This window comes from Chelonia mydas, chromosome 4 (assembly GCF_015237465.2).
Source record: "Chelonia mydas isolate rCheMyd1 chromosome 4, rCheMyd1.pri.v2, whole genome shotgun sequence".
NCBI classification, from domain to species: domain Eukaryota; kingdom Metazoa; phylum Chordata; order Testudines; family Cheloniidae; genus Chelonia; species Chelonia mydas.
The window spans coordinates 140,087,621-140,157,844 of record NC_057852.1 but is presented as its reverse complement, the minus strand read 5'-3'; the positions used below and the strand labels follow the sequence as shown (position 1 = coordinate 140,157,844).

Below are 70,224 nucleotides of genomic sequence, written 5' to 3'. Positions count from 1 at the left end.
TAAGACAAACCTTGGGAATTCTACTGAAGGCTGGTCAAAGACACATTTCTCCAGTTCAGCATAGAGGCCATGTTGATGTAGTCTCTTCATGACGGAACCGTGTTTTCTGAAAAAATAAGCGTGTCATTCCGGTATGCTACTGCACATTGGTCCAGAATGTCCCGTTGCTAATAGAATGGTGAAATGTGGTGGGTGCGTTCATCGAACCAAAGGGCATCATGAGATACTCAAAGTGACCGTAAGGAGTTTGGAGGGCAGTGTTCCACTCATCCCCAGCTCTCCTATGGACTACGTTGTACACCCCTCAGAGGTCTAACTTTGTGCACACCTGAGCAGCCCCCACCTAGTCCAATAGTTTGGGGACTAGGGGTAGTGGTATCAGTTACTAATAATGACTTGATTTAGGGCCCAATAGTTCACAAAGTGTTGGAGGCTGCCATCTTTTTTGTTTTGACAAAGAAGACTGGCGCCCCAGCGGGCAAGGTGGCCTTGCGAATAAAGCCCTTGGCTAGATTCTCCTGCAGCTAGGAGTGCGGAGCAGCTTGTTTGGGCTCGGACACGGCGTAAATGTAACTGAACTGAATGCTCGCCCCAGGCTGTAACTCTACTGGGCAATCGTACCCCTGTGTGGGGGCGGGGTGTCTGCGTTTTTCTTTTCACAGTCCTTGGTGTCGTCGTTATATTTGGATGGGAGTCGAGAATCGGGGTCAGTGCTCAGCTCTGTCGGCCCCGGTACCCCAGCTCTACAACCGCTGGGGGGACTACCGCGTGCTCCCCGTTTCCTGGGGTCAAGCTGTGTTGTGGGCAAAGCCCTGCGGGAACGCTGACTGTTCCTCATGCCAGTGGATAAGAGGATTGTGAAGGCCAGCCAAGAGATATCCAGGATCAGGGGAAAACGTGGGGAATGGGTTTCACTGAACTGTAGTGTCTCTCCTTGCCCTTGAAGGGTAACCCACGAGGGAATGGTTTTCATGGCCACAGGCCTGGAGGAGAGAAGGGACCTGTCAGTTGTCTCTACTAAGTCTGGAACGGCTTGGACCGCAGGGAAATCGGCCGTCTCTCTGTCGATAAAGTTATCTGCTGTGCCTGAGCGGAGGAGGGTCCATTGCAGCGGGGATGGTTGGGAATGGCCGGGGGATTTGTAACTCAGTCAGTATTAGTAGATGGGACACTGGTTGACGGGAATTGGCTTTTGCACTGGTTCAGACATCAGCTCGGGACTGGGGAACACTTTGTCAGGGTACCCCGGCCAGCTCCCTTCACTGAGCCTGGTCTGGCTTGTTTCCCTGATTCCTCCAGGCTGGCTTCCTTGTGGGACAACCAGAGATGGTGGGACCCAGCTTGCCACAGTAGAGGCACAGCTTAAAGCGTTGCCCGTGCTCTCTTTCCTCAGGGGCGAGTCCCCGGCAAGCTAGGTCTACCGGCATCGGCTCGACCGGTGGAGAGGAATCTGAGAGCGGGCGGTTGTGACATCTCTCTTCTTTCTTACCATCACTCACCTCGCCAATTGTTGATCCAGATGACCTGATCGACCCAGGCGTCCAGACCCTTTGAGGTCTCCACTCGGGCCGGCTCGTCCTTGATCTCATCCCACAAGCCCCATCGGAACTGGGCTTGGAGCCGCAGCTGAACTTACATAGAAGCGTCACAGCAAGGAGGGAGCTGGCCAGGGCCAGACTCAGGAGCAGAAGGCCAGCAGTGACGATGCCCCCCGCCCTGTGCCGCCAAGGGACCGATGTCTTGAGAGGATTTCCTGTTGGCCTTTACGGCCCTTCCTGAACGTGTCTGTAAAGGATCAACTGTGCTGGCTGCTGCAGATACAGAGACAACTGGATTCCAGCTGTGTGACTATGGATGATTCAGGAAACTCACTAAACTCACTAAAAAGGGAATCGGGATTTCTAGATGGCTTGACAGCTTCCGAATGTACGAGTGGGGATGTTACCTGGGTACCGATGCATAGAACAATAATTAAGAGCAATGCATGGGGCTTTGATCAGCTCAAACAACAGATTGTAAAGAGAGAGAGCGAGGGACAGAGACAAAAGGATATAAGAATGTAAGAATGGCCATACTGGGTCAGACCAAAGGTCCATCCAGCCCAGTCTCCTGTCTACCGACAGTGGCCAATGCCAGGTGCCCCAGAGGGAGTGAACCTAAGAAGTAATGATCAAGTGATCTCTCTCCTGCCATCCATCTCCACCCTCTGACAAGCAGAGGCTAAGGACACCATTCCTTACCCACCCTGGCTGATAGCCAGTAATGGACTTAACCTCCATGAATTTATCCAGTTCTCTTTTAAACCCTGTTATAGTCCTAGCCTTCACAACCTCCTCAGGCAAGGAGTTCCACAGGTTCACTGTGTGCTGAGTGAAGAAGAACTTCCTTTTATTTGTTTTAAACCTGCTGCCCATTAATTTCATTTGGTGGCCCCTCATTCTTCTATTGTGGGAACAAGTCAATAACTTTTCCTCCTTCACTTTCTCCACACCACTCATGATTTTATAGACCTCGATCATCTCCCCCCTTAGTCTCTTCTTTTCCAAGCTGAAAAGTCCTAGCCTCTTAAATCTCTCCTCATATGGGACCTGTTCCAAACTCCTAATCATTTTAAAAAAAGAAAAGGAGGACTTGTGGCACCTTAGAGACGAACCAATTTATTTGAGCATAAGCTTTCGTGAGCTACAGCTCACTTCATCGGATGCATTCAGTGGAAAATATTTTCCACTGAATGCATCCGATGAAAATGCATCCGATGAAGTGAGCTGTAGCTCACAAAAGCTTATGCTCAAATAAATTTGTTCGTCTCTAAGGTGCCACAAGTCCTCCTTTTCTTTTTGCGAATACAGACTAACACGGCTGCTCCTCTGAAACTAATCATTTTAGTTGCCCTTTTCTGAACGTTTTCTAATGCCTAAACACCTAAAAAAGAAAAACTACCTGTTGGAAAAAGAAAAATGTAAGTGTAACAATCAGCTTTCTAAAGCCTTGGATATCTCAGATATAGATGGAAAATAAGGGGATGAAAACAGAAATAAAACAGAAAGCTGCTACGATATAGAAGTACAAGAATGCAGGGCACAGACAGATTCTCTCACCTATGTAGAAATTATTCAAAGCTTAAAAATAAAAATCACAGCTTAGAAATGTGAGCAACTTAAATGTGTCACTTGCTCATAACCTGCAATTTACAATAGGAAAACTTCAGGATCATAAAACCATTTTAGGAAAGGAGAAGGTTAGCTGCCAAGGCCAAGCTGAGCAAGTTAAAAATATTTATTTGGTCTCTCGTAATAAACTGCTTACAACATAACAAGGGAGTGCAGAATTTCAGAGAGCCCCTGTTTAAAAAGAAAATGCAAAATGAATTGACTTTTAAAAGATTCCACAAAAATCCATCTGAGCCTTTCATTCAGGGGTGCAAAGGTTGTGAAGCAGAGCTAGCAGCCAGCGTCCCCTGGCAGCCGTAATGTGGGTCGTCAGACCTTCAGGTAACTCAAGGCTTTTACACAGTTTAACCTTTTTTAAAACGTTAGACACAAGTTAGTAAATGAAAATAGGGACTCAGAGGGCGTCAGGACCAAGTTAGCGGGGAGAGACTCTGGATCCCCTTTTCAGTAATAAAGCAAGAGTTAAAAGAGCTGCAGAAGGACAATAAACAGGACGAATAATATATATTATATAGATTCATAGATACTAAGGTCAGAAGGGACCATTATGATCATCTAGTCCGACCTCCTGCACAACGCAGGCCACAGAATCCCACCCACCCACTCCTGCGAAAAACCTCTCACCTACGTCTGCGCGATTGAAGTCCTCAAATCGTGGTTTAAAGACAATACCTAGCACAGTATCTAAATACATCGATGTGGCCAATATAATGTTATTGCACATAAAAAGTGGCAGTTAAATGATGCAAGGAGTGTGCATTCCTATGAAACCTGCCATGCACACAGTAAAGGGGGCAGAAGAAACATACACAAGACATGCTACTTAATTAGAATCCTATAAAGTCTCCAAAGAGGAGTCACAAGGGGTTGTGTTTTCTTTTTATGGTGGCTGGGTGCTTTAAACCAAGGAGCCACAGGCAGGATGGGATTTGACCCATTAACCTAGAGGTGAGCCCCTGTACAGGTACATGTCCAGTGGTGTCCTCCGCAGCTCCCCGGAGCCACCCAACCCAGCACTCTCAGGGCCGGACCACAATTTCGCTGCTGAGATGCTGCAGAAAACTTCTTGTGCTCATTCCATATTTTTCCTTGAAGTCAAATATCATTTGCACTGTTTTTGCAAACCACTCCCTCCTGCCTCCAGCTTTAGGCGATAGTCGGGCAAGGACGGCACAAATCAGCCGTTCTCTCTCTGCGCATGCAGGACCCTCCTGCATGACGACGGGCTCACGGGAGCGCTGCCTCGCTGGGGAGGAGGAGGAACGCCGTGTCAGCTCTTTTGCTCTAGCCGCCCATGGCAAGGGACTGGCTGTGAATCTACATGAGGGTAGAGTCAGGCCCAGATCCAAGGAACCGGAGTCCCACGTGCTGCCAGCCAAGTAAGCCCCTAGGGCTGCGTCTGGTCAGCTGTGGTGTAGCCCGAGCCAGGCTCCAGAGCAGGAAGCTCCCCACACGCAGGTCCTGTGGAGCAGGGACTCTGGGTGGGCGTTAGACCCCCCAGCCCGGCACGCACGTCGGCTAGCTGGGGCCCTGCCGTCACCACCGCATGTGGCCCCCCTCGCTGCTGCCTTTGAGTCCCTGGTGGATGGGAATGGCACATCCAGCTCCGATGTGCGTGGGATGCAGCTCTCTCATTTGCCAAGGTGGGGCGGTGCCGTGGGTACCCCAACAGCGGCAGAGGCTACAGCGGCTGCTGGGCCTTGGGGTCTCTCTCCCTGCTCCCTGACTGGTGCAAAGCAGGAATCCCACCAGCACCCCACTCTGCCAAGCACAGTTTGCTTCCCAACCCACCCTGGGATCCCCCTCCCAGCTCGGCCCACTCACCTCCTCTCAGAGCACCCGGCTCCTGGGGGAGCTGCCAGCGCCCCAGCCTCACACCAGGGCTTCAGCCCCCTGGGGGGAGCTCCCAACACCCCCAGTCCTCCCCACTCCCAGAAGGAGGAGGAGCTGCCACTTGCCCCTTCTATCTGGAGCAGCAAGACCCATAGGGGAATGCCAGTGCCCTGCCCTCTCTCCTCCATCCTGGAGCACTGGGAGCTGCCAGGCATCTGAACTCCCTGCCGCAGAGGTGCCACACCCTAACCCCCACCCTACCCACTATGCACCCTCTTTCTTCAGCCACAGGGTGGGGATGGGAGCCAGGAGCACCCAGCAAATCTCCATGGGCCTGGAGCCCAGACATCACCCTCTGGAGCCTCCGCCCCGGTCCCCTCCCACCGCTGAGTGTCTGCAAGGAGAGCAGGATGGGGTCTTGGGGGAAGCCTGGTTCCATACGCTCCAGCGAGCAGGGACCAAGCGACCCAGAAAGGCTGGGCCCAGAGGGCTCCGCCTGAGGAATAAGTGAGGACTGAGCATTGTGGAGACAGACAGACCCCCCTCCCAGCCCCAGGGGGTGGAGAGCCGCAGGAATGTCCCTGGCTGTGCTCAGCAGCGGAGGAGGCTCTCGAGGGACCGTCTGTCTCAGCTGGAGCTGCCAGGCTGGAGCTAATTCTAATATGCAAGGCCAGAGTCCGTGCACGAGGGAAGGAAACGATTTGCCGGAGCTCAGCACTGGCAGCGGTGACAAGAGACCCGGAGAGAGACAGCGGGGGCTGGGCAGGAGGACAAGGAGCTTGGGAGCTTGCAAATGGGGGGACTAGGCTGAGACGTGAGAGGTTCTGTCCCTGCAGAGCTGCTGGGAGGGAGCCAGGCAGGACACCCCGGGCCCTTCGCTCCCAGCCCTAAGCTCCCTGCAGCCGTCCTGGCCCAATGGGGACGGCAGCAAATCCGCAGGCACCTGGCATGGTCCTGCTGGGGCTGAGGGACCTGGGCTCGTTTAGTCTGCGGAAGAGAAGAGTGAGGGGGGATTTGATAGCAGCCTTCAACTACCTGAAGGGGGGTTCGAAAGAGGAAGGAGCTCGGCTGGTCTCAGCGGTGGCAGATGACAGAACGAGGAGCAATGGTCTCAAGTTGCCGTGGGGGAGGTCTAGGTTGGATATTAGGAAACATTATTTCATTAGGAGGGTGGTGAAGCACTGGAATGGGTTCCCTAGGGAGGTGGTGGAATCTCCTTCCCTAGAAGTTTTTAAGGTCAGGCTTGACAAAGCCCTGGCTGGGATGATTTAGTTGGGGTTGGTCCTGCTTTGAGCAGGGGGTTGGACTAGATGACCTCCTGAGGACCCTTCCAACCCTGATATTCCATGATCTATGCTGGCAGGAGGCACCATGGCCAGCGTGGGGCTCAGATCCTCCTGCCCCACAGCCCAGGTCCCAGACACTGGAGCTACACCAGAGCATCCAACGTGACCTTGCACCGGGACCCTCCTGCTTCAGGGCATGAGCCGAGCGCTGGCTGGGGGTCAGGAAGGGCTGTCCCCTTTGAGCAGCTGATTCCATCTTGCCCTCTAGGAGGCTCTTGTCCCTCAGCTCTGCCTGTTGGATCCTGTCTATCCAAAACTGTCTCACTGAACTCGATGGACGTGCCTTTCTCTAGAGCAGCTGGGACTGGCAGGGATGTTGGACTGGCATGGGGATGCCCTGGCCAGGCAGTTCCCATGTGGGGGGGGGCTCTCTTTTTTGGGAGCTAGTTCCAAACCCCTGTCCTTAGCTGTGGGGCCAGGAAGTCTCTTCCAGCCTGGGGAGGCAGGAATTCACCCAGAAACCACTCCCGCACCTTGGTCAGTAACAATCAATCCCTCCAGCCCTGCTCCCCAGTCACCGATCAGGGCCCCCTTCCCTCCAGGCCCTGGCTGATTCCCCCAGGGTCCTTGCAGATGGATCTGGTGGGGACAGGCTGGCCTAAGCTCTGCCTCTCAGTCTGCCATGTCCCTGCAGCACTGGCAGCTCCATCTAGCAGACAACAGTGGGGTTAGCCATGTTGCTGATCAGGGCAGATCTTTATACAGTGACAAAACCATGGCATGAACTGTTAAAGTCCAACACATCTTGGCTATGGGGGCCAAATTAAGACGTTGCCTTCACAAAGGTAAAAGAAATGATCACAGCAGCTCCAGTTCTCAGGTACTACGATGTGGACAAACCCATGATGCTCAGTTCGATACAAGCAGCTATGGCCTAGGAGGTGTCTTGTCGCAGTAACAGGGCTCAGAGTGGAAGCCAGGTGCATTTTGCTCTCACACTCATGGAAGCAGAAAAATGATCTTGAGAGAGTGAAAAGGAGCCTGGCAAGTGTCTGGGCATGTGATAACTTGTACAGATATCTCTGTGGGCTGGATTTGTTTACACTGATAATGGACCATAAACCACTTGGGACCCCCATCAATGGAAAAGACCTGGATCAAGCACCGCTGAGATGCCAACATCTATTGCTAAGGTTAAGGTTAAGATTTTGTAGCGGGTAGTTTTAGTAAAAGTCACACACAGGTCATGGGCAATAAACAAAAATTCACAGAAGCTGGTGACCTGTCCATGGCTTATAGCCGAGACTCAGAGTCCGAGCCCTGCCAGGGGCTGACCGCTAGCCGCTGCTCCAACCCGGCCACTGCTCCTGCCCCACAACTGTGGTGGGGGCTGAAGTGGAAGAAGTCACGGAGGTCTGTTAAAGTCACACGATTTAATCCAGTTGTTAAATGTGTTCCTGGGGAAAATCCTGCAGTAGCAAACACTCTGTCCTGGAGCCCAGCAGTGCCGTGAGTTCGAAGATGGGTCCGTGGATGTGGTGGACGCATACAGACGAGGGTCAGAAAAGAGATGACACCAGCTACAAAAAGCGTCCCCGACAGACACGCCACTTCCAGACGTTCTAAGTTACATTGGGGCGGCTGGCCCAGGTATCTGAAGGACACTAAGGAAGTGACAAGAGACTTCTTTGCAGTGCGTAGACAATTGAGTCAAATGGACGCATGATTAAAGGGGATTGCTTCGTAATTCCAAGCGGAATGAGAGGAGAAATCCTAAACCTCATGCAAGAGGGACAACAAGGATCAACGAAATGCCACGAATGGGCCAACCAGTCAGTGTGGGGGCCGGGCGTCAGCAAGGACGGAAAGACTGAAATATCTGCATGTGAACAATGCAGAGCTAACAGACCAACACAACACAAGGAACCTTTCATTACAACACCTCAGCCAGCCGGACCTTGGCAGAGAGGAGCGGCAGATTTATGCAGATTCAGAGGACGCCATCACCTGGTCGTTCTGGGCTGTTTTTCTAGGTATATTGAAAGAATGTACTTGAAAGCCATCACATTCAACCTGCCCTATACAAGGTGTACATGACAAAGACAGCAGAGGCGGGGGCCGTGGGTTGGGATTGAGGGGCACGGGCCGTGCGGGGGAGGGGAGCCCAGGGCTGGGACAATGGGGGGGGGCCGTGGGTTGGGATTGAGGGGCACGGGCCGTGCGGGGGAGGGGAGCCCAGGGCTGGGACAATGGGGGGGCCGTGGGTTGGGATTGAGGGGCACGGGCCATGCGGGGGAGGGGAGCCCAGGGCTGGGGCAATGGGCGGGGGCCGTGGGTTGGGATTGAGGGGCACCAGCCGAGCTCTGTGTGCGTGTATGTGCTGGGGGAGCCCAAGGCTGGCATAGCAGGGATGGGAGGATCTGCGGGGTGGGATGAGGGGCACTGGCAGTGCGGGGGGCCCCTTTCAGATGGGTGACCAGTGAGGCCCCTTCTCGGGGCGTTCTCCTCCCCTAGTGCAGGACCACCCGGTGGCCCAGCAGTTGCCATGGTGATGCTTGAGGTCCCCTTTGAGACAGTCTCTTGTCGCCCCTCCCTCCCATCCCCGCAGCCCCCCCACCCCCCCCGAACAGCAGCTGGGTGCGCCGAGGCCGGCGGGCTGGGCTGCCTCCGAAGCAGGAGCCAGAATCCCCTGCCCTCGCTGGGTCCCCTGTCCCTGGGGACTCGGGGGGAAATCCCAGGGTCGCAGCGCCAGCCTTCCTGGGGCAGCTGCTGCCCCACCGAGCAGCCCCCTCTCTTCAGCGCTATTCCTCTCCAGCCCCCTCGAGCCCCAGTCTAGTGCACCCTGTCCAATCCCCCCGCCCTCCCCCTCGGTCACCGCATTCAGCCCTACGCTGGATTAACCCACTCTGAGCCAGGCAATCTCCATTCATTTCGAGTTACTGGTGGGGCTGAACCCAAGCCCTGGGGCTGAACAATCCTGAATTCTTGGGGCGGGGGGAGAGGGGGTTTCATCCCACTTTGGACCCGTATCTGAATTTGGCCCCTTGGAGCCAATTCCCAGTCTAAATCCAACCCAGCAGACTCCAGTCCCATCTGTAGTCCAAGAGGTTCCCAACTCCACATAATCCATTCTGGTGCGGGTCCGTTTCTAATCCTGCCATCCCTGCTGTGCTGTGCCACCACCCTGAGCTCCCCCTCGGGTTAAGAGAGGGTAGAATTTTTTAAACATGACTATTGCTGGGCTAGTGCATGTCCCAGCAGTGCGACATATGTGCATTTTGCCCACTCTTGCTGTTTTTTCATGAATCTCACAATATTTGGTGTTTTTTCTTAAAGCCCCAGCTCCTGGAGTCATGTGATAACATGAGAACAGCAGCTTGCATTTAAAAATAAGACCATATCTCTAGCCATCCTGCAGGGAAAAACCTTGCAAATGTGACCCCTAAAGTCTCAAAAACCAGAAGGTAAATGAAAAGTGCTCAGCATTCATGATCTTATAAAATCCTGTGAATTCTAAATTAATCTTATGACTCTGGGGTGGGGCTAGGGGGGCTGATGCAGGAATGTTAAATTCTTGGAGTTGAAAATAAGACTGCCCATGTGCTGTGTATGTAGCTAATTAATATTAGAGCTGGTCAATAAATGAGAAAAAAAAGGTTTTGTGAATTGTTTTTTCTAAGTTGTTTCCCTTTCACAGGGTTCAAAAGACTCCTGTTTTTATTAATTATTTTAAATTTTTATTTCACAATTAAAAAAAATTATTGAAATGTTTTGTTTGTCAAAAAATCATTTTTGAAGTTTTGATAATAATTATGATTTAAAAGTATTGCAAAAGATTTCAAACAAGAGAAAAAATCAATAATTTCAACAATTTTTTGCCAAAAGGGTTGTTGTTTTTCTTTTGAAAAAGGCCTTTTCCCACCCAACAAAATTCTCTTTGTTTCAAAAAAGTTTTGATCTGCTCCAGTTAGCATTCTTACTGAATGAGGGAGGCAACCTAGTGACAGAGGATGTGGAAAAAGCTAATGTACTCAATGCTTTTTTTGCCTCTGTTTTCACTAACAAGGTCAGCTCCCAGACTGCTGTGCTGGGCATCACAAAATGGGGAAGAGATGGCCAGCCCTCTGTGGAGATAGAGGTGGTTAGGGACTATTTAGAAAAGCTGGACGTGCACAAGTCCATGGGGCCGGACGAGTTGCATCCAAGAGTGCTAAAGGAATTGGCGGATGTGATTGCAGAGCCATTGGCCATTATCTTTGAAAACTCGTGGCGAACGGGGGAAGTCCCAGATGACTGGAAAAAGGCTAATGTAGTGCCCATCTTTAAAAAAGGGAAGAAGGAGGATCCTGGGAACTACAGGCCAGTCAGCCTCACCTCAGTCCCCAGAAAAATCATGGAGCAGGTCCTCAAGGAATCAATCCTGAAGCACTTACACGAGAGGAAAGTGATCAGGAACAGTCAGCATGGATTCACCAAGGGTAGGTCATGCCTGACTAATCTAATTGCCTTCTATGATGAGATTACTGATTCTGTGGATGAAGGGAAAGCAGTGGATGTATTGTTTCTTGACTTTAGCAAAGCTTTTGACACGGTCTCCCACAGTATTCTTGTCAGCAAGTTAAAGAAGTATGGGCTGGATGAATGCACTATAAGGTGGGTAGAAAGTTGGCTGGATTGTCGGGCTCAACGGGTAGTGATCAATGGCTCCATGTCTAGTTGGCAGCCGGTGTCAAGTGGAGTGCCCCAGGGGTCGGTCCTGGGGCCGGTTTTGTTCAATATCTTCATAAATGATCTGGAGGATGGTGTGGATTGCACTCTCAGCAAATTTGCGGATGATACTAAACTGGGAGGAGTGGTAGATACGCTGGAGGGCAGGGATAGGATACAGAGGGACCTAGACAAATTGGAGGATTGGGCCAAAAGAAACCTGATGAGGTTCAATAAGGATAAGTGCAGGGTCCTGCACTTAGGACGGAAGAACCCAATGCACAGCTACAGACTAGGGACCGAATGGCTAGCAGAAGTTCTGCGGAAAAGGACCTAGGGGTGACAGTGGACGAGAAGCTGGATATGAGTCAGCAGTGTGCCCTTGTTGCCAAGAAGGCCAATGGCATTTTGGGATGTATAAGTAGGGGCATAGTGAGCAGATCGAGGGATGTGATCGTTCCCCTCTATTCAACATTGGTGAGGCCTCACCTGGAGTACTGTGTCCAGTTTTGGGCCCCACACTACAAGAAGGATGTGGATAAATTGGAGAGAGTCCAGCGAAGGGCAACAAAAATGATTAGGGGTCTAGAGCACATGACTTACGAGGAGAGGCTGAGGGAACTGGGATTGTTTTAGTCTGCGGAAGAGAAGAATGAGGGGGGATTTGATAGCTGCTTTCAACTACCTCAGAGGTGGTTCCAGAGAGGATGGTTCTAGACTATTCTCAGTGGTAGAAGAGGACAGGACAAGGAGTAATGGTCTCAAGTTGCAGTGGGGGAGGTTTAGGTTGGATATTAGGAAAAACTTTTTCACTAGGAGGGTGGTGAAACACTGGAATGCGTTACCTAGGGAGGTGGTAGAATCTCCTTCCTTGGAAGTTTTTAAGGTCAGGCTTGACAAAGCCCTGGCTGGGATGATTTAATTGGGGGTTGGTCCTGCTTTGAGCAGGGGGTTGGACTAGATGACCTCCTGAGGTCCCTTCCAACCCTGATATTCTAGGATTCTATGATTGATTCTGGCTCTGAATGAAGAGCGCTGCAGAGTCTTAACCATGGAGCCCTGTGCTCCAGCGCCTCCAGAGCAGAGAGCGCCGTAGACGGGCAGACAGGCGCAGGAAGCATTGTTCATAAACCTGTCAGTTCAATAAAGCTGGTGTTCCGTGTTGCAGTTTGGATGGGGCAGAACTTCATTAAAGCGACCTGGTTGGGGATTTTCCATGGACATGATTCTGTGACAGGAAAGGCAGTTTGCACGCAATGGGAAGATGTCGATTTCGCCAAAGCTTTATGAGAAAACCAAAATATTTCCTTTCATGTCAGCTCGACATTAAACTGCATCTGCCCGCCGTGCCTCGTGGGAGGGGTAGTCTGGGCGCCTCATGCCCTATTCTCTCCTGTGGGTTGGGCTTCTTGGCTGGTCTACATCTCGGGTGATGGCAGAAACCATGCAGGGCTGGTCCGTTGACTGGCAGGCTCAGTTCTGCCCTCAGTTCCCACTGAAGGCTGTGGGCGTTGAACCCAGGTGAGGACGAGAAGAATTGGGCACGGTTACCGTAAAGTGACATCGTACATGGGAGAGACTCGTAGGAATGAAAGCCCAGTCATATCAGCTTCCCCCTGGGGGCCTCGCCTGCTAAAAGCCGTTCTATTCTAACCCACCTCCCTGGAGTTACCTTAGCAATTACAAGGAGCTGCAAGGTGCTTTCCTGCTCTCAGCTACACAGAAAGCTATGCAGTTCTGGGCACCACATTTCAGGAAAGATGTGGAAAAATTGGAGAAAGTCCAGAGAAGAGCAACACAAATGATTGAAGGTCTAGAAAACAGGACCTATGAGGGAAGATAACAAACCCATTTTTTTCAGTCTGGGGAAGAGAAGACTGAGAGGGGACATGAGAACAGTTTTCAAGTACATAAAAGGTTGTTAAAAGGGGGAGAGAAAAAAATTGTTTTTCTTATCCTCTGAGGAGAGGACAAGAAGCAATGGGCTTAAATTGCAGCCAGGGAGGTTTAGGTTGGATGTTAAGAAAAAACTTCCTAACTGTCAGGGTGGTGAAGCACGGGAATAAATTGCCTAGGGAGGTTGTGGAATCTCCATCGCTGGAGATGTTTAGGAGCAGGTTAGACACACACCTGTCAGGGATGGGCTAGAGAATACTTATGTCACGGAGTCCCCGGGCGATGCTCTGGAACTGCTCCCTGCGAAGCCAGGCAGGACTCCGGGGAAGTCTCCTCTCTGTGAGCAGCCTGTCTGCAGGACACACAGCTCACCCGGCTTCCACCTTCCTGGGTCTGACCTCGGAGCATTCAGCATCCTCTGCCCCTCGATGCACTTCCCACAGCGAGTCCGCCCAGGCGGGGTCCAGGGGAAGCCAGAGGGTCCTGCCCCCCAACTCCGCAGTCAGACGGGACTCTCAGCCAGCCAGTAAAACAGAAGGTTTATTAGACGACAGGGACATGGTCTAAACCAGAGCTTGTAGGTGCAGAGAACAGGACCCCTCAGCTGGGTCCATTTTGGGGGGCAGTGAGCCAGACAACCACGTCTGCACTTCACTCCATGTCCCCAGCCAGCCCCAAACTGAAACTCTCTCCAGCCCCTCCTCCTCTGGACTTTGTCCCTTTCCCGGGCCAGGAGGTCACCTGATTCCTTTGTTCTCCAACCCTTTCGCTCTCACCTTGAAGGGGGGAAGAGCCCAGGCCATCAGTTGCCAGGAAACCGGGTGTCGGCCATTCTCTGTGTCCAGACCCCTGCACACACCTGCCCTCTAGGGCTCTGCAACGATCATACACCCTTATCCCACCACCTAGATACTTAAGAACTGCCTAGGGGAAACTGAGGCATCCCCACACTATTCAGAGGAAACATTAAGAACAGTCCCGCTTCATCACATCTTAGTCCTGCCATGAGTGCAGGGGACTGGACTAGATGACCTCTCGAGGTCCCTTCCAGTCCTATGATTCTATGATTCTATGAAATAGTGTGAGAAATGGCCTGATGGAAGTTGTCAACTGAACATAAGGATTGCTACCCCGAGCCATCTAGTCCAGCATTCTAGCTGTAACTGCAGCAAGTATTAGATGCTTCAGAGGAAAGGGCAGGATCTTTCCCAGCTCTGCCACAGACTTACTTCCGGATCCTGGACAAGTCGCCATTTAATCTACCCTGTGCCTCAGTTTCCCCCCTGGAAAATGGGGATAATAGCTCCCCTTCTCAGAGGAATGTTGTGAGGCTAGCATCCTTTGCTGATTGTGGCCCAGCTATTAAGGAGGCGAGGCGCACACAAAAGCTGGGCTGCATCCTCTGCTTCTGTTCTTCACTTCATGTTTCTTCCTTACTCTGTGTAACTTGCTCGGTCCTTTTCTCTGTGCTTTCATAGTGCCTCCCCCTTGTCCTGCCCCTCACTTCAGAGAGACACTGTCAAGTTATCAAGTACAATGCCTTACTTATGTTACAAGCTGCACTGAGACAGCAGTTCCTCTGCTGACAGCATTTGGTTCAACTCCATTTTCTTCCCAAAACATACGTTGACTGACATCACTGGAGAATCCAGCCCCAGCGCACTGCTCACAAGTTACACGCTTTCTTTTTGCCACTGCAAGGTAACTGGCTCCGACTGAATCTTCTCACATCCACAAGGCACAGGAGCCTCAGGAGAGATGGGTCTGAACACAAGTCACCTGGAGCGCTGACCTTTGTGAAGGGAGAGGCAGAGCAGGGCGAGAAAAGGTCAGCATGGATCATAAAAGATTTAGAAATAAATGAACATTTTTTTGTTTCATTCAAAACTTTTTTTGGCATTTTTTTTGGTCAAAAAAGTGAAAAACTGCAATAAAAAAAAAAGTTGTCCTATTTCATTAGGGGAAATACCTCGATCACTTATTTCTGCTGTTTTCCAGAAAAACGTGTGTGTGCATGAGTGTGTGTGTGCCAAATGAGAGAGTTTTTCTCCACTTTCTAATGCCCGCTTTCTCCAGTGGGAAAAAGTAAAAAAAGTAACAAACAAAAAAAGTGTTTCCCCTCCCACACATCCAAAACATTCATTGTAGTGTGATAATGCTAACTTCCTTGCTTGAAAAGATTTGGGTGAAAACTGAAAATTTTGGGCCAAAATGAACGTTTTTATTTTGGTCAAAAAGGCATTTTCTTTCCTTCTTTCTTTTCTTTTTTTAAGTTTTGTTGGGAAGTTTTTAACCAACTCTGCTGGGAGCGTTTGGGCTTAGAGCCAGATCTTGTACCTCTTTCAGTTAGCACAATGGCAACAGGATAGACAGGTTCCCTTAGCTTCTGGTTGGAGAGCTAGGTGCACCATGCAGACTCCATACCAGGTGCGTTTCGCTTGCTTTATGGTTTTGCAGCAAATTCTTACTCCAGCTCTAGCCGTAAGCAGAGAGTGGGGGACGGATGCGTGGGTGGGGGGGGGGGAACTACCTCTCTACAGTAGCGAGAGCTATTTACTCCTTGGATTTAGTTCCTTTCCAAGGTAAATGACCCTGCCTATCAAGATGTCAAATTCCTACACGTAAATACACATAATTCTGATGTTTAAGGCACACCTGTAAGGCCTTTTTTTTCCAATTACTGTTTTCAAAGCATCTGCCTCCACATGGCTCCTCAATAACAGGTATCTGGGACTGACTGATTCTAGGAATTTGCACATCACATTCAGACGCTGACATCCTGAATCACGTTAATTGCCCACTTAAACGAATTTAAAGTTTTGGGGGTGGATGGGTGGGGGGACATTGCTTAAAAAAACGGCATTTCCAGATTCAGCCAGACCTAGCTGTAGGTTTCAATCCTCCAGGCACAGAACAGAGACTAAATCCTCAACATTTTCTAATACTAAAAAGCTGCCTGCACTGTGTTTCTCTGCACAAAGGGGGAATGAGCAGGCCAGTTAGTTCTCCAGGTTGGCTTGGAATCAACCTGTTGCTAACGAGGTTTTAGAAGACGGATGGATGGATGCAGAGAGAGAAAGGCTAGGGAGCGTCACAGAAAAGACGGGGTTCATGATCCGTTATGAAAAAACAAATCTAACGCGAACCCCAGCAACTCCCAGCTCCAGCACTGCGTTAGAAGGCCAAGGAATACAAGAGGGGAGCTGATTCACGTGCAAGCCAGTGGGGATGGCCAGAAGGAAACAATGTCACAAATTGGCAATGCGGCAGCTGCATTCGCCGCCTTGAACAAGATTTGGTCCTCAAAAGCCTACAGCCTGAAGCCCAAACTAGGAATCTGCAACTCAACCATTCACATACAGAAAGCTGGGAAGTCCACCAAAGGTGCAGACGGACTCTAAACGCCTTCAACAGCAATGCCACAGGAAATATTAGGTATTAAATGGAATAACAAATGCCCAGATTCATCAAGGAGTTCACCAGCCCCTTATCTCCAACATGATCCAGAAAAGAAGATGTAAATATCTGGGGGCTGTGTTATGGATGAAGCCAGAATGGCTTGCCACAGCAGGTGTGCCATTGGGATGGACCGAAAGAATCCCTCCATCAAAAGAGCACAGAGAGGGCAAAACATACGGGGCCTAACACCATCGAGGACATGCAAAGAATGACCCAAGATAGACAGGGAGGGCAAAGCCTGGGGCACATCCATAGCAATGTTTGGAAGGATTCATACTCAGGCCAGCCTCAACCAGTGAGCAGGAACTGAAGAAAATTAAGTCTCTCTGATGTGTTTAGGGGAGGAAATCCAAATGAAAAGCTGTTGATTCTCCTGTGTCTCGCAGCGGGGCATGTATCCATAGATTCAGAGATTCCAAGGCCATTATGATCATCTGGTCTGACCTCCTGCCTAGCCCAGGCCAGAGACCAGCCCCACAGTAATCCCCAGAGCAGAGCTTCTAGAAATAGCCCTTCTTGATTTAAACATCGCCAGGGATGGAGAATCCACCTGGGTAAACTGTTCCAATGGTAAAAAATGACACCTGATTTCCAGTCCTGAATTGGGCTAGCTCAACTTCCAGCCACTGGATCCTGCTCTATCTTTAGCTCCAGATTGAGGAGCGCATTGCAACCTCCGATGCACACAAACACACGTACATATACACACAAACACACAGACCGACACCAAGTCTGACACACACCACCTCTCAAAGGCAGCTACCAGCTTCAGTCCCTGCTGCTCCCCCTCCGCCCCCGGCACTGGGCAGCAGGCCCAGTCCTGCAGGTGTGAGTCCCTCCTGCCCTCAGTGCTGTCACCGCAGCGCAGGGCTCTCTGCAAGTCCCACCTGCCAGGCCTATTTTAGGAGTCTCTTTGCCTCCCTAACGTTTTGCATCTGGTCTCCAAGTTTCACCCACACCTCGGCCTGGGGATTATTCTATTTTTGGCTGGTGCTGACGCTGGCTGCCTGGGGTTAAGGGCACTCATTCTGAAGGCACTTCCTGGGGCTGTGAGACCCGAGAACCTGCAGGCAGTGGGGCAGCTGACCCACCAGGCCCCCAGTTCCTGGCTATTAACCCACCCAACTCCGAAGAATTTTTTAAAGTTCTTTTAGTGAATTTAGGGCCCAGTCCTCTTTGATCTGTGGGAAGGACTGGGGAGGGGGGTCCAACTCCTACACAGAGCCAGCAAAGCCTCTCCTTCAGGAGAGAGGAAGGGGACACAGATGTCAGCTAATCCCAGGGGTCAAGCAGAAATGGGGCAGGGACATGGGGTCAAAGGAACAACAACAGGGAACAGCACCCACCGCTCCGAGAAGATGTGAATGATGCCAGAGCCCTCGGTCTCCATAGAACCATGTCTACGTGTCCACACAGGCATCACTGGCATCACCCAAACACCACAGAGCGGGGGCTGACGATTAGCACTTTGGCATCACCGCAAAGGCCGCTTCCAGGCCTGCAGAAAAGCCAGGTTGTGGCAGGCAGCTGTGGGAAGAGGTGGACCCAGGAGCGGAAACAGGGTGTGGCTTCAGCAACCAAACCTCAGCTTAAAACTGCATCCTAGGTGATGTCCCTGGTGCGCTGGGTTTCCCTCCACCCACAGAGCCTGTGGGTCTGGAGGGGCGAAACAACGACCAAGGACATGATCTTACAGGAACGGAGGAGCGCTATGCCCAGCGCTGAGCAGGGGTATTCGGCCTGGTCTGAGTTAGCTGCGGAAGAAGAATAGCTTTCGACATGGAGAGCACGTCCGTGCAGTTGAAGAAGTGTGGACCCTGTTTTGCTGATACCTTTGGGGAAAGAATGTGGAAAATTGCTCCTCTCATGCCAGCCTTCCATTCCAGCTGCCCGCTCCGCTTTTCCCTCCCTCTTCCCCCTGCTGGCCATCCTTGCCCTTTTTTGCCTATCCTTGTGTGTCCTTTATTATTATCACTGCTACCCCCACCCGAGGGTGCTGTGTCTGGGCAATACTGACCGATGTACTGCCTCGTCGTGCAGCTCTGACCGGCTGTAAAGTTACACGGGTGCCCTGGCTCTCCTGTGACAGGCCTGGTATCTGGTAACATACACGCTGTACCAGGTTTACCTTTTGTATGTGTCTTTATGCAAATTAGCAAAAAAAAATCACCACCCCTCCCAACACGCACAGAGTGTTAGCATGCTCCGTAGAGGGAGGTGGTGCAGGCAAGTGGGGGAATGCTGGGCAAGCAGGCCTGGCCAGTGGGGTTTCGAAAGCTGGGGAGATCCCACCGTTACTTCCCAGGCCATGCCCACCTGCACTCGGGGGCGACACACCCTCACCCTGGAGCAGGTCTCACCATCCAGGAGAGGGCAGTGGGCTCCCATCCTGCTGTGCACATAGGCTGCCAGCGCCTTCAGCGGGTGCAGCATCACCCTCCCCGGCCGTGGCCAGCGCTACCCGCGGCTGTCGGCTGAGAGCTGGCCAGAGCGTCCTGATCTCCGCAGCACCAACCCCTGGTAACCGACTGTGCATCCAGCCCGAGTCATTCCTGCTGGCGGCCCGCGGCTCCCCCACTTCTTCGAAGGCTCCTCCTCTGGGATGGAACCAGACCGCCCGGGACAACAGCAGGGACGCCCAGCTGGGGACATTTCCAGTCATGGTGCCCTGCGGGACCTTTAATCAAGCTCTTCCTCATTCTCATCAAGCCACGCGGCCAGCCGGAGACGCGGTAAATGGGGTGGGGGATCCCGCCCCGCCTTTCGTAATTATCCTCTGCGCTGCCCGTTAATGCTCCACACGCTGGAGGGTTTAATTGGAAAGGGGACGAGGTGACCGGCTCCTCTCAGAACCTCTTAGGAGCCGTGGGAGCCGGCGGGACAGCAAGCGGGGCCTGGCGCGTCATCTGACATCTCTGCTTTCCTCCCCTGCCCCTGAAGCCCGGCTGCAGCCAGTCCCTTGCGCTTGTGGCTGGTGCTTGTCAGCGGCGTCTCCGGGGCCAAACGATGACATCCCTCGCAGGCTGGTCAGCCTGGATGACAGGCAATTAAGTTCAGGTGAGAGGGTCAGAGCATGAACGGTGCCCAGTAGTGTATTAGCACAGAAGGAGACGTCTGATGTGGGAGCCAGTGGACTCATGAGTTACTGGCTATTTCTTTTAGTCTCGGAGCTCTGAGAGTGGCAGCCAAACAGCCAGCAGGGCTGGACCCTCTGCAAGGGATTTTCAAACTCCCCAAAGTGATTTAGGAGCACAGATCCCTTTGGGGCTCAGGATGATCTAGTCCCATTGGTCTTCAGGGGGATTTGGGCTCTCAGGTGCTTTTGAGCACCCCGCCCCTTCTGGGCAACGAGGAACCATTTTGCTGAAGGGCTAACGAGCGTTAGGGCTGGTTCTCTGGAGATCTGAAGTGGCTGTGGGAAGAGAACAGCAGTGCTCTGCTGGGCGGGCTGCCAGGCAGAGGACTGGGCCCTGAATGCACCCGGCCAGCTGTCCCAGGCAGGAGCTGTCCTTCCTGGTGCAAGGACCTCTGAGGAGAGAGCGGGAGTTTAGTGCAGGAGAGTGACAGCCCGCAGGCTGCCTGTCTTTGGAATGGGCACAAGCAGGGGAATGGCAGGGCGAGCTTCCCCCAGGCTCCCCACCCTACCAGCCTGCCTCAGGCAGGACAGCCTCTGGGAGCCAGAGGAGAGCTTGATCTCCACAGCCCAACCCAAAGCTGACTGAAATCCATAGGGGTGGGTCCACCAACGTCAGGGGGCTTCGGCTCAGGCCCTAGCTGTGCTGAGGGCCCCGTCCCATAAGAGACTGGGCTGAGATACCTTCGACGGGCCCCTAAATGGCAACCACCTGGTGTCTACTGACCTGGGCTGTATTGGAACCAGCGCGCCGGATGCCAATGACTCTTTGCTCTCCTCCATGCCCCGTCCTCTGAGCCAGCCGGTCCCTGTCCAGCTGCCCGGGGATCTGTGCCACACCCCCTTAGCTCATGGGGGTGCTCAGGCATGGTGAGCCGGGCAGAGGAGCTCACGGGAGTCCTGCGAGCTGCTGTCTTAGCAGAAAGGCCCAGGAGCAGTAGTTTTCAAACTTTTGTACTGGTGACCCCTTTCACATAGCAAGCCTCTGAGTGCGACCCCCATTATCAATTAAAAACACTTTTTTATATATTTAACACCATTATAAATGCTAGATGCAAAGCGGGGTTTGGGGTGGAGGCTGACAGCTCGCGACCCCCTGAGGCGTCCCGACCCCCAGTTTGAGAACCCCTGCCCTACAGCCAGCCAGCGAGGTGGGAGTCCCCCTCAGTGAGAGCCCTCAAGCCCTGCAGGGCAGAGAGACCAAAACATAAGAGCCAGCCAGAGGTTGCCTGTTTGATGCCAACCCTTCCACACGGGCTTGGGGAAGCCTGAGGGGTCCGAACTGGTCCCCCTAGGGAGGCGCTGAGGGGAACGGGAGAGAAAATCCTAAGTGGAGCTAGTCCACATCTTCCCGCTGAAATGTAAGAACATAAGAACGGCCAGACTGGGTCAGACCAAACGTCCATCTAGCCCAGTCTCCTGTCTTCCCACAGTGGCTGATGCCAGGTGCTCCAGAGGGAATGAACAGACCAGGCAATCATCAAGTGATCCATCCCCTGTCGCCCGTTCCTAGCTTCTGGCAAGCAGAGGCTAGGGACACCATCCCTGCCCATCCTGGCTAATCGCCATTGATGGACCTATCCTCCATGAAACTATCTAGTTCTTTTTTGAGCCCTCTTATTGTCTTGGCCTTCACAACATCCTCTGGCAATGAGTTCCACAGGTTGACAGTGGCACCAGATAACAGAACAAAGAAAAATGGTCTCAGGTTGCAGTGGGGGAGGTTTAGGTTGGATATTAGGAAAAGCTTTTTCACTAGGAGGGTGGTGAAACACTGGAATGCGTTACCTAGGGAGGTGGTGGAATCTCCATCCTTAGAGGTTTTTAAGGTCAGGCTTGACAAAGCCCTGGCTGGGATGATTTAGTTGGGGATTGGTCCTGCTTTGAGCAGGGGGTGGGACTAGATGACCTCCTGAGGTCCCTTCCAACCCTGATATTCTATGATTCTACAACTGTGATAAGAAATACTTCCTTTTGTTTGTTTGAAACCTGCTGCCTATTCATTTCACTTGGTGACCCCGGATTCTTGTGTTATGTGAAGGGGTAAATAACACTTCTCTGTTCACTTTCTCCAAACCAGTCACGATTTTATAGACCGCTATCATATCCCCCTTAGTCGTCTCTCTTCCAAGCTGAAAAGTAATTTTGACAAAAAGTGGCTTTTCTGAGAAAAAGAAAAAAAGGTTTTGGGGGAGATTTTCATTTGTGTCAAAATTTTCTGATTTCCCCCTGAAAAGCCAAAAATCACATTTTTTCCAGACAAAATTTTTACTTTTCAAAACCAGAAAAATTTGTGGGGAGGAGAATTTTGTGTCAGAATCCTGACCAGTTTCCCCACAGGAAACGTCAATGAAAGCAAAATGTGTTTTGAAATTTCCTCCAAAACCGATAGGCATTTTCCAAGCAACTCTACCTGGGGCCGTGTGTGCTGGCTCTCAGATCAGCATCAATGTCGAGCTCTCCCAGCCCGCGTGCAGGCGTGAGCCACACTAGTTCAGTTGTTTCCTGGAGGACAGGTCAGGAAGTCCATCTTGCTCAATGCCTCTGCTTTGGGCTTATCACCCGTTTCATGGGTCCTGGAACGATTCTGGTAGAAACTGGGAACTTCTAGCCCAGGCTTGGTCTCCTCCTGCAACACTGAAATGATTCCCAGGGACCCCAAAGGAACTTGTTTCCTTCTGGTCGAGGCAGAACAGGGCCCAATCCAGCTCCGTTTATAGCACCTGTCACTGGACTCTCAGCCTGCAAAGATCCCCAATTCACAGAGGAGAATTTCCAAGGGGATGGGCATATTTATCTCTCCATCACTTTCCTGTCTCACAAAGCTCATAGGAAGGAATCCAGCTGCGAGGACCCAGGTCTGTTTAATCAGCACATTGAACATCCCCTGTGAAGTCAATGGCATGCCTCGCATGTTACGGACTGGGATGTAGGCAGTCTGGCCTCCTCGTCAGAGCAGGAGTTAGGTCTAGTGGGCGTAGCAGGTATGCAGGTTGGGGAATCTAGCTGAGGGGCAGCACCAGAGTCAACTGCCAAGAACCAGGAATCGAAGCGAGGATCAGAGACCAAATGCCAGAACCCAGGTCAGAAGTTGGAGGCCCCGGGGTCGGAGCCAGGACGGGTCACTGATGATTGGAGGTGAGGTGGAAGGGCAGGAGGAGAGGCAAAGTTTGAGCACAGTGGGAACAGGAGCAAAGCCATGAGTAAGGCAGGAGCCGGGGCAGAGAAGGAACAGGGCTGCGTGCAGGTAGCAGGCACAAGCAGGGTCCAGTGCAGCCACGACACGAACCCACCTTGTTGCTCAGAGACAAACGTCCTGTTCCTCTTCCTGGCTTAAATAGCATAGCTGGACCCGTCGGTGGAGCTGGGCGATCCTCCAGGCAGCGCTCCCGTGGGTGGTGACTTGGCTGGGCTATAGCCCTAGTAGCTTTTCAGCCCCCAGCTCCGTTGGGTGGCAGCCAGGATGTGGGAGCTGTTGGGGGCTCCCAGGCCGGGGTTCAAGACCCTGGATGTCACAGTGAGTGAGGTGAGCTCACCCAGGGGTGCAGTGCTGCGCCTTTAGCCATCAGCAAACATGGGCTTTGGGGCAAGTGAACAGATCCGGTTCCTGGGGGTTCTCCAAGCGCTTTGCCACAGAGCTCCCATCCTGCGGGAGCTGACAGGCGCCATGTCGATTCCCAAGGAACTTGCCCCTTGTTTCTATGCTAATCGGCATTTAGAGCAAGTGTCTCTGTCTTGCCAAGCTGGTGACGTCTGGGATGGCCAGCAAAGCAGAGCCTGTTGATGGCTCCACCCGGCTGCTGGCATGCTGATAAATTGTAGGCAAGGGACTGCATGCCAGTACTCTGAGGCCGTCCAGGCTAGTGCCTCAGGATCGTGGCCTGCATTCAGAGGTGATAAAAAGAAAGGGGCCAGGTTGGTTCCAGCAGTGGCCAGCGCAGAGGGCCTCCCAAGGCAAAAACTGGCTGTGCAAGGTATCTGCTACCCAGGCTCTTGGTTGGAGACTCCAGCCATCCCCCTGCTCTCCTCCTGCCCCCGACACCTTTCTGGCCACCTTATCTTCTTGTTCCCTCACCTGCTGTGTGTCTCCGGCTCCCGGTGCCCAGGGCAGGCAAGAGGCATGATGGAGAAGGCAGACGGGGCTTCTCTCTCCCAGCCCTGCAGAGGGTTCTCTGCCTCCTCTCTTCCCTCCTTGCACTGTGGATCTGGGTGACCTTGTAGGGCCAGACCAGGCCAGGCTAGGAAACAGCCACAGCTGGCTCCCCACTCCCTGAACCGCTGCCCTGCACACCTGGCCTGCGTCTAATCCATGCCTGTCAAAGGTGCTTGGAAGGCGAGGGGCTCTGTACAAAATCCAGTCGCGTTCCCTTCTCCCCTGCCTGCTGGGAAGTCAGTGCTGCTCCTGTGACTCTTCTCAGCCGCCCTGTGCACGTTAATAATTCACACCCCTGCAGGGGCCAGCAACAGGGCACGGAGGAGAGAGACACAGGGGATGTCTGGCTGAAGACAAACAAAGGATTCAATAAGTCATTTCCTCCGGCAATCCTGAGGGAGACCTGAAGCCCAGCAAGGGCCAGCATGAAGGCTGGTTAGCTCACGTTCTGCTGACCCCGCAGCCCCCGGGTCAATCATTGTGATGTGTCGTGTCACGTGTGGTGGAAAATCAATCTCCCAGCTCCAGTCCAGGTGGGAATTTGGGGGGAGAGGAGGAATTTCAGCAGATGGGGAGCTTTTGGTGTGTCTTAATCTGGTAACTGAAGGGTTAATGAGTTCAGTAATGTCTGAGCGTGGGCTAAGCTGGTGCCCCAGGATCCGTCCCACAAGGTGCCAAGCACCCTGAGCTCTCACTGAACTCACTGGGACACGAGGGTGCTGGGCACCCCCCCGGGTCAGTGGTTGTGTTTTGGTCGGCTCGGATTGCCTGGGGTCATTGGTGGGGTCGGGTTGTTCCTAGCTCTTGTGCACTGAACTTGCTGCATCAACTGGAACCAGCTTTAGCGGCAAGTGTGTGCATGATTCCCGGTTTCACAGATTGCAAGGCCGGGGGGACCATGGTGACCCTCTGCCTAGCACAGGCCAGGGAACTTCCCCGGAATAAGTCCCAGAGCAGAGCTTTTAGAAAAAGATTTAAAAATTGCCATCAATGGAGAATCTGCCACCCCTTTGGTACATTGGTCCACAGGGTAATTACCCTGCCTGTTGAGATGGGCTGCAGCTGTTGTTGTTAAATTCTGACTCAGTTTCCTGGAAGGCAAGACAAGACAAATATGCACAAAAGGGGAGAGAAAAGACCAGCAAAGAGAAAACGCAGCTTTTGTCTTGGGCATTGACATTCACTGGCAACCTCCCTGCTGGAGAGACACAGGCCCAGCCCATGTTCTGATCGGCCATTCTGAGACCTGGCAAACTCGTACCAGCAGCAGGCTGTTCAGGGCACTGCTTTTAGCTGCCTTTCTGGTCACAGGCTGTGACGAAGTGGGACTGTTCGTAATGTTTCCTCCGAATATTGTGGGGGTGCCTCAGTTTCCCCTATGCAGTTCTTAAATATCTAGGGGTGGGGTAAGGGTGTATGATCATTGCAGAGCCCTAGAGGGCAGGTGTGTGCAGGGGTCTGGACACAGAGAATGGCCGACACCCTGTTTCCTGGCAACTGATGGCCTGAGCCCTTCCCCCCTGCAAGGTGAGAGCTAAAGGATTGGAGAACAAAGGAATCAGGTGCCCTCCTGGCCCGGGAAAGGAACAAAGCCCAGAGGAGGAGGGCTGGAGGGAGTTTCAGTTTGGGGCTGGCTGGGACATGGAGTGAAGTGCAGACGTGGTTGTCTGGCTCACTGCCCCCCCCCAAAATGGACCCTGAGGGGTCCTGTTCTCTGCACCTACAAGCTCTGTTTTAGACCATGTTCCTGTCATCTAATAAACCTCTGTTTTACTGGCTGGCTGAGAGTCCAGTCTGACTGCGAAGTTGGGGTGCAGGACCCTCTGGCTTCCCCAGGAGCCCTGCCTGAGCGGACTCGCTGGGGGAAGCGCACGGAGGGGCAGAGGATGCTGAATGCTCCGAGGTCAGACCCAGGAAGGTGGAGCCGGGGGAGCTGTGTGAACTGAAGACAGGCTGCTCACAGAAAGGCGACTGCCCCAGAGTCCTGACTGGCTTCATGGGGAGCAGTTCCAGAGTATCGCCCAGGGACTCCGTGACAACTGGTGGCAGCGGTGGGATATACTGCACCCCGTGGACGGCGCTTCCTGCAGTAAGTGACTGGGGAAGAGTAAAACGAAGGGGGATTGACGGGGACCAGGCGTGCTGAAGATTCAGAGAGAGACGGTTTCAGGGGGTGGTTAACTCCTGGAAGTGTGTGACCAGAGAGGAGGACTTTTGCAGTAACAGGGTCCCCCGGGGGATTGCAGCGAGCGGTCCCAGGGGCGGAGGAGTCTGCAGCTCGACCCTGGCAAAGAGGTGGTGACCTCGAGAAGGGCTGGCACACTAGGGGTTCTCCCTGGAAACCGTGGGGAGCTGAGAGCACACAGGCCTGTGAGTCCACAACAACTTGGGAAGAGCAGAGTGATGGCCTGTCACCATCTCCTTAAGAAGGACATTGTAACCCTGTGCAGAAAGAGGGTCGCGCATTGGAAAGTTCACCAAAGCAGAGTTAATCGTGCAGCTGGAGGAGGATGACCGCTCTAAGGGACAGATTCCTGACCCAAATGGGGCTATAGCAGGATCTGTGAGCAGCTGGAGTGGGAGCCAGGCATCGCCAAGACTCCTGTCCCTGACTAGACGAGGGTCTTCACGATCGGGTTCCCCATCCGGGGATCAGAGACGGACGGGATTGGAGCTGAGTCCGAGAGAGCCAGAGGACTGTGAGAGACAGCGAGAGCCCGAGAAAGAGCTGCAGAAGCAGCAGCAGCATGAACTGGCGGTGGGGGAGCGGAGCGGCCTAGGGGACCTCCCGGGGTGAGTGGGGATAGACCCCGGGGGGCCAGCTCCGCAGGGAACCTCGAGACTAAATTGCTGCCCCTGGTTAAGGAGGGGGGGGATGTGGATGCCCACCTCACTGCCTTTGAGCAGGCTGGAGATTTTAACCAGGGGGACCCTGCGGAAAAGCCCCGGTGTCTAGCTCCCTTGCTGGGTCCCAAGGCCGTAGACTCCGTCAGCCAGATGGGTGGGGAGGTGGACACCCACTCCCGACCCCAACCTATATGTCTGTGTGGAGTTTCCTGGGGCCAGGCCCCTCGGACCCCCAGTGGGAGCGGAAGGTGATGGCCAGCTTGTCGGGGAGAAGACCCAATCCCAGCTTGACCCCCTGGGGTTTTGGGGAAAGGGCAAGGGCACGGGTCGCAGAAACCTTCCCACATGCGGCCTGCGAGTGCTATCGACCACCCCCGACCTAAGGGAGGCCGTGAAACTGGAAGGGCCTTGTGTAACTCCTAGCAAGGAATGGGAGAGATGCTGGGGCATCCATGGGAACGTTGGTGGCTTCGAACTTCCCCAGGTCACCGGGTAAAGTGACCCCGCTCAGTTCGATCTCGAAGGGGGGAGAGATGTGACGAAGTGGGACTGTTCGTAATGTTTCCTCCGAATATTGTGGGGGTGCCTCAGTTTCCCCTATGCAGTTCTTAAATATCTAGGGGGTGGGGTAAGGGTGTATGATCATTGCAGAGCCCTAGAGGGCAGGTGTGTGCAGGGGTCTGGACACAGAGAATGGCCGACACCCTGTTTCCTGGCAACTGATGGCCTGAGCCCTTCCCCCCTGCAAGGTGAGAGCTAAAGGATTGGAGAACAAAGGAATCAGGTGCCCTCCTGGCCCGGGAAAGGAACAAAGCCCAGAGGAGGAGGGGCTGGAGGGAGTTTCAGTTTGGGGCTGGCTGGGACATGGAGTGAAGGGCAGACGTGGTTGTCTGGCTCACTGCCCCCCCCCCAAAATGGACCCAGCTGAGGGGTCCTGTTCTCTGCACCTGCAAGCTCTGTTTTAGACCATGTTCCTGTCATCTAATAAACCTCTGTTTTACTGGCTGGCTGAGAGTCCCGTCTGACTGCGGAGTTGGGGGGCAGGACCCTCTGGCTTCCCCAGGAGCCCTGCCTGAGCGGACTCGCTGGGGGAAGCGCACGGAGGGGCAGAGGATGCTGAATGCTCCGAGGTCAGACCCAGGAAGGTGGAGCCGGGGGAGCTGTGTGTCCTGAAGACAGGCTGCTCACAGAAAGGCGACTGCCCCAGAGTCCTGACTGGCTTCATGGGGAGCAGTTCCAGAGTATCGCCCAGGGACTCCGTGACACAGGCTCACAGCAGTGTTGCAAAATATAGTCTTGGCCAGCTAAGCCAGACTCTTATTAGATAGACAGAAGGAAAAGGGAGAGAGAGGAAAGAGAGGAAATAGGGTGGGGAAGGAAAAGGACACAGGGGCAGGGCGCCGGCAAACTCTCAGTCCCAGGTGTTGTTCTGAATTTAGCTGGGGCCAGTGGAGGTGGTGATGTCACCTGGGTCCATCTCTCTGGCCAGGACATCTCTGGGGAGTGGGAAGAAAAAGGTCCAGGGGTCCCAGCAGGTGGCAGAGGGGTGGCAGCCATGATGATGAAGCCTGCTGCTCCCCTCGTCTTGCCTTTTCAGCATTCACATGCCGGCTTTCACTCAGCCAGTGTCCCGGGAGCCGGCTTTCCGCCCAAAGTCTTGGTTGTCTTTTTTTTTAAAAGGAGACCCCAGATAGGACTGATGGACAGAAGAGCCCACTCCTCGTTATTTCATCCACCAATTAGGCCTCATTATCTGCCATAGCAATTTTGATCCATTGGTTTCCGGTTCCACACACCTCGCGTTTCCCAGGCATGACCTTAGCACAGTCCCTGAGTTGAACGAAGTCAGTCTGTCTCTTTTTTGCACCTTTTCCCCTGGGCATGTGTTATCCCAGGTTATTGGGACACTTTTCCCCTGGGCATGTGTTATCCCAGGTTATTGGGACACTTTATGAACTTTCACTCACTTTTAACTGTTGAGCTCACCTTTTAGGGAAAGCTGCAGACCCGGTTATCATAACGGTGGCTACATTGTAGAAGTGGGGAAAATATTCTTTTAATTTTGTTTCCTAGATTTTAAAGCCAGAAAGCATCGTTGCGCTCATGTAATCTGATCTCCTGCTTCCACTGGGTGTCAAATCCAAGACCATCTAAAGCCAGTGCAATTGCTACAGGCCACCAAAGAGGAGAGTGGACAGAGCAACCGTCCCGCTCGCTGCCCCTGCCTTGCAGAGCCAGTGGTCCCGCCGCTGAGCTGCAGTCAGGGCCGTGGAGAAGAGTTCCAGCGTTCAGCGTATTGGCCTTGGAATGATGAACCCTGGAGCTGGCCCTGCTCAGATAACCTGAGGTTGATGCAGCCTCGGGGTGATCATTTCATGACTGACGCTGAGGCCCCAGGCCAGATACCACAGCAGCAAGGTGCCCTGGCAGTGGGTGCCACAGAAAACCCTTCCCTAAATCAACCGGTTTGTGACCCTTCGTTGATATGTCCTTTGTTTGTCCTTCGGCCCAGGGGCTCTGTGGAGGTCCTACGGCAGAGACCAGGTTCCGGAGTCCCCGAGGGCAGAGCCTGGGGACAGGGAGAGACATCCCATCCTGATCGCTCTACAAGAACTTCCTACTTTAATGCTAAGTTCCCTTTGGCCCCATGAATCCCAGGGTGCGTGTGGGGCTCAAATACTATGTAATGGAAGGTGCACAACAAATCTCTCCCCCTCCCCCTCTGTCTTTCCAACCCTTCCCCCACAGAGAGACCCCCTTTCTTTCTTTAAGGGGCTAGCAAAAAGTGCCGTGTGGCTGCAGCACGGGAGGAGAGACTAGCCGGGCTCTCCCAGAGGGGTGCCTTGGTTCACATAAGGAGCCTTCTCCTTCCCGTCCCTACCTTAGGAAGGCAGAAGTTCTTACCTGAGGGTGGAGAGAATAAGGAATTGTTCACTCTCCAGCTGGATCCAGAGACTGAAGCTGTCAGTTACTTCCTGATAATTGCTACCATGAGGCCCCAGCTGTAGCTCATTTAAGGCATCAAAGAGGCAGCTCTAACCAGCCAGCAGGAACTGAATCAGCGTGGGTAATTCTGCCATCCATAAACCCCTCCAGCGGATCTCTGCCGTTCACCTCGGGTTGGCGTTCCACAGAGGAGACAAAGGGCCTAACTCTCCTCTTACATACACCGGCCTGACATCGCCACAACGTCCCAAGCCCTACCACTGAGGTGTGCCGCTGTCAGACGAGGTGTGGGTGACTCTGGCAAGGGAGAGTCTCTGAGCCTGGAGTCCCGTGGGCTCCTGGAGCCTGCTGTGAACAGGGAGGAGTGCCATGGAAACACCAGAGCCAGACCAGAATCTGGCTCAGGGGACAGGATGTGCTCTGAGGTTTGGGACCTAAATTTTGAAAGTTCGACGAGGTGCCAATCTGCAGCTGTCGGCACCTAAAGACCTTTCGAAACCTGGCCCTCAGCAACCTCTCTCCATCTTTGCTTTGTCCCCCCCAGTTAATATATGTTGCCTGGGGATGCATTTACGCTCACTGGCTCCGAGCTGTTGCTTTGCAGCTGGGGACAGGGGATAAACCGAGTGTTAAAAACCACAGAGTGGGACCAAACTGGCCGTGGCAAAATGGACACTGGTCCAGCCCTCAGTGCAGCAGAAACGCTCTCAGACAAAACAACTGCAAGGAAATTGAAAGAGAACAATGAGGAGAACTTCACAGGATCTTCATCAAGGAAAATAAGGACATGACCAGGCAACAGGGTTTAACTTTCATCAGCTTAAACTTCTGCAACTTTTGTGTGTGGACACTCCTACATCGGTTTAGCTTGTGCCTGTACGTTTGCTGGACCCAGATAAACCGCTATAAACCAATGAGGGTTGCAGTGGGGTGGCCTGCCCCTTTAAGGGCAGAAGCCCTAGAGCAGGCCTGCCCTGTACAACTGGGCCCGCTTGCCACGCCTGGGCTGGGGTGAGAGGTGTAAGTGACAGTGGGTTTGCAGGAACTGATTCTCCGACAAAAAGCAGCAGGATGTAGGGAGGGCCGATGCTTAGGATCTCCCTCGCTCTTTCTCTCACGCTACAGAGTCTGCTGGGAGTGAGTGGATGCCAGCAGGGAACCCTGAGCTTCCAGGGAAAAGGGCTCCAGGCAGAGAAGCCCTGGAGACACCCAGCGGGAAAGAGACTGGGAGTGTGAACATGATGGGGATTTCTGAGAACTTTACTTGGGGAATGATTGTTCAGTGTTAATAAATCCAGCCCCAAGAAGGGATGTGCTGCACCTGACAAGAGTGTATTGTGATCATTTGACTGAGAAAGCCCTGAAAAGTGGGGAAACTGAGGCAGGCCACCTGCACAGTGACCTCAGGCCACTTAGGAGGTGCTTAGGAGGTGGCCAGCCTGTTCACAAGTATCCACACATACGCTGGTTTATAGTCAGTATAATATCACGCCTTTAGTTATAATGATACACTTGGAGTGAAGACCAGTCCTCGTGAATTTCTAGGCAAATCTGAATGTGCAAATGAGCAGAGCCCCGAGATTATGGGGTTCAAGAATGGGGAGGGGGCTTCTCAGTAGGACAGATCCCTCAGAGCCTGAGAGCAGATCCAGCGCTGCATCCCTTGGGCACCCAAACTCCTGGTGAAGTCTGTGGGGATTTGGGGTGTGTGTGAAGAGCGTTGGGCTGGTCCCCAAAAGACACCCCCTGCCCCGGCCAGCACTGTTATATTCCTGCTCTCAGACTTCCAGGAATTCGGACAACTCCACCCTGCCAGCAGCAGAAAAGTTACACAATAGAAATTAATCCCTGAATTTCCCAGGCCAAGGCAGTGCAAGGATCTGCTTTCCCAGGGGAAGCATCCTAAAAGCATCCATTTTGTGCCTGTCGTAACTACAGACCAAGGAGAGGAACAAGCTAAACCTCTTCACGGAGCAGAAGCCAAAGCAAGGATTTAGGGGCCGCGAGCTGGCTCTGCCAGGCTCCTACCCCAAAGGCCTGGTCCAATGGACAGAGCACTGGGTGAGGAATCAGGAGGGAGGTTCTCTTTCCAGCCTTGCCATTTACTCATCACCTCACTGCTCCATGCCTCGGTTTCCCCATCCCCAACACCGGGTTAATAATGCTTATTCACCTCTGTGAATTGCTTTGAGATCTGCAGGTGACAAGCCCTGCAAAAGTGTTAAGTATTATTATGAACTCTGCTAGCATTTACGCTTGGCAAAGAAAACACCACACAGGCCTCTTTGCTACCGGACAACGGAGGATGAAGAGTCAAAACAACTTAGAAGATTGTAAAGCTTTATTGTAGCTCACTTTATTGTGTATCATTTAAACTTAGCTTATCGATTCGGATTCACAGACTCTAAGAGGCGACATGCTCTGAGGCTTTACAGGCTGCAGCAGGCTGAAGGGTGCAGCTTGGGGGAGACCAGGAGGCTGCATTGCGGGTCCTCACCGGCTCCCCGGTTCTGCTTCCCAGAAGCTTGCGCTGGAACGAGAGGGACAAGTTCACCGATACTCGGGAGTTATCCAGGTCTTATTCTCTTCCTTATCCCCACGTGTAGAATTAACTGAGGCCAGAGGGAGAGCAGTCTAGAGCAATATGAAAGACTCCCATTATGAGAAGGTTGGTCGTGCGCCTAAGACACTGGGACTCAGGAGATTTGGGTTCAGTCTCCAGCTCCCTCACAGGCCCCCTTAAATAAGTCACGTAGGGAAACCGAGGCACAGAGACTAAGGCCCAGATCCTCAAAGGTACCTATGCACCTAACACCCACTGAAATCAATGAAATACATAGATACATATGGAACTGGTCATAGCCCGGGGAAAGACTGTACAGATTTCGCAACTATGACATCTGCAGTTTACTATGATTGTAGATGAAACCTTTAACGTTCAGGGATCACTGATTAGTGAATGCTCCAGAAAGACTCGGGGGGGGGGGGGTGCACTCGTGTAGACAGAGCAAGTTGTACTTGAACACGTGTTAGCTGATTGAGGGGAACCCCGAAGTGCCCACTAGGGTCCCCCTTGACCAGCTGATCCATGTGAAAATATAGCTTGTCCTGGCTACCCCAGGGTTTGTTTTAACGTGTTAGCCACCTTTCTTTAACACAGCTTTTATCCTAGTGTAGACCCTGCCGGGGGCTGGCTTGCCAAAGCCAAGGCGCTCCGGGAACGTGGAATGCTCAGACCACTTCAAGTGTCTTGACTGGGGGTTGATTCCCAAAACGGAGCCACCCCAAATCACTCGGCCTCGATCCCAAGGCCAGAAGGGCCCATCCCGATCATGCAGTCTCACCCCCCGGATACCGCAAGCCAAAGCACTGCCCCCAAACTGTCCCTGGAGCCCAGCTGTTAGAAGAACTGCCCATCTTGATTTTCAAGTTCCCAGTGCTGGAGAATCCCCGCCCCCCTTGGGAAATTGTTCCGCGGGTTCATCACACCCCCCCCCCCCCGGTTACAAATGGACCCCTTATTTCCGGGCTGATTTCACGTGGGCAGATCCTGGTCCCAATCCTGCTTTGAAGAGCTGAGCGGTGTCTTCTGGGTTCACACACCCGGACGCAAAGCCAGGATCGGTACGTCTGGCGGCTGTCCATGGACACCTTTGCGTTGGCTTGTTTCCACCACGGAACGGTAAAGCCCCGGTAGCCAGTCCGCAGGGAGAGCCAGCCTTGGCTTCAGCACCTTCTCGTCTCTCTCTCTGGCGTCTTCAACCCCCACCCATTGGGGGATCACAATCAAGTAACAAGAAATCCTGGCGCGCCCCTTTAATTCCCTTTATTCTCAAGGGATCGCCTTGGTCACTAGGGAACCTTCCCACCCAGCTCCCCCGCCAGCTGCCCGCACAGCTCCGGCCCCCTCCTCGCTCAGTGTCTTCCCGGGAGAGCTCCGATCCCGGCGGGCAGCGAAGGCGGATCACACTTCGCAACATCCCAATGGGTTTAGACACCGCCCCTCCCGGCGTTACACACATACACACACTGGGTGAAGCCCCTGCCCCCCCCCCCCCGCCCCCAGCTTAGAATCCCAGCTGCAGGGGACAGAGCCCGGGATCCGAGCAGCCCCAGCCCGGGGCACACACCCACTGGCTGGGGATCGACTGAGCCAGGGGCGGGGTGGGTCTTGGTGACCGAGCCACACAAGCTCCTGCCGCTGGGAATCATTGCGGGGGGGGGGGGGGCGCATCTGGACAGCTCCAGCTGCCAACATCTGCGGAGGCAGAAGGCTGCGCGCGGCCGGTTTTGCTGGCGCAGCCGGGGCAGGCTGGGCGAAAAGCTGCTGCCCCCCCAGGGGAAAAGGCTCAAACCCCAGCACGCCCCGGGGCTGCTGCGCAGCGATGCGGGCTGCAGAGGGACATCACGGCTTTAAAAGTGAAAGCGACACCCCCCTCCCCGGCTCCCTCCCCCAGCGCAGCCCCAGTCCCGGCGTTCACAAGCAAGGCGGGGATGCCACCGCCCTGCCGCGGCCGGGGGAATCGCTGCCCGCCGGCCCCTGGCCGCAGGGACGCCCGCTGGGGCGAGGCCGGGCCGCGGCCCCAGCCGCTCAGGGGGTGCCCTGGTGCTCCCAGGGCACCGGGTCGCTCTCCTCCCCCGCCGCCGTGTCCCTGCGGTGCTGCCAGAAGTGCTGCAGGTCGGGAAGCTCCTTCTCCGCCGCCGGCGCCTCCCGCAGCGCCCGGGTGCGCTCCGCAGCCCCGGGGCCTCCCCGTCGGGCCAGCGCCCGCAGCCCGGCCCGGAGCTCCGGCAGGCCGCCAGCAGCACCGCGGGCCCCAGCGCGCCGGGGAGGAAGAGCGCGGCCTGGGCCAGCCCCGCCAGCGCCGCCGGGGGCAGCCGCGCCCCGCCGAGCCGGCCCCAGAGCCACAGCCCCCACTCGGGCAGCCAGGCGGCGTGGAAGAGCAGGCTGAGGCCCAGCAGCAGGCGGGTGGCCGGGCCGGGCGGGGGCGGGCGCTGCCCGGGCGGCCCGCGGGCGCGCAGGGCTCTCCAGTAGCAGCCGCCGGTGAAGGCGGCCGGCAGCAGCAGGGCCAGCAGCGGGTAGGCGGCGTCGAAGACCCGCATGAAGCCGGCGGCGCCCGGGGGCGGCTGGAAGAGGCAGCGCGGCCCGTCGGGGCCGGGCTCCAGCCGGCTGAAGAGCAGCAGGGGCAGCGGCAGGCCCAGCGCCGGCAGCCAGAGCAGCAGCAGCGGCAGGAGCGGGGCCGGGGCCGGGGCCCGGGCAGGGCGTGCGGGCCGGGGGCCGGGCCGGCCAGCTGCTGCAGGCGGGCTCGCCCGACGGCCGCCAGGGCGAAGCACTTGGCCAGCAGCGCGGCGTGCAGCAGCCAGCCGCTGCCCCGGCACAGGGGCGCGCCCAGCGGCCAGGCGCGGCGGCAGGCGGCGGCCAGGCGCAGCGGGGCGCAGAGCAGCAGCAGCAGCAGGTCGGCGCCGCAGAGGTGGAGCAGCCCGGCGAGGGGCGGCGAGCCCCGGCCCCGCCGCAGCTCCTGGCCCAGCACCGCCAGCAGCAGCAGGTTGCCCGCCAGCCCCGCCAGGCCCAGGGCGGCCAGGCCCAGGGGCAGCGCCAGGGTCCCGTCCAGCCCCGCGCCGGGCCAGGGGACGGGCTGGGAGCTGTTCATGGCCCCTGGCCGGCGGGCAGCGGGTCTCTGCGCAGCGAAGGGGCGGGCAGGGGCGTCGGGGCTCCGCGGGGCGGCTGGTGGCGCAGCGATCTGGGGTCCGGCTGCCCGTGGGAGCCAGAAGCCCGGCCAGGCATGTAACAACGTGCGTCCGTTCTCGGGCGGGCCCCCGCCGCTGCGCTGGAGCCGAGCGACGGAGGGTCCCGGAGCCAGCTGGGGCCCAGGCCGCCCGCTACCTCCACATCGGCTGGCGGGGCGCGGGCAGCCCACGCTGGCTCCTAGCGGCTGGATCCCGGCTGCGAGCTGGCTGGAGAGCGGGGAACTCCTCGGGGTAGCGGCGCCGGGAGCTGCTCCCCGAGGCGTGGTGCTGAAATGGGACCTGCCAGCCCGGAGCCCGCCCGGCTATATGGCACCGCGCTGACATCAACTCCCACGTCAGGGCCCCCCGCCGCCCCCCGGAAAACCAGCCCCCGCCCTGCAGCCAGCGGGAGAGCGGCTCGGATACCGCACGGACTGGCGGGGGCGGGAGCCGTCGGCGTTACTGCGCAGATGATTTCACATCCATTGGACTCACCGAAATCCCTCCCCGGCGTCCCCCTGCACCCCCGCGATCACCCCTTCGCTAGAGATGCGAAACTGGTTTGACACTGGTGATGGCTCCGGCCGCCAGCTGTGTGTGGAGAGGCGGGGTCCCCCCTGCACCCCTTGTGCTGGAAGGGGACCTGGAGCTCAGCGCCTCTTGCCTTCCAGGGGTGCCGGGGGGATCCCCGCGAGCGCGCGGAGTCCACAGCCCCGGCTCTGCCCGCCGGGGGGGCATCGGGGTAATTCCTGCTTCCCCCGGCCAGATCAGACCCCCTGCCGGTGTCCGGCCCCCGGGGAAGCGGAGAGAGCAGAACAATGCCGATTCCGAGGGCGGAAGGGGTCGCAGAGAGAGGATCCCCTCTGCCCTTCTCTGGGCCGGCCTGGAGACCTGCCCCCGAATCGTTCCTGCCGCCGCGCCCTTAGGAGACACCCCGCAGCGGGGGAGACTCCCCCAGAGCCCCGGGACATGGTGCCCGTGGTTCGGGACTTTAGGGCAGAGAGGCACCTGCGTTTGTTCTCTCTGTAGTGATGTTTCCGGCACCGTCTCCAGCCAGGCAGCTGGCGGAGCGAGGCCGGAATCCAGGGCCGGGCCGCCGGAGCCAGCGCGGCCAGGGGCTGATCCCAGCGTTCATGTCGCGGGTTGGGGGGCCCCCGCTGCCGGTGTCACGGAGTGTGGGGGAGTCGGGCCCTGCACCCCTCTTCCTGGGATTCGCTGAGACTCTCAGCCAGCCAGTGAAACAGAAGGTTTATTGGACAACAGGAACACAGTCCAAAACAGAGCTTGTGGGTACAACCAGGACGCCTCAGTCAAGTCCTTCTGGGGGAGCAGGGAGCTTAGACCCCAGCCCTGGGGTTCCCTGCGTTCCTCCACCCAGCCCCAAACTGAAACTAACCCCCCCCCCAGCAGGCTCCCTTCTGCAGCCTGTCTTCACATTCCCGGGCAGAGGTGTTACCTCCCCCTCCCCCTCCTGGCTCAGGTGACAGGCTCTCAGATCTCCCATCCCCAGGGCACACTCCCCCCCCCCCACCCCCCCGGCTGCGTCACATCGTCACAGCCGGGCAGCGGCCGTTTCCCCGGCATTGCAGCCGGCAGCCTTTCTAGGTCGTGCGTTTCAAAGTCTGCCTTTGCCGCTGAAGAAACCCCCAGAAAACCCAGCCCGCGACCGGCCTCGGGTCATTTCTTTGCACGCCGCTTTGGGAGCCGGGAGTTTTTAGTCTTTCAAGGGGGCCCTGCTGCTATTGTAGGCGGACAGGGCGTCGCGATCATTAGTGGCCGCACAAGCGAATCGGCCGATTGAACGAGCCGGAACCGGCCGGAGCGTGGCCGGGCCTGGACTTTGAAAAGGGCAGCTGCAAATGAGCTGAAAGAGGGAAGTGAGACCCCCCCAGATCAGCCAGGCGTGGGCTGAGGATTTCTCTCGCAGGCCTGGAATTCTGCTGACAAGCTCCCCCAGCTCGGAGACAGCAACCACCCCCGGCTGGGTCCAGGAGAGGCAGATGGAGGTTTCAGGGGCAGAACTGCATGGAAAGGGTGGGCTTGTGGGCAAAGCACCTGACCGGGGCTCTGGCGAGTGGCAGGCAGTCCCTGCCTCAGCTGTGAATTCCCTGCCCGTCAGTCCGTGCCTCAGTTTCCCACCCGCGTGTCTCTCACGCCCAATGGCTCTAGAACAGGAACACTTCAGAACTGGAGCTGGATGAAGAGTGGACATTTTGAAATAAAAAAAAACATTTCAAAAGGGAACAAAAAAGCTGAAATTTCAAAGTGTCCCTTGGAACAAGAATGCTGAGAAAACTTTAGACCCCTCCTGTTGCTTCATTTTGATGCTGGAGGTTTCTTGTGGTTTGATGTTCACCTTTTAGGAAACATGACACAGGACCATGCTGGCCACAGGAACCGACATGGTAACAGCGGCACCCAAATCGACAAGCTGCTGCAAAACATTTCGGTTTTCATAAAACTGGAGACTTGGGACCGAAAACGGTGCGTCAAAAACACAGCCACCAATAACCTCTCAGGGCACCCATGCAAGCGGGGCAGGGCCATGGCTCTATCCCCAAGGCCCAGAGAGATTAAGTGACTGGCCCAGGGCCACCCTGGCCACAAGTGATGAAGAAGGAACCGAACCCCGGGGCTCTCCCTGGCTGGTCTGCTAGGAACTCTTCTGGGCAGGGACCGTCTCGCTCTGTACCGGGTGTGTCTACACGGCAAGCGCTCCCGCTGCAGCTGTGCTGTGTAGACACTTACTACAGAGACAACAGGGGACAAGGGCTTTCCCCCTCTCTCTCGTGAATCCACCCCTAGGAAAGGTGGTGGCGGGAAGAATTCCTCCATCGGCCTAGCTGCACCGGCAGGGTGGGTTACCCCAACCGAGTGACAGCGCGCAGGGCAGGAGATTGTTCACAGCCCGGAACAGCGGCGACTCCCAGAGGAGTCACCGATCGCGGCGCTGTTTCTGCAGCGTCCCTCCCAGCTGGCAGCCGGCCCCAGCAGCGGGGCCCTCGGCCAGGCAGCGAGAGAGGGACACGCTTGGGGAGAGCAGGGGAGACGGGCAAGGGGCCAGGGAAGAGTGAGGAGCCGCTGGGGAGGAGAGCGGCTCGTCCGGCCAAAACCCCAATGCGCTTTGACGCGTCTGTTCATTTCCCTCCCGCCTGGACGGGGCGGAGGCGGTCTGCAGCAGGGGTCGTGGGTTCACCGTGCTCCGCAGGGCCCAACGCCCAGACACGGGTAGGAAACCCAGTGTCCCGGGGGGGGCTGATTGGTTCGCAGCCAGGCTTGAGAGCCCCACTCACAACAGCAGTTGTGGCCCATGGGCGGGTGATCTGCCCACGGGGGGCGGCGTGAGGACCAGCCCCCATCCGGGAACCCGCTGCTGCGTGGAGCTCTTCTGAAAGCTTAGCCGCTCTGGGCCTTTTCTAACCCATTGTAATCACAGGAATTAACAGTAAGCGGCTCCTTATTCGAATTCTATTTCCTCCATCTCCTTCCTGGCTCTTTGCATTACCCGCTATGTCAGTTCACACCCGCACTAATGTCCACCCCTGCTAGTGATGCAGGTAGCACGTTAATGAAACATTCCCAACTCCTAAACGCCCACTGGAAACCTCCCTCAGAGCAGTTCGAGCCAGAACAGAATGGCAACGTAACCGGGGTCAGGGCCTTGCTACCTTTTACTTTCCCATCACACTAACTCTGCACCAGGAACTTCAGTTTCCCAGACTCCTCTACACTTAGGCCCAGAAACCTGGTTTCTCCTTTTTTTTAAAAAAAAAAATCTGAACGATGTTAACTCATGTTCTAACTATCCTATCGGCTACCACAGGGTCTGCCTGGGCCAATGGCAGGATCAGGCCCAGGAGTCCTGGAAATTAAGCCTGGCACCACTGGAGAATTGCTTTGGCTAAGTGTCAAGACTAGTAGCCTTGAACCTTCTGCTATAATCAGATTACTCAGGGAGGCATAAAGGCTAATGGTTGGAGCAGGGGCATGGGGACAGGGGCACGGGGAGTTAGGGGCCCTGGGCTCTATTTACAGCTCTGGGGGAGGGCCTATTGATTCAATCAGGGGACTAGGAGTCAGGTATTGGCATATAGGCGTGTTCGTCAGCGTGAGATAGAATTCTGGGGTTGACTTTTTGATACTCTTATATCTTATACATATGTGTGAACAAAGAACAAAAGACATGGTGTGTCTTGCTTTTCCCTAGCCAGATGGGTTTGTTAATACAATGGGAAGAGATAAGGGATAGAGCAGTTAAAGTGTTACAGGGTATTGTGGGAGTGTAATACACAAGCACACACTGAAAGGCTGCCTGGCTCTTCTCTCAAGCCAAGGTCAAGCAACTGGTTAGGAGGGAGAAGGGGGGATGGAGGGGAGGCATAAGAAACACAAAAAGCCCAAAAAAGCCTGGCCTTGGCCAAAACACAACCTCACTCCTTACCCCTCCCATGGGATACAAAAGAGGTGGGACGAAGACCCTCGACTCATGACCCTCCAAAAGGGAACATGACCATAAGTTGTAAGGGGTGTGACTAGGGGCATGCACTGCAGGTATATTTGGGCCTGCTAAGGAGGGGAAATTGGGAATAGGGAATGGGGAGGTGGGAATGGGGAATGAGGAATAGGGACACAGGCAAGGCTCTGCAGCATCAGAGCCGGAAATGGGGATATGAGGCAAAGGCTCTGTGGTGTCAGAGTGTTGGGATATATATATATATATATACACACATTGTGATTCATATATTCATGTAATATGTTATAGGTCATTGTGGCCTGGTATGAATGACGCATGCTTGACATGAATATGTGCATTCTAAGTTGGCAACCTAAGCAAGAACTTAAGGTTAAGAATGATTAGAACTATATGTGTAAAAACAATCTTGTCATGTTTTGAGAAAAATATGGAGAATCAGCAGAAAAGGAAACAACACCAGCTGGACTGATATAAAATTGTATAAGAATTGGAGGAAATGGCGGCCCACCCAGGATTGTGTCTTTGGAATTGTGTTGGTAAAAGGCCTAGTAAACAAAGGCAATAAAACAATAACTCAACAAAATGAACTATAAATGGTTGCCTATAATTTCTGCAAATCAAAGTAATTTATTAATCCAAAGCCCCGTGTGACTATCAAAGTGGTTTTTGCCAGCTCCCTGCATCTTATAATAAAAAAAATCTTGACTGGCCATCAGAACTACTCTAACCTTTAAACTCTGATATAGTATGTTTGGGGTGTAAATGTGAAGTAAGTAAGGCTTGTTTTGTAATCAGTAAAAAGCATTTAAAGTATTATATACCAACACTGTGTCTGGTATCTGCCTGCTCCGCATCCTGTAAAAAAACCCTCTATTGCGGGTCTAACAAGAGCTGGGAAGGGGGATACAAGGTAAAGCCTCTGTGGTGTCACAGCTCGGAACGGAACATTTAGAACCAGACTCTGCCAGCGTGTAGAGCTATGGACATGTTTGCTTGGAACTAACCCCAATAAACATCGCATTGTCTGTACTTTGGACTTCTGGTCTTCTGCTTTCTGTCTGCATGACAAGAACCAGTGGAGGGGGTGAAGGGAGAGCCCTCTAACATCTTGGTGCTGTGACTCGGATGCACCATGCTGGACAGGTAAGTAGAAGCCAGGTAAGTCCCCCTCTCCAACAGTCCATGCGGCTGCTTGGAGGGGGTATGGTGGGCTCTCATGATGGCAGTTGCTGGTCCTTGCAAGCTGGGGTAACTGTATTTTTGGATAAGTGAATATGGAAGAATCAGGGCCCATTCCAGGTACAAAAACCAGGGGAGGGGGTGAAGGGAAAGCCCTCTAACATCAGGGTTCCATGTTTTGATTTTTCCACTGACCCAGGGTGCCGCAAAAGTCATTTCACTTCCCTCCAGTTTCCACATCTGTCAATCCAAGCTAACGCTATCCCCCTCTAGTGTGAAGCACTATGGAAGTTGTGATGTTCCCCTCTGGTGTTAGTTGGACCAGTGATCTGCTAGGTTCCTCCAGTCCTTGACTCTGGGAGCCAGCCTAACCCTGCTCTGCTGTGAGAACCCCCACTCCTGGGCCATTCACGCACAGCCTCTGGCATGTAAGCTGCTCCCAGCTACTTGCAACCAAATGACACTAGCCAATATCTCCAGTCCCAGAAACAACCCTGGGAGCCTCCATCTTGCAGTGTCCAGTTCTGCCCACTGGACTCTGAAAGCTTATATGAGTTCATTAATTTAACAAAGTAATTGATATGTATCAGGCTTGTTATCCCAAGGGGAGTCTCTGACACGCTTCAAACCAAACACACTGCTTCAGGTAGAATAAACAAACAAATTTATTAACTACAAAGATAGATTTTAAGTGATTATAAGTCAAAGTATAACAAGTCAGATTTGGTCAAATGAAATAAAAGGAAAACGCATTCTAAGCTGATCTGAACACTTTCAGTGCCCTTACAAACTTAGATGCTTCTCACCATAGGGTGGCTGGTTGCCCTTCAGCCAGGCTCTCCCCTTTGATCAGCGCTTGGTGATGATGTCTGTAGATGGAGGTAGAAGAGAGAGGAGGAGAATGGCAAACATCTCTCCCTTTTATCATGTTCCTTCTTCCCTCTTGGCTGTGCCCCCCCTTCAAAGTCAGGTGAGCATTATCTCATCGTAGTCCCTGACTGATCAAAGGAAGGGGGGTGACGCACTCGAGAGTCCAACAGATCCTTTGTTGCCGCCTAGGCCAGTGTCCTTTGTTCCTGTGAGGCTGGGCTGGGTTTGTCCCATACATGTCCTGGTGAGGTGTGAACTGCCTCTCCGTTCTTGGAGAGTTTTTGCCTGGGCTTATTTTAAGCCATGAGGACACATTTTCAGCCTCATAACTATATACATGAAATTATAACCTATAACATCACTATAACAACCATGCTCAGTGCACCATGAGCCTTCCGAAGACACCGGCATGACAAACTTTGCATTGGATACCACACAATCATAGTATCAGGACGAACATTGGGGTTCTGGGGGTTCCCCTGAGGCACAGAATGTCACAGAAGTGCAGTGCAGGATTCAAGTGACCTGACACGTTTGTTTTGTGACTCTGTGGATCCCTGCCACGTTCCCTCTGAAGCTGCTGCCTTGGGCTCATTGCTGGTTGCGGCTGTGCTGTACCTGGTTCCCATGGTTTATTTCACATAGATTGTAGTTGCTTTCGAAGCAGTAGGACTTAGTAGATGTATTTGGGTAGCAGCTGGAGGCCCCATTGTGCTGGGCTCAGTGCGCACAAACACACAGATCCTTCTTACCCTGGAAGGTTTACAGTCCAAGTAGACAGACAAAGGGTAGGAGGATGGAAGCATTGTTAACATCACTGTTTATAGGAAACTGAGGCACAGAGAGATTAAGCAACTTGACCAATGTCAAACATGGAGTCTGTGGCGGAGGTGAGAGCAGGACCCAAAGTCTCCTGGCTCCTAGCCCAGAGCCTTAACCACAAGACCATCTTTCCTCTCAGATCAGCATGAAATGACCAATCCGGCCCTTGGTTGTCAGCCACGGAGAAACAGATTAAAATCTTAAATAAGTAAAATAAACATCCCCATGCCTTCAAAATACCAACCTTCCTGCACCCTGATCCTCCCTCCCCAGAGCCCGAGCTAGCACATGAATTTTGCAAAGGGCCCCAACAGGTCTGGCCTGCTCCAGGCCGAGGTGGGGGCAGGGTTCCCCCTCCCCCCAGAGAGAAGGGGCCATTCATGGGGGATGGTCTGTCATCTGACTTCTCCATCCTAAACCCAGAGGGTTCCTATCCGAACCCCCCCCCCGCCGATTGCCACCACAGCAGTACCCTGTAACAAAGTCACCAGCAATCACCTCCCATGATGACTGGTGCAAAACACAGTATAGAGCTAGTTATCCGAACTCCCTTTATCCAGACACCCTAGTAATCCGATGGGCATGTCTACACTGCAGCTGGGACCGAGTGCGCTAAACACTGCAGCTCTGGCACAAACTCAGCCTAGCCACCCAAACTGAGAGCCAGGGCTCGGCGAGCCACAGTGGCCATTCGACTATTGCTAGCCTGCTAGCTGGAGCCCTGCAACATTGACGTATCCAGCGCATGCCCCCCTCTCCCCATAGCCCTGTGTTGTCCATCACCCGCTAATAGCTTCTCAATTAGCCTTAGTGCACGTTAGCATTAATCACCGGCAGTGGATTTGTCTAGCTGTTCCCTGTAAAACAGCGCTTCCATTTATCCCAAGTCATCTGAAACTTCTGAATGTCCCCCAGGCCGTTCGGGTAAGCGGAGCTAGGTAGATACGATAAAGGGGTCAGATCCTCTGCTGGTGGAAACTGACCACGTTCCATTAAAGTCCGTGGAGTTAGGTCAATTGACACCAGCTGAGGATCTGGGCCCAAATGCGTAATCACGCCCCCCCGTCACCTAACAGAGTTCCAAAGCTGTGAGCTCCTGTCTCGCCACGGCAACCTCCATGTGCCGAGGGCTTCAGTCTGGAAGCCGTTCTGGGTTGTGCCTACTAGGCCCTGACGGCAATGGTCTTCTAAGGAGAGAGAAATGGGTCATCGGGCTGGAGATGCCCATCATTGGAGCCTAGTGCAAAGGAAGGATCCAATCCTGGCAGGTGGTCAGCACTTCTTGCTCAGTGCTAGGCACCCTTAGCTTCCCTCAGAAGTCCCCTGATGTGCAGTCGCTTGGCATCTGCCAGGATTGGGCCTTACTGTGTGCAGGCTGCTTTGTCAGCAGTTATTAATGAAATAATCCCTTGATATTGTCAGTCTACGGAATTAGTGTGTTTGTAGTGGGCTGGCACTTTGCCATGTGTGTTTACCTCTCTCCGAGGACGTAATCCAGAGGGACATGTAACGATGTAAACCACAACATCTGCGTGGGGGTGGAGGGAGGGTAATCACGTGATCCTCCCAATTGACAAGGGAGGAATTTATCTCTGGCCACTGTGCTGTGATCCTGCTCATCGCAGTGGGAGCGAGTGGAGATGGGGTGCGTGGCTAGGTAATGGGGCTGTGGCTAGGGTTCCAGCCTTGGAGCAGGGCTCTCGTGAGCTGCAAGTGCTAAAGGGTTTGATCCTGCCCAGCCCTGGGGCAGAACATTGAGCATTTACTTGCCTGGTAAAAAGAGCTGATGTGGGGACGGAGGTGGCGGGGGGCGACATGCAGGGGAGACCACAACAGCACTGGGGTGCTGTTATGTGGCCCCCAAGAAGCAGAAGGAAGGTCGAAGAGGGGCAGGTCTAGCTATGCGCCTCCTTAGCATGCTGGGGATGGTGCTTTGATCTGACCCACCCATACTCTGCCCTCATCCTGCCTCTTTTTAGTCCAGAGTCTATGCAAGCCCAGGGATGGGCATGCGGGGGCATTGAGACTGGCCCCTCCACATTTAGCTTCAGAGCCACAGAGGTTTGGAGCAAGAACTTGCTCTGTGGCGGGTGGCTGGTCCTAGGCTCAAGGAAGTGCCTTTTATTGTCTCCATGCAGGTAAAGCCAGATTTTATAAGCCACCGAAAATCACCCTTTGCACGCGTTCAGCAGAACCGGCTAGAGGCTTGCTCCTGAATTCTTTCCAGACCCTCTGAGCCTGCTGCGCCATTTTGAAGAGGCCACACAGAGCAGCGCCTCCAGTTGGAACGCCAAAAATACGACAGGTTTCAGAGGAGCAGCCATACGCAGTCAGCGCCACACCTGCGTTACAGCCCATCCTGGTCATGCACTGGACCGGGGCCCTCCATTGCATTGCATGAGCAGGGTGGGCCACAAGGGACATACCCCACTGGGTATCATCTGCATGCTACAGAGACAGTCACTCATGTCTCCGTACTGACCCCCCGGTAGGCTCTCATAACCACTGAACAAGGAAGGCGGAGAGGGATCCTGCACTACCCTGCATGAAAGCGCCATCAAGGGGATGAAACCTCATTCAGAACAACCCACTTGGGTCCCTCTCGTATGAGGGCTAATGAAGCCACATTGGACCCTTTCTCACCATGCCAGATGGGCACCCGAGATGTATCAACACCCGCTCCTGGCCAAAGTCGGCTAGCTCACAGGCCTAACTAAGTCATCATGGACAGCGCAGCCGCAGCCCTAGCCACCAGTCATCGCCACTCAGGTGGCTTCAGGACCATGCCCAGGTCCAAAGCCTGAGGCGAGCTGAACACTACCAGTGTGACCGCAGCTGTTTGGCCCTGCCTTCCCAATGATCCGCCCCCCAGGGGCTGAAACTGGAGAGCAGAACTGGATACAATGTTTTTGAACTATCATCCAAAAATGGCCTTTGTTTTTTTTCCCCCAAAGTTGAATTTTTTCATGAAAATTTAACTTTTTGTGTGTGGGGGGGGGAATCAAACTTTTTGGAGTCCCCCCCAAATTTCCTATGCTGTTTTTTTATATTGGAACTTTTATCACAGGCCCTGTCATCTTTGCCATCCAAGCAGGACATGGGTTCAGTGTACCGCGGATGGTCTGAACTGCGCTTCCAGAACCTCACTGAGCATCCCGGGGACACCCTGATTGTCCTCCCAAGTCCTTGCCTGGACCCCAGGTGCAAGCAGCTCCTTCTGCCTTCTGAGTAAACAGCAAGTTACTCAGCGTGAACACCTGCCTCTTTCCCCATGGGGCAGCGTGTGACTTTGCAGCTGCTAGGGTGGAGACAAAAACACCTTTTCCGGTGTCCTGACCAGCCATGGCAGGCAGCATGATTGACACCCCTGGGCTGCCCCCTGAAAGTGGCTGCAGGGCAGCTATAGAAGCGTGAACTGGTCCTCTCAGGTTGTACGTGATTGGCAACAAAACGACATGCCTCAGCCCCCGATGCATCGAAGCAGGCACCACCCCCTACCAAACAACGCCACCATACTCCTGCGTCATGTGTAAAGAGCCCTCCACTACAGGGGTCAGGAGACTTTGAACCTGGCACCTTTCTGCTCAAAGGCCAGACTTCTACCACTTGAACTAAAGGACTAACTCCATCAGCTGGCGCAGTGACAGGCTATTATCCTCTCTGGAGAAGGGCAGGGGACACATGCAGTAGGAGCCCACACTGCTCCTCATTCTAACTCAACGAGGGGTTTATGTTTCAGCGAGCCCTGCCCTTGATCACTCAGGTCCGGGTGCCCAAACTCCCGCTCCCCACAGGTGTTTGCGAACATGGGCGATGCTGCACGTGGTGCCCCAGAGCCAGCTTCCCTCCTGCCCCTGCTCTTCTGCCTCCCCCATGCCGGAGAGCACCTCCCCATGGAGGAGGCAGGCTGCTCGGCACCGGTAAGAGGAAATACAGGTGGATAGACTCAGAGGCAAAAGACGAAGAGCCTTGTTCGCCCCACGGCAGGGAGCTCCAGCCCCCACAGAACGGAAGCCAGGGCCCCCCCGAGCCTCGTGGGAATGAACCATTTGCCAGAGAGGGTCAGCAGTAGGTGGAATGGTCACTTCGCCGTGCTGGGGAAGGGGCTGGATGGTGCATACAAACAAAGTCCGCTTGGCCAGCGGGCCTGCTAATTGAGTCTGCAGCAATTATTAGGGGGGGCGGGGGGGAGATTAGAACCATTGATCATGATGGACTGAAAAAAATCCCCCAGCTGCCTTTAGTAAAGAAGAAGCCTGAAGAGCCCTCTGCCAGAGCCTTGAATGTGCTGGAAATAGCCTTTTATTCCTGTTCCTGCCAATTACCTAATTTCTTTCGCATGGTAACAGTAGCTAACAGGCCTCTCGGGTTCCCGAGCTGGCTGTTTGAGCCCAAAGCCCGACTTCACATGCTTCAGGGTGGGGCGCCACCAGGCTGCCATTCAGAGCTGAGAGAGACCAGGTGGGGGCGGTAATCTCTTTTATTGGCCCACCTTCTGCTGGCGAGTGTTAAAAGCGTGTGTCTCAGCAACAGAGGCTGGTCCAATAAGAGAGATCACCGCCCCCACCGTGTCTGTCTAATCCTAGGACCCCCGGCTACACCACCACTGCAAACCACATGCAGATATTTGCCGTTCTCAAAGGGTGTTTCCCTGGAGCACCTCTAGATTCAGCTCGATGTTAATGTTCCTAGCAAACTGGCTCCTTCTGTCTCTTCCTTTTCCAGTGTCAGGTGGCTGTGGGTTGTGGGTTTTGTGTGTGTGTTTGAAATGATAAACCACCCCTGGTTGCTGGCTCTGGGTCTCTGCAGACTTGTGTTTAGTAGCAGCCCTGCTTGGAGTTGGGGGAGTGAAAAGTGGGTGTGTGGGGTGGAGACAGGCAGGCGGGAAGATCGAGGGGAAAGGGACGGAGGGGCAGCCCGGGAGAGCCAGCTCTTGACCCTGGCCAGTTCATCAGGCTAGAATTGGCTAAGGCTTAAGGTGCAGTGGGTCACAGCTGCAGGCCAAAGAAACAGCCCAGGGCAGGATCTAGCCAGGAGACACAGAGGAATCCTGGCAGCTGGCCCTGATCTCCCCCGGCCCCGGCCCTCCATTGGAGCACAGGAGCGCCGTGTGACCGTGGCGGTACAGGGGGAAGCATGGGCTGGGCATGAATCTCACTCCCTCCCCATGCCCCTACCTGCCCGACTACCCACGGGCGGGGCTAGGGGAGTGCCGCGTCTGGCTGCAGCTGAGGAATCATAGAAGATCAGGGTTGGAAGGGACCTCAGGAGGTCATCTCGTCCAACCCCCTGCTCAAAGCAGGACCAATCCACATCTAAATCATCCCAGCCAGGGCTCTGTCAAGCCGGGCCTTAAAAACCTCTCGCTAAGGAGGCTTCCAGCTCTGCTGCTGGGCAGCCCATTCACTGGGTCTGTTAGACGTCTGACGTCCAGCGGCAGCCCTGCGCAGGATCGGGCCCATCTAACAAGGCCCTGAATGGGGCTGTCACAAGGCAGCGCTTCTGCCCAGCTTGCAAAGGATCCACTGCCCCCCTTTTTGCCCCTCCACCCCCGTCTGGCTGGGGTATTTCTAGTGACCACCAATGGGTGCGCGCGGTCCTCCCGATGAGCCCCAGGCCAACCCCCCCCACCACCTCTCACTGCCTCAGGGGCATCCCGCTGCTCCGGCTTCCCAGCTCTTCCCCCCACGTCTGGCTCATGTCCAGCCCCAGGTGCCGGGTCTGGGTCAGATGATGCTGTGCAGGTGCACTGGCCCTGCTTCCTCGCAAAGGGCTTGTGTGGCCCTGCTCCCTCCTGGCCCGAAGTCCTTGGCCACCCCTAGGGCAAGCCCGGGCCCTCCTCCCGGGCTCCAAACCCTCCTGCCATGCGTTAGAGAAGGGTGCTCCCAGGCATTACACATTGGAAGCATATCGCAGGGTGGGGGGCTATGGGGTTCCTCTTCTGATCTTTGCCCTCTGATAGTGGGGCAAGATAAATACTAGTGCTGTCGATTAATCGCAGTTAACGCACGTGATTAACTCAAAAATTAATTGTGATTAAAAAAAATAATTGTGATTAATTGCCGTTTTAATCGCACTGTTAAGCAATAGAATATCAAGTGAAATTTACTAAATATTTTTGGATGTTTTTCTACATTTTCATATATTGATTTCAATTACAACACAGAATATAAAGTGCACAGTGCTCACTTTATATTATTATTTTTCATTACTAATATTTTCACTCTAAAAATGGCAAACAAAAGAAACAGTATTTTTCAGTTCACCTCATACAGGTCCTGTGGTGCAATCGCTTTATTGTGAAAGTGCAACTTACATACATAGATTTTTTTTGTTACACAGCTGCACTCAAACAAAACAATGTAAAACTTCAGCGCCGCAAGTCCACTCAGTCCTATTCTTGTTCAGCCAATCGCTCAGACAAACCGGTTTGTTTACATTTACAGGAGCTACTGCTGCCTGTTTCTTATTTATAAGTCACCTGAAAGTGAGAACAGGCGTTTGCATGGCACTTTTGTAGCCAGCATTGCAAGGTATTTACGTGCCAGATATGATAAACATTCATATGCCCCTTCATGCTTCAGCCACCATTCCAGAGGACATGCTTCCATGCTGATGACACTCGTTAAAAAATAATGCATTAATTAAATGTGTGACTGAATTCCCTGGGGGAGAACTGTGTGTCCCGTGCTCTGTTTTACCCACATTCTGTCATAGATTTCATGTTGTAGCAGTCTCGGATGCTCACCCGGCACGTTGTTCATTTTAAGAACACTTCCACAGCAGATCTGACAAAACGCAAAGACAGTACCAAGGTGAGATTTCTAAAGGTAGCTACAGCACTCGACCAGAGGTTTAAGAATCTGAAGCGCTGTCCAAAATCTGAGAGGGACGAGGTGTGGAGCATGCTTTCAGAAGTCTTAAAAGAGGAACACTCTGATTTAGAAACTACAGAACGAACCACCAGAAAAGAAACCAACCTTCTGCTGGTGGCATCTGACTGAGATGATGAAAACGAACATGCGTCAGTCTGCACTGATGTGGATGTTATTGAGCAGGACCTGTCATCAGCATGGGCACGTCCCCTGGAATGGTGGTTGATGCATGAAGGGACATATGAATCTTTAGGGCATTTGGCACGTAAAATCTTGTGACTGGCTACAGCACTGCCATGTGAATGCCTGTTCTCACTTTCAAGGGACATTGCGAATACAGACTAACACGGCTGCTACTCTGAAACCTGTGAAAAAGAAGTGGGCAGCATTATCTCCTGCATATGTAAACAACTTGTCTGTCTGAGCGATTGGCTGACAAGAAGTACGACTGAGTGGACTTGTAGGCTCTAAAGTTTTACATTGTTTTATTTTTGAATGCAGGGGTTTTTTTACATAATTTTACATTTGTAAATTCAACTTTCATGATAAAGAGATTGCACTACAGTACTTGCAATGTGGGAACTGAAAAATACTATTTCTTTGGTTTTTTACAGTGCAAATATTTGTAATAAAAATAAATATAAAGTGAGCAGTGTGCACTTTGTATTCTGGGTTGTAACTGAAATCAATATTTGAAAATGTAGAAAACCTCCAAAAATATTTAAATAAATGGTATTCTATTATTGTTTAGCAGTGTGATTAATCGCAATTAATTTTTTTAATCGCTACCAGTAGCTAGACAGACAGACAGGCAGACTGACTGAAAGGCGGGAGGGGCTGTTAGAACCTGTAGCCTGACCTCATGTATAGCACAGGCTAGTCAAATTCATTCACTCCCCCCCCGTATTGAGCCCAATCTCTTGTGTTTGGCTAAAGCAGCTTCCAGAAAAGCAGCCTGGCTGGATTTAAAACATCAAGAGATGGAGAATCCAGCCATTCCCTTGGTAGTTTGTTCCAGTTCACACTCACCCTCCCTACTAACAAAGCACCTTATTTCTAATTGGGACTTTGTCTGGCTTCAGCTTCCAACCACTGGATCTTGTTCTGCCTCTCTCTGCTTGAATAAAGAGCCCGTTAGTACCTGGTATTTTCTCCCCAGGCAGGTACTTACACGCTGTAATCAAGTCACCCCTCACTCTTCTTTCTGCTAAGCTAACCAGGTTGAGCACTTTAAGTGTCTCACTTCGAGGCATTTTCTCCAGCCCTCGAATCAGTTTTGTGGCTTTTTTTCTTCATCATTTCCATTTTTCAGCATTCCTTTCAAAATGTGGACACCAGAACTGCATGCCGTATTTTAGGTCTAGTCTACATGACATAAGCTGCCTTGTGTCAACCTAACTGTAGAAGTGTCTACACTTAATTTCACTGCTGCCGACGTAACTGCCCGCCTATGCCGACTTAATAACTCCACCTCCACCAGGGGCGTAGAGTCAAGGTTGCTGTGGTTACATCAACGCAGAGTCAGTGTAGACCCTGCGTTCCCACAGTGCCCCGCACTGACAGTACAATTGGCACAAGTGTTCCTGGTGTGGACGCACACCGCTGACATGAGAAGCAAAGTGTAGCCACGCACGAGTGATGTGATTACTGTGGTGACATACGCTGATGTATAAGTTACAGAGTGGTAGCCGTGTTAATCTGTATCAGCAAAAAAACCGAGGTGTCCTTGCGGCACCTTAGAGACTAGCAAATTTATCTGGGCATAAGCTTTCATGGGCTAAAACCCTCTTCATCAGATGCATGCAGTGGAAAATACAGTAGGAAGATATATATACAGAGAACATGAAACAATGGGTGCTACCATACCACTCTAACAAGACCAATTAATTAAGGTGGGCTATTCTCAGCAGGAGAAAAAGAAGCTTTTGTGATGATGGCCCATTTCAAACAGTTGACAAGGTGTGAGTAACAGTAGGGGGGAAAATTAGCAAGGGGAAATAGTTTTACTCTGTGTCATGACACATCCACTCCCAGTCTTTATTCAAGCCTAAGTTAATTGTATCTAGTTTGCAAATTAATTCCAGTTCAGCAGTCTCTTGTTGAGTCTGGTTTTGAAGTTTTTTTGTTGGAGAATTGGCACTTTTAGGTCTGAAATCGAGCGACCAGGGAGTTGAAGTGTTCTGACTGGTTTTTGAATGTTATAATTCTTGACGTCTGATTTGTGTCCATTTATTCTTTTATGTAGAGACTGTCCAGTTTGGCCAATGTACATGGCAGAGGGATATTGCTGGCACATGATGGCATAGATCACATTGGTGGATGTGCAGGTGAACGAGTCTCTGATAGTGTGGCTGATGTGATTAGGTCCTGATGGTGTCCCTGAATGCATCCGATGCAGTGAGCTGTAGCTCACGAAAGCTCATGCTCAAGTAAATTTGTTAGTCTCTAAGGTGCTCTTTTCTTTTTGCGAATACAGACTAACACGGCTGCTCCTCTGAAACCTGAATAGATCTGTGGACAGAGTTGGTAACGGGCTTTGCTAAAAGGATAGGTTCCTGGGTAGTGTTTTTGTTGTGTGGTGTGTGGTTGCTGGTGAGTATTTGCTTCAGGTTGGGGGGCTGTCTGTAAGCAAGGACTGGCCTGTCTCCCAAGATCTGTGAGAGTGATAGGTTATAGATCCTTGATGATGCGCTGGAGAGGTTTAAGTTGGGGGCTGAAGGTGACGGCTAGTGCCACAAGTTCTCCTAGTTTTTTTAATGTAAGTTGGGTCAACTTAATTTTGTAGTGTAGACACGGCTCCAGTATTGGTCTCACCTCCCAACACCTACTCACTGTGCCCCTGTTTATACATCCTAGGATTGCATTACCCTTTTTGCCACTGTTAGGGCTTCCCCGTTGCCCTTCCCTTGGTTCTTGCCACGCAGACAGAGAGCAGAAGACCAGAGTCCGTAGTGCGGGCAATGCCATGGTTACTGGGGTTAATCAGGCAGGTCCATAGCACCAGTAGAGTTTTTCCCTGTCCCCCGTGCTCTTTCTTAGCAGGTTCGATTATACCTGCAGCGCTCGCCCCGGCGCCACCCCTTACAATGAATGGCCATGTTCCGTTTTGCAGGGTCATGAGTCTGAGAGCTTCAGTACCACCTCTTTTGTACCACTGGGAGGGGTAGGGAGTGAGTTATCTATCTGGATATAGGTGCAGGTGGAGGAGACAGGAGCTGTTGGAACTGGCAAGTATCAGGGGGGTAGCCGTGTTAGTCTGAATCCACAAAAACAACAAGGAGTCCGGTGGCGCCTTAAAGACTAACCGATTGATTTGGGCATAAGCTTTCGTGGGTAAAAACCCCACTTGTTACATCTGAAGAAGTGGGGTTTTTACCCACGAAAGCTTACGCTCAAATCAATCGGTTAGTCTTTAAGGTGCCACCGGACTCCTTTTGTTGTTTTTGTGGAACTGGCAATGTGGCCCTGCCTAATCATAGCTATTGTGTTATGACTCCCTCTTAAAAACTCCCTGTTTGTGGTCCCCTTGGTCGCTTAGCCTCTGGCTTTAAGGCCTTCTCTCCTAGGTCAGCCTCCCCCCTCGTTATCACACAGCAGGAGGGTGATCACCAGCTGATCAAAGCTGATCAAGGCAGACCCCGGGAACAAAGGCTCAGACTGTCCCCAACACACACAATCCCAACTGACTCTGTAACTTTAAATAATAATCTGAAAGAGAAAGAAAAACACAAACAGCCAAAACCCAAACAAACATACACGTACTCACCCCAAGGTTAGTACTCACACCTTGTTTGTTCAGCAGGGGATCTCCTTCTCTCCCTCTCAGACTCCCCTGTTCACTGGCTCATGTTCAGTTACTTATCCACTGTGACCCCTAAATGCTTTTCAGCCTCACTTCTGCCCAGGAGACAGTCCCCCATGCTGTAGGTAGGGCCTGCATCCTTTGGTCCTAGATGTATAACCTCGCCTTTGACTGTATTAAAACATATTTTGTTTGAATGGTCCCTGTTTACCAAGCGCTCCAGATTGCTGTGTAGGACTGCTGTGTCCTCATATTATTCCCACTCCGCCAACCTTTGTGTGACCCACACATTTTATCAGTGGTGATTGTATATTTACTTCCAGATCACTGATGACAATGTTAAATAGTATCAGGCCAAGGACCAGTCCCTGCAAAATAACACTAAAAACACCCCCATTCAATGACGATTTCTTATTGACAACTACTGGTTGAGATCCGTCAGTTAGCTACTTCTTATTCCATAATACGTCTGCTTTATTGATATCGTAGAGGGCTCATTTTTTAAACAGAATGTAATGTGGTACAAAGCAAGTGCCTTGCCGAAGTCTCTTACATCTACCCAGTTACCTTACTCAATCAAACTTGTTATCTCATGAAAGAAGGAAATCAGGCTTATCTGACAAGACCTGGTTTCCATAAACCCATGTTGGCTGCCACTAATTCTATTCCCATCCTTTTATGAGCCGAACCCCGTGTCAGCTTTCCCGTCATTTTGCCCACAACTGTTGTCAGCTAACTGGCCCGTCGTTACCCGTATCATCCTGCTTTCCCTGTCTGGACACTGCACGACATGAGCATGTGTCTCCAGTCTCGGAGAGGCCAAGAAGTGGAATAGCAAATTGCAGTGTGCGTATGTGTGTGTAAGCAGAGCCAGGCTGAGCTCCACCCTGACACCCGGTGGTGAGGTGTGGCAAGTTGTGGAAAAGAACTTTAGGGCCCAATCTCATTTGCATAGGCACACCCACCCCGCCTAGAATGAGGCCATAGCTGCCCAGATGGTCACTTTGGCTGCTGTGGATCCCCAGTGTCTATGTTTTTTTTTTTTTTTTTCTTTTCCTTAGGTTTTTTTTGGGGCAGGAAGATAAATTGTTATTACCCTGATTATGGGAATCAAGGACAGTGGAACTGTACTTGGCCTTTGTTATGCTGGAGGGACTCACCATCAACTAAGTAGCACTGGCTAGGCAAGGGACATGGGTTCCAAAACTCTGTGAAGGGAGAGGCTGGGGACAGGTATTAATACTTGGTGGTATGGGCCCCCTGGTGAGGCCTTGCATGCTAATTGCACTTCTTCCTCTCTCCACTATGGAATAGCAGAGCTAGTTTTGATTCCATTAGGAGTCTAGTTACAGGCTGCTGAGCTGAATTCACTCTGGGCTAATGGTGCCCCAGCCCTGAGGCTCCCCTACTACAAGCTGAAATCACAAAAGAGCTAAACTTACTAAGAGCTGGTTTCAGAGTAGCAGCCGTGTTAGTCTGTATTCGCAAAAAGAACAGGAGGACTTGTAGCACCTTAGAGACTAACCAATGTGAGCATAAGCTTTCGTGAACGCATCCGATGCAGTGAGCTGTAGCTCACGAAAGCTTATGCTCAAATAAATTGGTTAGTCTCTAAGGTGCTACAAGTCCTCGTTTTCTTTTTACTAAGAGCTGAAATCACAGAGTGTTGTGTTACGTAGGGGGGAGCCTGAAGATATAGGGTGGAGCAGTTTGCAGGATGGCGATCAGAGCAGCTTGTGGAGCAGAGCAGTTTGGGGACGGCTGGCAGAGCAGGGCAGAGCAGAGCAGAGCATTGCAGTTTGCGGGACGGCAAGCAGAGCAGCTTGTGGAGCAGAGCGGGGGGGAGCAGAGCAGTTTGTTGGATGCCTAGAGCAGCTCATGGGGTGGCTGGCAGAGCGGCCACCCCATGGAGAGGTGGGGCCATCAGCTTTGGACCAAGTAAGGTGCCCCTTAATGCCCCCCCCCGTCTCCACCCAGGTTGGGAGGTAAACTCTGCGATAAACTTTCAAACTCTGGGGCTGCCCTGACCAGGGACAGAGACTTTTGGGTCATTGGACTTTTGGGACTTTGGGTGATTTTGGGTTGCTGGACTCAAGAAACAAAGGGAAAGGACACGCCCCAGTTTGCTTGGGGTGGGGTTTTGCTCACGGGTTGTGTTATGAATCCTGTTGGTGGTGTTTCCCCAACAAAATGCCACATTGTTTCTCTTGTTATTAAAAGGCTTTTGCTACACTCAGACTCTGTGCTTGCGAGAGGGGAAGTATTGCCTCTCGGAGGCGCCCAGCGGGGGTGGTATATATTTGTCCCAGGTCACTGGGTGGGGGCTCGAGCCGGTTTGCATTGTGTTATTGGAATGGATCCCCTAGATACTGAACCCGGCCCTTGTTGCTGCGACTCTGACGGGCAGAAGGGTTACATGTGGGTGGGATGGTGGGGGGTGGACTGGGATAGCCAGGAGTGCCTGCTGACGGCAGGATTAAGCTGCTTTGGCAGATCAGTAGTTGGTCTTTAAGCTGTAGATTTTCAAAGATAAATCTGGTTGAAGCTGGAAAAGGTAGCTGCGGCTTGGCCAGTTTGTAACAATATTTCCTTTTGGCCATCCCCACCGGCTTGCATGTCCATGCCAACGAATGTGAATTGACCCCCCTCTTGCATTCCTTTGCCTTGGGATGTAATGCTGGAGCTGGGCATTGCTGGGGTTCTCATCAGACTTGTGTTTTCATAACTGATTACTAGCCCTGTCTTTGGTGTGGTGCTGGCCAGACTTTCGTCTTTGTGTCCTTCTGCTGAAGCTGTCACTCAGAAGAGCATTTCATCTGCGAAATCGAGCTCTCGTAATGACCTGCGACTGAGCCCCGTGGTGCCTGCTTCTGTCCGGCTGCTCTTTTCCTCATACAGAAGCCAATGGCAACGCCAAACAGGCGAGAGAATGTGTCCTTGTTTCACACTATGCTGAACTATTCACCCAAGCCTGTGTTTGCTGGACCTGCCCGTGCCGTGCCGGGATAGAAAGCCTTGATTATGTTAATTATTTGTGTGACCTTGCCAGAGCACTTCAGGATGTTCTAGAGTCCTGACGGAGGCTGTCAAACGCTTTCTTAAGATCTAGAGAGACAAGGTGGGGGAAGGGAATATCTTTTATTGGACCAACTTCTGTTGGTGAGAGAGACGAGCTTCTGAGCTTACCCGGGCTCTTCCTCAGGCCTGGTAATGTACTTAGGTTGCTTAGGTCCCCTTTCTCTGGTATTACAGGGATTACAATGCCCTTTTCCATTTTCTGGAGGCATTTCCTGCTCCCATACTTGGGTGAAGATTTCGGTGATGTTATCGATGGGCTCATCATTGTGAGCTTTCAACATTTCTTCAGTGACTTGGTCTTCACCTGCAGCATTGCCAGGTTTTAATTGTGTTATTGTATCTTTCACTTCTTTGGGATGTGAGATGTGAGATTGGCAACTTCATCACTTGAAATCTTTAAATCTAGACCGGGTAGCTTTCTAAAAGACGCCCTCTAACTGAAACAGAAGTTCTGGGTTTGATGCAGAAACCATTGAGTGATGTTCTCTGGGCTGTGTGTACAGGAGATCAGACTAGATTGTCAGCATGGTCTCTTCTGCTCTTACAATCTGTGAGTCTATTGATAGTTCTGAGTGTTGAATTTCTTTGTTAAAGTCAATAGTTTCTAGCGCTGCTGGTCTGTTCAGCACCCTGTGAATACACTTTGTCCATCACTTTCTCTGTTCTTTTCCTGTTGTTAGGGTCTCTCCTTGTTTGTCCTTGACAGGCCGCACTGGCTAGTGCAAACTTGTCCGTTACAACGTTGTTGAGTTAATTAAGGGTCAATATACACCAGGGGTGGGCAAACCTTTTGGCCTGAGAGCCACATCGGGTTTCCGAAATTGTATGGAGGGCTGATTAGGGGAGGCTGTGCCTCTCCAAACAGCCAGGCCTGGCCCGGCCCCTGCCCCCTATCCAACCCCCCTGCTTCTCACCCCGTGATGGCCTCCCTGGGACTCCTGCCCCATCCAAGCCCCTGTTCCCTGTCCCCTGATGTACCTCTGCCCACGCACCCCTCCCTGTCCCCTGACCAGCCCCGGACCCCCTGCCCCTGACTGCCACCCCATCAACCCCCCCCTCCTTCCTGACTGCCCCCCCAAGACCCCTGACCCCATTCAACCCCCCTGTTCCCCATCCTCTGAGCGCCCCACCCCCTATCCACACCGCTGCCCCCTGACCACCATCCTGAACTCCCCTGCCCTCTATCCAACCTCCCTGCTCCCTGCCCCCGCCCCCTACCACGCTGCCTGGAGCACCGGTGGCTGGCGGCATTACAGCCGCACCGCCCGGCTGGAGCCAGGCACGCCACCATGCAGCACAGAGCACCGGGTCAGGCTGCGGCTCTGCAGCTGTGCTGCCCGCAAGAGCTCGTAGCCCCCCGCCCAGAGCACTGGGTCAGGCTGCAGCTCTCAGCTGTGCTGCCCGCAAGAGCTCGCAGCCCCCCGCCCAGAGCATTGGCCGGTGGTGCAGTGAGCTGAGGCTGTAGGGGAGGGGGGACAGTGAGGGAGGGGCCGGGGGCGAGCCTCCCGGGCCAGGAGCTCAGGGGCCAGGCAGGAGGGTCCGCGGGCCGTAGTTTGGCCACCTGGCAGCGAGTCTCGGAGCCCAAGGCAAGTGACTCGAGCTCACAGGGCGCACACTGCGGGGTAACCCTCTTAGCGCAGACGTTCCCACTCAGGCCAGGCTCTGAGATCCAGCCCCCGCGCTGGGTTCCAGAGCCCGGGCTCCAGCCCAAGCGGGAGCATCTTCCGGCCAGTCAGCCGACCCGGGCTCTGAGCCTTGCTGCCGCAGGTTGAGTTTTGCAGTGTAGACGTACCCAAAATGTTTTACTAGGGCCTCTTTCAGCAGCCACGTCAGCTTCTTTGGCAGGGCACCCCCTCTTCTCCCACCACGCGCCGCTTGTCCCTGCTTTCGCCTGCGTTGTCCTTTCTTCATACGTTTCGTACGTGCTGCTTTTCCTGGAGACGTTTGTGAGGAGCTGATGTTTGCTGTGACTTGTTTCCTTTCTCGCCTACAGTTCCAGGTGCCATCACCTCTCCAGACTTTAGGTTTGCTTGTCTGGAAACCAATACTGTCAGATTGTGGCAGCTCTGGGTGTGGCGATGCTGTGATAAAAGACCCGGGGCTTGGCTGTGGCCGGCCCGGATCAGCTGACTCGGGCTCGTGGGTTCAGGCTGCGGGGCTATAAAATTGCAGTGGAGACATTTGGGCTCAGGCTGGAGTCCAGGCTCCAAGACCCTGGGGGTGGGGGAGGCGGGGAAGGTCTCAGTGCCCGGGCTCCAGTCTGAGCCCAAATGTCTCCCTCGCAATTTTTAGATCCTCAGCCTGAGCCCTGCGAGCCCGAGTCAGCCGGCTCTAAGACTTGGCCCACAGGTTTCTTATCACAGGGTAGGTGTACTCGGTGATAGCTGCCACACTGCCCTGCAGGGCCCCAGAGCGTGAGAACCAACCTCAGGGCAGGCTGTCTGGAGCCAGGGCACAGAGCCCAAATGGGTTGTGAGTTCTGTACTTCCATTTCACCAACTAATCATCAGGTGCAAACTCCTCACACACCATGACAGCCTCAACACGGAGTCACAGACAGTCTCCTTGGGTGCTCCGATCCGTCCTGTCACCTAGGCAAGCTTGCTTTTGTGGTACATGGTTCTTCATATCAAAAAATCACAACAATATTCAGGTTACTCCCGGGCTCAAAGGACCTCAATTATCCCAGGTTAATTGCACCTTAGATCTCACATCAAAGACAACGCTTGTAGCCAATCCTACAATAAACTGTCTAAAGATTAATTAAGTTGGGAAAGGAAATAAGAGAGTTACTTACAAGGTTAAAGCAGGTAAACACAAACACACACACACACGAGTTACAGTCTTAAGTTTCAAAAAGTCATAGAAGTTTCTAGATTAAGCAAGCTCTATGTGTCTTTTGGGGCTAACCCAGGCCAAGCACCGGGGATAGTTTGCTTATGCTTAGTAACGCTTGCCCCTCAGCATCCAAGCAGCATGAAAGATACAGTTCCTCCTTGTCAGGGTTTTTTATTCCTCCCCCCACCCCCACCCCGGCTTTGAGTTGCAAATTCAGCTGTTGGGAGGAATTCACTTGCATGTCTCCTCTCCATGGGGTGGAGAGCAAACAACAAAGTATTTTATCCCTTGATGGAGGTTAAGTCCATGGAGGTTAAGTCCATTAATGGCTATCAGCCAGGGTGGGTAAGGAATGGTGTCCCTAGCCTCTGTTTGTCAGAGGGTGGAGCTGGATGGCAGGACAGAGATCACGTGATCATTACCGGTTACCAGAGGTGAAAGTAAGGCGGTACGCCCTGGTACAGCGTACCGGCAAGAACCCGTGCACCGTACTGGGGCAGCCCGGCTTCCCCAGGCAGGGCCGGCTCTAGGCACCAGCAAAACAAGCAGGTGCTTGGGGTGGCACATTTCTAGGGGTGGCATTCCAGCGCCCGCCACGCCGCCCCTAGAAATGTGCCCCCGCCGCCCCAGCTCGCCTCCGCCTGCTCCCTTGAGCGCACCGCCGCTCCGCTTCTGCCCCCTCCCTCCCAGGCTTGCCGCGCGCGAAACAGCTGTTCGGAGCCGCAAGCCTGGGAGGGAGGGAGGAGAATCCGAGCAGCGGCGCGCTCGGGGGAGGCGGTGGTGGTGGAGCGGAGGTGAGCTGGGGCGGGGGGGTTGCGGGGGGGGAGTCGCAGGAAGCAATGGGGGAGGGGGAAATGCGGCACGCCCGGGGGAGGAGGCGGGGCCAGGGATTTGGGGAAGGGGTTGGGAAGGGGCGGAGTTAGGGTGGATCCGGGGTGGGAGGGGGCACGAAAAAAAGTGGGGTGGCCAAAAATTGTTTTGCTTGGGGTGGCCAAAATCCTAGAGCCGGCCCTGTCCCCAGGGGCAATTTAAAGGGCCTGGGGCTCCCAGCAGTGGCTGGAGCCCCAGGCCCTTTAAATTGCTTCCAGAGCCCCGCTGCTGGAGCCCTGGGGTAGCGGCTGTGGGGCTCCGGCGGCTATTTAAAGGGCTCCCCTGCTTCTACCACCCCGGCCCTTTACATAGTCCCTGTAGCCCCGGGCTGCTGCTGCTACCCTGGTGGGGGAGGGGGGAGGGGAGGAGGGGGGCACTTACCTTACAGGGTGGGCTGGGGCTGGCTCTGACCCCCTTAGCCCCGCCCCTTCTGCCCTAGGCTCCGCCCCTTCCGGGGGCCAGAGCTGGCCCCAGCGTACTGGTAAGTCACTCGACTTACTTTCACCCCTGCCTGTTACCTTTACTCCCTCTGGGGCTCCTGCATTGGCCACTGTCGGAGACAGGATACTGGGCTGGATGGTCCTTCGGTCTGACCCAGTCCGGCCCTTCTTATGTTCTGATGTTCCACAATAGCTCGTCCGGCGTTGATGGGCCTCCTTGGTTGGCCACTAGTATTTCACGTTCGTTAATGCTCCTCTTCCATCTGGCGATTTGCAGTTACAGTGCAAACACTTAAATGTTACCTTATCACGTGGCCTATGGGTATGCCATGGCTTTGTCAAGCCTGACCTTAAAAACTTCCAAGGAAGGAGATTCTACCACCTCCCTAGGTAACGCATTCCAACGTTACCTCCCTAGGTAACACTGGAATGCGTTACCTAGGGAGGTGGTAGAATCTCCTTCCTTGGAAGTTTTTAAGGTCAGGCTTGACAAAGCCTTGGCTGGGATGATTTGATTGGGGATTGGTCCTGCTTTGAGCAGGGGGTTGGACTAGATGACCTCCTGAGGTCCCTTCCAACCTGATCTTCTATGATTCTATGATTCTGTTGTAAATGAGATCTGTGCAGGCAGCATCTTACAAGCGTTCCATAAAGTCTGAACACCAAACTCATTCTTGTCATTCTAATACCTATTTTACCAAAATAACACACAGGTGAGCCGGCCTGGTTTCCAGCGATGTATCTGACAGTGTTCAGTTGAGATCTAGGGGCCTTGGCATGAGCTGGCACCTGGTCCACCAGCGTCCCGGTACCATCAGGCAGGAAGGACCATGTCAAGTCAGTGTTGACTGCCTGTGTTGGATCCAGTCTTGTAGCACCTGGAAGCCATTCCTGAGTTCCGTTTGACATTGCAGCCGTGATGTCTCACCCGTGAGCCTTTTGCTGTCAGTTTTCTTGGTGCCTTTGGGGATTATGTTTTTCTTAAGTGCCTAATAGGTGGTTTTAAAAGTGAGTGAGATGTGGCAGGACTCCAAGCCAGTCTGTTTCCTGGGGGAAATGAGTCCCATGGCCGTGAATGGCCCCGCCCCCGACGCTCACCATGATCAGCAGCCAGGGCTCCAGAAGTCACCTCGGGGAGTCTCACTGGCATGACACGGACTAGGGAGCAGGTGGTCTCTGAAATAACTGGCCCCTCGCTTGTGCCAGGGCTTTGCAGGACCAGGAATTGGACCCTGGACTGGCAGCCAGTGTGAGATGGGGAGCATCATGGCAATATACGGACACTGGTCTGCCCCAGCTGAAAACGTGGCAAGGCCTGCTGCCTCTGGTGATCCTTAGGCCAGCCTGGGCAAGGCACAGGCAGGACTATCTGTGTCCAGATCTGCATCTAGACAGGAGTGAAAATCGGATACAAATTGTATTTGGATCACAGGCTGCTTCAGAGGGAGGGTAACCCCTCCAACATTCAGTTGGCACCGTCCCGTTAATGGAAACCCAGGCTTGGACGAAGCCGGATTGCCTGGAGTAAACAGCTCCTGAGCTTCTGTTTAGGCAGCTTGGACGCCGACGGCTTTGCTGCTTCATTGGCAAGCTGTCGTTCCAGCTTCCTTCCCCGGCTGAGGCCTTTTGTCTGGCTGAACCGTCAGCTGCTGCTAGATTCCGCACGCAGCTCCCTGCTCGTGGAAAGCAGGTGGCCCTCCAACCGGGGCTGTTGCCACGAGTTTCCTGCTTCTCTGGGTAAAGACGGATGTAGCTTCTGTTCCCACCATGACCTGCCTGTCCGTGTGGGTCACCCCCATGGCCGACGTGAGGCTGCAAGGTAGCATGAGGGGGACGTTGTACTTTTTCCATAGATTCATGGCGTTTAAGGCCAGAATTGACCCTTAGGCGATCTAGTCTGACCTCCTGTCTAGCACAGGCCATTAAAATTGATCCAGCTCCCCCGTGAGCCCAGTAAGTTCTGCTTGGCTAAAGCATCTTCCAGAGGACATCACGTCTGGAGCTGAAGACGGCAGGAAGCTGGAGAATCCACCAGTTCCCTCGGGAGTGTGTTCTAATGGTCACTCACCCTACCTGTTAACAATCTCTGCCATATTTCTAATTTGAATCTGTCTGGCTTCAGCATCTGGTCATTGGTTCTTGTTCTGCCTTTCCCTGGGAGATTAAAGGGCCTTTTTTACCACGTATTTTCTCCCCAGGCAGGAAGGTATTTAGATGCTCTAATCAAGTTACTTCTCAAACTTCTTTCCGATAAGTTTTCCACAGGTGGGGGGACCAAAGCCGAAGCCCAAGGGTTTCAAGCGCAGGCAGGAGGTCTGTAAGCTGAAGCCCTCTGGCTTTTGCTTTGATCCAGGGCAGTGGGGCTTGGGCTTTGGCCCCAGCAAGTCAGGCAGCCCTGGCGACCTCATTAAACAGGGTTGTGACCCATTTTGGGATCCTGACCCACAGTTTGAGAACTGCTGACAGCCCAGTATCCTGTCTTCCCACAGTGGCCAATGCCAGGTGCTTCAGAGGGAATGACCAGAACAAGGCAATTATCGAGTGATCCACCCCCTGTCACCCACTCCCAGCTTCTGCCAGTCAGAGGCTTGGGACACGCAGAGCATGGGGCTGTGTCCCTGACCATCTGGGCTACTAGCCATTGGTGGACCTGTCCTCCATGAACATTTCTAGTTCTTTTTTGAACCCCGCTATAGTGCTACTAACATTAATAACTGCTCAGCTATAAACCTACTTCCCTGAAAGATGCTGTCGTGACGGGATCCCTGGAGCACAGCCTGGGACTGTGGGACCGCTGTGCCCCCCTGAACTCTCTCCAGCCTGGGCTGTCTCTCACAACGCCTTGCCAGTGACCAGCAGCAAACCCCTCCAGGCCCCACACCCCGCTCGGCTGCATGAATGCTCCCGGAGCCACTCATGAATCACACCGAGAAAGGCACCAGCCCAATCCCCCCAGCTCCCAGCCTTGCACCTCGGGAATGTCACAGCTGTGAAGGACGCGAGGCGGCCTGTAGTATTTTGTGAACCTTGTATGTCCATTTGTCCAGTTGGTCTTATGTGGTTTGCTCTGGCGGGGGGGGGGGGGGGGGGTGTCAATCAAGCAGGGATCACTTGCATGGACCATATGCAGGAAAGGGAGCCATAGCTCCAGATGGCCCAATTAACCAGAACGTACGCACCACACTGGCGTCATTCACGCTGAGGTTTTCCCTGTGCCCGGGCTGCGTCAGGAGTCTCAACGGGTATGTCTGTGCTGCATAAAAACTCCCCAAACCCTGCGGCAGCGAGCCTCGGAGCCTGGCTCGACAGACCGGGGCTTGGGAGATGGGGCTAGAGGTAGCAGTGTCGACATTTCAGCTTGGGCTGGAGCTCGGGCTGTGAGACCCACTCCCCTTGCTGGGGAATGTCTACGCGGCTATTTTCGGCCCTGTAGCCTGAGCCCCACAAGCCCACGTCTGTAGTCCTGGGCTCTGAGACTCACTGCCGTGGGTTTTGTGTAGTGTAGTGTAAGCTAGCCTCCCCACACCTGTAGGTGCCCGAGATGTGGGCTGGCCGTTCCCTGGGTTACACCCCTGTGCTCTGGTTCTGCTGGGCTGTGTCCTTACTGCTGCCATGCAACTGCACTTGGGGGGAACAAGCTGTCGGGTCTCTGTATTCCCTCCTGGTGGCAGCTCCCGAAGGGCAGACTCACAGGGTCGGAGTCCCTCAGGCCTGGGACCTGGGACCTGGCCTGAGAGTGAGAGAAGGGCAGGATTCCACCCTGGGGCGGGTGGAGGCCCGGCCCCCAGACAGAAGGGGTCCAAGGTGCCTCTAGCTCTGAACTGCTTCCTTCTATTTTGTAGCTAACGTCCAAGGATGCCAGTCCACGTCCACGGGTGCAAGCTGAATAGGAGCTCCCCGTGCGATGCCTTGGCTAAACGGGCTAAAGTGATTCCTGGATGTATAAGCAGAGGAATATCGAGTAGGAGTAGGGAGGGGGTATTTCCTCTGCATACAACATGAGTAAGAACGTCACTGGAGACTGTGTCCAGCTCTGGTGTCCACACTTCAGAAAGGATGTTCAGATATTGGAAAGGGTTCAGAAAAGAGCAACACGAATTATCCAAGGTGTGGAATACCTGCCTTGCAGCGAGAGAGTAGAGAAACTCAGTCTCTTTAGATTACCCAAGAGGAGTTAAGAGGTGACACAATCACCGTGTGTGAGTACCAACGTTTGGAAGAGGTTTCTGATACTAAATGGCTCTTTGTTAGACAAAGAAATAACAAGACCAGTGGCTGGAAGCTGAAGACAGATACATTCAGGCTAGAAAGAAGGCACCATTTTTTAAAACAACAAGGGTAATTAATTATTGGCACAGCTTACGATGTCACGTGGTGGCTTCTCCTCCACTTGGAGTCTTTACACCACGGTGGGAAGTCTCTAAAAGCTCTGCTCAGGCTCAACCACAGGAGACGCAGGAATCAGTGCGGGAGGTTGTCTGGCCTGGGTGATGCAGGAGGTCAAACTGGTCCCTTCTGGCCTTAACATCTGTGACTTTGTTAATCCAAGGAGTCCCAGCAATGCCTGCGAAGCTCCTCAGTGATGCTCCTGCTCCTTTTCCTGGGGAGGGGGCTGTATTCAGAGCTTTTAAAACATTTTTGAAAGCAAATTTAGGACTGGTGAAAGGTGCCAGATTAACAGCCGTTGGGAGTGGGTTCTGGCGTGTATCAACAGAACAAGCTGTCATGAACTGGGACATGGGTGGTCTGGCTTAGTGGTCAGAGCAGAGGCGGTCAGGCCTAGTGGTTGGAGCTGGAGTCAGTGGCCAGGAACAGCACCGAAGGTCCCAGTTGGAGTCAGGAACCAGGAACAAAGCAGGGGAGCAGGGCTGGAGCAGACGGGGCAGGACAGGAGCAAGTCTGGAGCAAGGCACCATCAGGGCAGGAGCTAGGCAAGGAGCAGGGCAGGCACAGGAATAATTAGAGCTGCCAACTTTCTACTCGCACAAACCTGAACACCCTCGCCCAGCCCCTGCCCCTCCTCTGAGGCCCCGCCCCTCATCCGAGGCCCTGCTCACTGCTTACTCCATCCCCCCTCCCTCTGCCACTCACTCTCCCCACCCTCACGCACTCATTTTCACTGGGCTGGCTCACGGAGTTGGGGTGGGGGAGGGAGGAGGACTCCGGATGGGGGTGTGGATTCTGGTGTGGGGCAGGGGGTTGGGGTACAGGGGGATGAGGGCTCTGGCTGGGGGGGGCAAGCTCTGGTGTGGGGCCAGAGATGAGGGGTTTGAGGTACAGGAGGGGGCTCCAGGCTGGGGTTGAGGGGTTCGGAGCACGGGAGGGGTCTCCGGGCTGGGATCGAGGGGTTTGGAAGTCAGGAGGGGGATCAGGGCTGGGGGAGGAGGTTCAGGGTGCAGGGCATGCTCTGGGCGGTGCTTACCTCAGGCAGCTCCCGGAAGCAGTGACGTGTCCCCGCTCCAGCACCTATGCAGAGGCGCCGCCAGGAGGCTCTGTGCACTGCCCCATCCACAGGCACCTCCCCACAGCTCTCATTGGCCACAGTTCCTGGCCAATGGGAGCTGCGGAGCTGGCGTTTGGGGTGGGGCAGCGCGTGGAGCCCCCTGGCCGCCCCTATGCCCAGGAGCCAGAGGGGGGATATGCCACTGCTTCTGGGAGCCACGCAGAGCCACAGCAGGTAGGGAGCCTGCCTTGGCCCTGCTGTGCAGCCGACTGGAGCTGAGCAGAGCTGACCAGAGCCACCAGGGTCCCTTTTCAACTGGACGTTCCGGTCAACAACCGGACACCTGGCAACCCTAGGATTGATTCCAGCTGTGGGTGTGCGCATTAAACAGCCAGAGATCAGTTCCTGCTCTTGGGCTTAGGAGCAGGCTTGCTGACTTCCTCGGCCGTCCAGCGTAGTCAATCAGGTGGTTCGGCTGGGCTCATGGGCTGCCTGGAGACTGGGCAGGCCCAGCGGCTAGGCGTCATCCCTGGCAAACAGCCAGCAAGGACCCAGCCCGAAGTGGACGCCCGGCTACTGGGAATTGCCCTGAGGCCTCGGCTGCCTTAGGAAAGTCCGTGAGTCAATAGAGATTGCCCTGCTCGCGTGGTCAGTGCTGCGGGGGGGAGACACTCGGCATGCTGGGGACGTATCCCTGAGGTCCTGGCACGGCACCTTGGAGCTGCAAACTGGATACAATTAACTCAGGCTTGAATAAAAGTAAAACTATCCCCCCCCCTCCCCCCCCGCACACTGTTCCTCACACATTCCTGTCAACTGCTGGAAATGGCCCACCTTGATTATCACTACAAAAGGTTCCCCCTCCCCGCTCTCCTGCTGGTAATAGCTCACCTTTCCTGATCACTCTGTCACAGTCTGTATGCGCAAAAAGAAAAGGAGGACTTGTGGCACCTTAGAGACGAACCAATTTATTTGAGCATGAGCTTTCGTGAGCTGTAGCTCACGAAAGCTCATGCTCAAATAAATTGGTTAGTCTCTAAGGTGCCACAAGTCCTCTTTTTCTTTTTGCGAATACAGACTAACACGGCTGTTACTCTGAAAACAGTCTGTATGGTAACACCCACTGTTTCATGTTCTCCGTGTATATAAATCTCCCCACTGTATTTTCCACTGAATGCATCCGATGAAGCGAGCTGTAGCTCACGAAAGCTTATGCTCAAATAAATTGGTTAGTCTCTAAGGTGCCACAAGTCCGCCTGTTCTTTCTTCTGGCGGTGCGACTTCCTGCTGCGCTCAGGCCTGACTTCCCCACTCGCCGGCTGGCTCCGAAACACCCTCGCACATGCTGGCTCCGGAGCCCGGCGTGGGACAAGCCAGGAGGCACCACGCATTTTCTTACAGAAAAGGCCGAAACTCTGTAGCCTACCGGGAAAGCTCGTGGGCTTGGAGGGTCTGTGATGACCCATGAGCCATTCGGAGACACAAACACATCATACGGCCCCTGAGGGAGGGCCGAGGGTGTATGGAAAAATATTCACGACTCCCTTTTTATTTGGTGTCATCATTCTACAGCTCTGGTACTTCGGAGCCAGGTCCCCCCACCATAAAATGGAGGAATTTACCGGAGGTGGGAGTGAAATTTCAATTGGTCCTTGGGAGTTCATTGGAGAGCCGTTCCCAGCACAGAGTCGGTTCATTCATGCTCCAGTCTAGCCCCAGGGTTTACGATGGTGTCCAGACACCTTCTGGCCTTTAATAAATTGAGGTGGGAACCAGCAAGGATGCTCTTCCCTGAAAACAGCCTTTGACCGGTACCCAGGGGGTCTCTGAAGGGTGGGGTTAATGGGCAGGGTTCTCTGGATCTATTTTTATGGAATGTTTAGCCTGGACCACATGGGAGCTAATGCTGCAGCCCCAGGGCCCGTGTCCGATCTGGGTTACAGCAGTGTGAATCTGGGTATTCCCAGGGAGCTACTCTGGATGTACAGCAGCAGAGCCTAGATCTGACTCTGTGTGTGTGTGTGTGTGTGTCTGGCTGTGTGTGTGTCTGGCTGTCAGAAGTAAAACCTCAGCAAAGAAGAAACACACTCTTCCATATTATGAAGGAAAATAAATGTCACTCTAAATATCAAGTGGAACAACACCCCTCACCCCCACCCTTCAGCTGTTCTATTTTTGAGCTGAGCTGATGCTGTTGTAAGCTCAGCCCGGTGGAGGACGCCCCCGTTTGATGCCTGTTTGTTAAGGACCAGGCTGGGAGTGTCACATTCATTGGGAGGCTCATGGTTAGCTCTGAAGGCAGGTCAGCGTAGGGGAGGACCTGCACCTCCGCGACCCTGACAGACAGGCCTGAGGCCCAAGGCGGGCCCGTGGACGTTGCGAGGGAGCAGTGTGGAGTGCTTGTGACTGCGTGAGGATCCCGATTTATTCTTCCTACAGGGATCTCTCAGCGGAGATGCAGCAGCTGCTTCTCAGCCAGGTTTTGGCTGGTAATGCACCCAGCACCTGTGTTGGCAGGGGCACAAGGAGGTCAAGTGATCTGTCCGATTATGGTGACACACAGGGCAAGCCCATGGTTCGGCTGCCCATCAGAGCCGGGGTAGCCACTTCAGGCTTCCAGGCCTTTCTTCCAGTCAGCAGAGCACATGGCCTCTCAGTCTACAAAGTCCTCTATGCTGCTGCATGCTGAGGGAGGCCGGGAAGGTCTCCTGTGGGCGTGGGCTCCGCCTGAGTCCTTGGCCAGAGGTGTGGCTTCTGATCCCGGGCTACGTGTGGCCAGTGGATGAGAGGAGCCTCGCTTGGCTGCTGCGGGGTCCGAGGTGTGACCAGTGGGCCGTAGAAGCCGAGAACCCTAGAAAGTTGGCTAGATTGTCGGGCTCCGTGGGTAGTGATCAATGGCTCCATGTCTAGTTGGCAGCCGGTGTCAAGTGGAGTGCCCCAGGGTCGGTCCTGGGGCCGGTTTTGTTCAATTTCTTCATAAATGATCTGGAGGATGGTGTGGATTGCACTCTCAGCAAATTTGCGGATGATACTAAACTGGGAGGAGTGGTAGATACGCTGGAGGGCAGGGATAGGATACAGAGGGACCTAGACAAATTGGAGGATTGGGCCAAAAGAAATCTGATGAGGTTCAACAAGGACAAGTGCAGAGTCCTGCATTTAGGACGGAAGAATCCCATGCACCGCTACAGACTAGGGACCGAATGGCTAGGCAGCAGTTCTGCAGAAAGGACCTAGGGGTTACAGTGGACAAGAAGCTGGATATGAGTCAGCAGTGTGCCCTTGTTGCCAAAAAGGCCAATGGCATTTTGGATGTATATGTAGGGGCATTGCCAGCAGCTCGAGGGACGTGATCGTTCCCCTCTATTCGACATTGGTGAGGCCTCATCTGAGTACTGTGTCCAGTTCTGGGCCTCACACGACAAGAAGGATGTGGAAAAATTGGAAAACGTCCAGCGGAGGGCAACAAAAATGATTAGGGGGCTGGGGCACATGACTTATGAGGAGAGGCTGAGGGAACTGGATTGTTTAGTCTACGGAAGAGAAGAATGAGGGGGGTTCCAAAGAGGATGGATCTAGACTGTTCTCAGTGGTAGAAGAGGACAGGACAAGGAGTAATGGTCTCAAGTTGCAGTGCGGGAGGTTTAGGCTGGATATTAGGAAAAAACTTTTTCACTAGGAGGGTGGTGAAAACACTGGACTGCGTTACCTAGGGAGGTGGTGGAATCTCCTTCCTTAGAGGTTTTTAAGGTCAGGTTTGACAAAGCCCTGGCTGGATGATTTAACTGGGACTTGGTCCTGCTTCGAGCAGGGGGTGGGACTAGATGACCTCCTGAGGTCCCTTCCACCCCTGATATTCTATGATTCTATGAACCCCTCTTTTGTGTTGCAGGATGGGGTGCACCGCAAGGCAGTGGCTCCCCACTATCCGCGCACCCCACAGGTGGCCTGGAGCTTGGGAGGGGTGCAGCCCATTGATCTGGCTCTCTGCATGCAGGGGGCTGAAGGGGGAAAGACGCCAGGAAGTGAAGAGAGCTGTGGGGAGGGGGGGGAAGGCAGGGCGAGGGGAGAGATTCTGGAGGCTGCTTTTCCCCCTGGCTGGAGCTGGAGACTTTCCAGTCAATGCCACATTTCCATTGAGGCAGATAGCCAGTGACTCAACGAAGCTGGCACCTCACCCGGCTTGTTCGGTCTCCCACACGGCTCAGCTCCATGTGGAGCAAGAGAGGCTGGAATTCGTGCATGGCTGGCACCCCACTGCTGCCGCCCACGGTGCCAGCTGCTGCTCGCGCCAGGCCAGCTGGCAGCGGACAGGCCCCTGCTGGTCTCTGTGCTGCTGATGGAAGCCGTCAGCAGCCGAGGTGCCTGCGAGCAGCTGC

The 70,224-nt window shown here is 53.8% G+C and overlaps 1 protein-coding gene and 1 long non-coding RNA gene across 2 annotated transcripts; one reads left to right on the top strand and one right to left on the bottom strand.

Moving 5' to 3' along the window:
• The first annotated feature begins 18,745 nt into the window (after window positions 1–18,745).
• On the top strand, window positions 18,746–30,755 carry LOC122465435. Its single transcript, XR_006290293.1, has 2 exons — window positions 18,746–19,408; window positions 28,558–30,755. It is a non-coding gene; the product is annotated as an uncharacterized LOC122465435 (long non-coding RNA).
• Window positions 30,756–31,834: 1,079 nt separating this feature from the next.
• On the bottom strand, window positions 31,835–35,078 carry LOC119566179 (G-protein coupled receptor 151-like). Its single transcript, XM_043545819.1, has 3 exons — window positions 34,681–35,078; window positions 34,177–34,597; window positions 31,835–31,960 (listed from the first exon to the last, which is right to left on the bottom strand). The coding sequence occupies exons 1-3, from the start codon at window positions 35,076–35,078 to the stop codon at window positions 31,835–31,837; spliced, it is 945 nt and encodes a 314-aa protein (XP_043401754.1).
• Between the last annotated feature and the right edge of the window lie 35,146 nt (window positions 35,079–70,224).

Bases quoted from the DNA above. Each gene is read 5' to 3' on its own strand.
- LOC119566179 (XM_043545819.1), bottom strand. From the start codon at position 35,078: ATGAACAGCTCCCAGCCCGTCCCCTGGCCCGGCGCGGGGCTGGACGGG. The intron at 34,598-34,680 runs GCCCCGGCCCCG...GCTGCTCTTCAG, and splicing joins GGCCCGCACGCCCTGCCCGG to CCGGCTGGAGCCCGGCCCCG. The intron at 31,961-34,176 runs GCCCCGGGGCTG...CTCTCGTTCCAG, and splicing joins GGCGCTGGCCCGACGGGGAG to CGCAAGCTTCTGGGAAGCAG.